Source organism: Melospiza melodia, chromosome 1, assembly GCF_035770615.1.
Source record: "Melospiza melodia melodia isolate bMelMel2 chromosome 1, bMelMel2.pri, whole genome shotgun sequence".
Classification (NCBI taxonomy): domain Eukaryota; kingdom Metazoa; phylum Chordata; class Aves; order Passeriformes; family Passerellidae; genus Melospiza; species Melospiza melodia.
Window position 1 is genome coordinate 57,319,223 of NC_086194.1, and position 72,089 is coordinate 57,391,311.

General features: G+C 38.8%; 1 protein-coding gene across 5 annotated transcripts; it reads left to right on the forward strand.

Annotated features, from left to right (window-relative positions):
• Positions 1-5,248: 5,248 nt before the first annotated feature.
• RAMP3 (receptor activity modifying protein 3) lies at positions 5,249-50,342 on the forward strand. Of its 5 annotated transcripts, none has more exons than XR_010028069.1 (6): positions 5,249-5,361; positions 16,906-16,982; positions 24,893-24,922; positions 27,952-28,084; positions 32,650-32,819; positions 48,675-48,810. XR_010028069.1 is itself a non-coding variant. In XM_063158760.1 (6 exons), the coding sequence occupies exons 3-6, from the start codon at positions 21,567-21,569 to the stop codon at positions 48,928-48,930; spliced, it is 555 nt and encodes a 184-aa protein (XP_063014830.1). In that variant the 5' UTR covers positions 16,906-16,982; positions 17,806-17,900; positions 21,556-21,566; the 3' UTR covers positions 48,931-50,342. The 5 variants fall into 5 exon arrangements, 4 of the variants coding, with proteins under 4 accessions (XP_063014821.1, XP_063014837.1, XP_063014830.1 ...); XM_063158760.1 differs by lacking the exons at positions 5,249-5,361; positions 32,650-32,819 and adding exons at positions 17,806-17,900; positions 21,556-21,702 and having other exon boundaries at positions 48,675-50,342; XM_063158751.1 differs by lacking the exon at positions 32,650-32,819 and having other exon boundaries at positions 48,675-50,342.
• Positions 50,343-72,089: the final 21,747 nt, after the last annotated feature.

The following is a 72,089-nucleotide window of genomic DNA, read 5'->3' on the forward strand; positions in this document are numbered from 1 at the left end:
CACTTGTCACACTGAGATACTCTCTGTCATTTGAGGCCAGCAGAACCTGAGCAGATGCTCTCATTTCTGCAAATGCAATAAACACAATTAAACCTTTAATTGATGCACTTGTAAATGCAAACAGTAGTTCCATTTCTATGTGAGGGAAATTGGTTTCCTTTACTGAAATCATTTGAAGGGAATCCCAAGACATGAAAGTATGTGGTGAAATAGTGAAAGAACCCTTGTGAATGGATACATTTGCAACCCTGGACAAATTATGAAAGAGATGGAAAACACAACCAATGGTGTCTCAGAAACACCACCTTTCTTTCCTCCCTTTCCCTTTTTAAATGGCAGTGACCATCAGTGATGTTCTTCAGGCACACTGCCAACAAACTTTCTCCAATTTTCTCATTAGTAAGTGAAAGTATTTATTAGGCATTTCTTCCAAGTCAGGCCTAAGGGAGTTAGTACTAATAAAGTGAATGCATGATGAAGGGGAGGCTCTCTGGGTCCTCTCCTCAAGTAATGGAAGTTAGGGCTCTGCACCATGGCACTCTGAGGGAAATTGGTCAAGTAGAACAGCATGAGGTCATATTTGTGTCTGCTTTCACATTTTAAGCAATTTGTAGCAAATGCTGTGAGATGTGTCAGTGAAAGAGGTGTGAGTGTTCTGTGCATGAACCTTGGGGCTGTAAAGATGACAAGATTAAAAAAGGATGATTTATTATGATAGAAATATGTGTGAATGCAATCGAGGTTGAACTCAGACTTAATGAAAACATGTTATGATTTATTTTTTTATTTTCTACTTTCATTTAGAAGAACAATTATACTAAGGATTAGGACTGGATAATTAGAAATGTTATGTATTGCACTTGTTTTGTGCCACCAAATAACATTCTATTTACTATAGTAATATCTTCCATTTTATATAGTGCTGCATTTTTCCATGGAATAGAGATTTATGGAATTTCTCATTTAAGAAGTATTCTAGGATCTGTCTTGCTCAGCCCTAAAGCCATTCATGCACCTAAGAAGTACAATTAGTATGTTTCCATATAAGGGGATGCTGATTCAGAACTGCACTGATCAGAGCCCACATGTGGAATCAGAATTCTTGTGCTCAGACTGAACTCGAATAGGGTTTGCTGCTTTCTATTGCAGTAGATTTTTGTTACTGTCTCACGAATCTCTGTGGAGTCAGCTGAGTTCTGATGGTTATAAAATGATCCTTGAATGCTCCTTTAGATGATCTCAGCTTTCATCTCTATAAGATTTTGTTTGAAAATAAACTCTAACAGTGTTAATGTTTCTAAAAGGAAAAGAAAACCCAACTCAACAGTGTTTCTTCAACTTAGCTTCTTGTATCTTTCTCCCTGATTTTCTGAGTTATTTCTCAGACACAACCATGTATGGGATACATACAAGGACCAGTGGTCTTGGGATACTCTTTTTGGTTAAAGAACAACAGATAGGAATGAGCAAGACATCCCAGTTCCTAGATACTTGCACTTGGGTTTTGCACTGCTGGCTGTAAAACAAGGGTTGGGTGCCTCGGTGGAGGATCCTTGACTGTGGAGATTCTCTCCAGAAGAGGGAAGAGGCATTTGCTATCATTCCATAAAACTTGTCTGCTTTCCCTTGACCTGCATTATGACACTTGTGTAATTTTTATTTGGTAGATGTTGGTGTTGATGGCACCTTGTTTTCCGTGTGGTGTTTTTGTTTGTTTGTTTGTTTGTTTTGTTTTGTTTTGTTTTTTTTTACTCAAACAATTTACTGTACTAGGAACTAGTACGGAAACAGAGTAATTGCATATTCCACTTCCTCCAAACAAAGCTCTCATGCTGTGCAGTGGGAAGGCTGTCATGTCAGAGGTAGGTATATAAAATAAGAGGTGCTTAGAGGTCCTAGAGGTGCTAAATACTCACAGCTCAGCACTTTTGAAATAGTCTGAAATATGTGAACACTCCCTAGATGCTCTGAACATAGAAACCCTGCTGAAATCACAGAGCACAACCATACATGGCTTAAAATTTAAGCTTTAGAAGGATTGCAAAATATTTGTGTACTTCTGTATTCCATGACTGCTCCTATGTTAAAAAGTCTCAGATCTTTACATTAAAAAATTGTTGTTTTTTCTCCTCCTTCACTTCAGGTAATATAGGTGTAAAGAGTTTCAGCTCATCGGATCTGACTGATGTAAACTAAATTTGGGTATTATGTGCAGTCAATATACCACAGTGAGGCCTTTGACTCACAGAAAGAAGCTGTTTAACTGGGGTGTGTGTTTTATCATGCTTATACATTTCTATATTGATGGTAAAAAGACAGGAATTATTTTAATAACATGCAGATCCTTTTTTTTTTTTTTTTAATTTCTGGAGCAGGAATGGCATGCTTCTTGGAGCACTAAATAGGAAGGATGACCTACTTTAGTTAAAAACCACAGGCGAACTGAACCTACTTTTTCAAAGCAATCCAGGAAGCAATCCCATTAAAACGTGGTCTTGAAATCTTAATGTGCTTTTTATACAAAATTGCTGCGCTAGGAAGAGCTGAAGAAAGCTTTCATCTGACACTGGGCAAAGTCCCTCCATACGGGCAAGCAGCCCTCTCTGGGCCATTTGCGAGGTGACAAGGAAAGGCAATGTTGTTTTCTGTAGCAAAATGTCTTCAGCTTTTTCCTAATTTTTTTTTTCCAGTTTCTGTTGAATCAGTTAAATTCTGGAGCAAGAAAGTTTATTACCTTATTCTGCACCATTCTGAACCCTGTAGTGCAGGCAATAATACCTGTCCTGAGCAGCTTGATTTCTTCCATGTCTTCTCACCATGGACTCCCCAGGAACTTGCCATACTGAAACAACTACCTACATGTCTACTGCTATATTTTCTTCTACTCAGTGTCTTGTCAGCAGATTTAAGTGTTTTAGAAAATACCTGAAGTAATGTGATTGCAGCACTGTCTTCAGGATACCTAAGAAGGTGTCAGTGTTATCTCTGAAGGCTGTATGTCTGGAAATTAAAACAGACTATGGTTCTGAGGTCACTCTTAGTGTCTGTGTCAGGGGTGAGATTCAGAGCTCTGTACAGCAAAGGGCATTTACAGAATTTCTTATTTGAAGGCGAATTGGATTTCTGCTACTGGTGTAGGTACATGATGCTACCGAGGCAGATTTGCAGAGCAAAAAAGGTTGTTTGCAGTCATTCAGGAGCGAATCTGTTCACATTACTGCAATACAATGGGGCTGGGGGGAGTAGGCAGTCTTACTGAAAAACTGCAAACTGCCAAAGACTTTTGAACCATCTTGCTGACGTTCTAAGGCTGTCACTGTTTTGTTCAAGTGTGAATCAGACTTACTCATTTTAAACCACATTGCTGCAGATATCACCTAGCACAGCTGGCTTGTGATCCAATGAAATATGCTGCATTAGTGCATTTACCTATAAATTCTATCTATTTATTCTACCTCAGAGGTACCATTTGCAGCTTTAAACTATGTGCTGCAAGCACAAAATGGGAATTACGTGCTGAATCTTGAGAGTTGGAAGAAGCAACACTCACTTTGCCAGTTTTTCATCTGAAACAGGTGAAGAAAACAAATGCAATTGATGTAAAAATACCTGTCAGTATTAGCTCCATGTGTGTTAAAAAAATATTGCCTTTATACTGTATAATATACTGTACTTTTAAAACATTTTAAACATATAATATTGCATATAAAGCATGATGCTTAACCTCCTGGAAATCAGTCTAAATTATTGAAAATACTAACTGTATTTTCAGATTTGCAAGAAATGGAATTTGTGATGGAAATCAAGATCTTACAGTTAGAAAGGATGCTATAGATGGTATAACAAGTCTGTGGTGTATGTGCCTTCACGCTTGTCACTTTGCTGCAGTTCCTTCTGGCAGGGGCAGCTTGCAAACACTCCTTACAAAACAGAAATGGCAGCCCCTCTGCTGAAGGATGATCTCCCTGAGCTATGGTTTATTTATGGTTTATGGTATTTTACAAGATTTGCTTCCAGCCAAGTGGAAGAAGTGGCACACAAGCGATAGGAGGTTCATTCTAAGTGACACACATAAATATCTGCAGAGTTGTTACAACATTGGATTCCCAGCCTTCTCTGTGGTTTCCAAAGTTTTCAATTTCCTTCAGCATAAATCAGACAAAGGTTGTGTACTTCAAACAGTGGTTACAAAGGCACATGTTGCATAATTCTGCTCCTGTGTTGGGGTCCCAGTCTCCAAAAGTGTTTGGAGCGCTGTGCTAGGCAAACACACAAAGTTAACAACCTGACTGATACATACAAGTACCCTTTGTTCTTGTGTGTGGCTTGAAAATATCTTTTGAAATTTGAAATTTTATGGTACATTTGACCTTTAATAATGGCAGTGATTTAATGTTCTACTAAAAGGCCATTATTGAGGTGGAGTGTCCATGTACCCAGAGGAACAGTCTGGGGTTTTGTTACTGAGCAATACTACTATTTTTAGGTAAGAAAAGTTGCCTTTAGCAGCTTCCCAATCGGCTGTTTCTTGATGGAGATGCTAATTTCCTAGAGAGAGAGCTCCAGGAACACAGCCTTTAAATATTGATGAAAATCAGGAGCTGTGCCATCTCTGAAAAGAGACAGGCAAAGATGAAATTCAACATAAAAATACGCTTAGCATCTCAGAGCTCCAGGCTGCTCTGGGTCTGTGTGGGGTCAGGCCAGCTCACTGCCACGTTCAGCTGTAAAAATGGAGCACACCAAGACGGCGGTGCCATGCAAGGGCTGCAGGTGGACTAACACAGGCGGCCCTCCAGCTCCTCATGCCTTCACCCTCACCGCCAGGATGTTGTGATAAGAGGAGAGAAGCTGCTCTGGCTCCCAGGCAAGAGGTGAAGAGCTCCTGAATCCCTCGGACACTTAGGACCAGAACCTTCCCCGTGCAGGGTAGGTGCCTTTCCCCAGGCAGCCACACAGACCGATGGGTCGGCAGCGGCACCGCTCCTGCCGTGGCTGTTGGGGGAGCGGGAGGCACGGCCGCGCTCCCGTGGCCACACACAGCCCACGCTCACCCGTGCCCGGCCCCGCTCGGCCCGGCCGCCGGGCCCGCCCCGCCGGCGCTGGGAGCTCCCGGGGGCGGGGGAGCCGCTCCCCTGCGCGCCCGCCCCCGCTGCCGCCGCCGCCCGGGGCTGGACGCCAAGGCATGAGGAGGAACCTCCCCGGCGGACGGGCTGAGGCGGGTTTGGGCCCTGTGCGGCTGCGGACCGGCCGCCCCATGCGGGCTCCGTCCCCCGCGGTCGCTCGCCGCCGCTGCCGCCCGCGCCGGGATGGAGGCGCAGGACAGCCGCCGGCGGCACCTCCCCGTCCTGCTGCTCTGGGGTAAGTGGCTGGCGGGGCCGGCCGGGGGCGTCCCGGCAGCGTGCGGTGCGGCTCGCCGCTACCGCCCCGGGACTGCTGCAGCGGGACCGGCTGGGCATCCTCGCGTGTGCGCGGGCCCCGAGGACAGTGCTTCAAGCCGGGGCGTGGGGCTGAAGTTCGGGGAAGGAGCGCCCCCGCTGTGGCTTGAGCATCGCTTTGGGAGTGGGTCTCCGGGCGTCCCTTGCCGGCGTGTCGGGACGCAGCGGGGATCGCTTTCCCTCCGGGGCTCTCCGTTCCGAGCACAGCGGCGGCTTCGCAGTGGGAGCATTCCGGGCGCGCAGCGGGGCCGGGCGAAGCCTCGGGGCCGCCGGTCCCCTTCAGCATCGCGCCGACGTCGCCGAGGGGAGTCCTCGAACAGGGCGTCCCGGCCCCAGGGAAAACGATGTCAAACTTCTCGCCTTCGTCAGGCTTTCCGTCTTGGATCCCACTCGGGTTTTGGGGAGGTGTGTTTGGCTGTTGGGGAAGGTTTTTTCCTGCAGACTGAAGGACTCGTTCTGTTAGAGTAGTTGAGTTCCAAGCACGTAGTTATCAAGTGCAGGTATCCTTCAGATCTTTCTCTTACAGTGCCTCGGCTGCTAGAAAAACTATTTTATTGCTCCTTGTCAGGTAGATTGTTTTGGGGCTCTCAGATTTAATGTCTTGCAGTCATCTAAAGTTGCCAGAAGTCGGCTCTGATCATCTTCACTCAACACTAAACTAAGAGATACAGTTGATTCCCTGTGAGTCACACTCAAGGGACAAAAATTCAGGCCTGGTAGCTTTAGAAGATGTATATGAGGACTTCAGGACTTTGTTTGCTCTTTTAGACCCCTTCCAAAGTACAAAACTGGTAAACACTGCATGTATTTCTATGAAAAAAAACACAAACAAATAGACAGTATTGACAGTGTTCAGTAGCATCATCCTTAGCTGGTCTGTCGAAAGAATGACATGTCACATGCACAAGTTTCTGATTCTCTGTGGCTTCTGATTCTCTGTGGCTTCTAAAATCTTACCTTAGTTGCTCAGATTTCTGTTACTCCTCAGCTGAAAAGGAATAAAGAGATGGCCAACACTTGTCTTGATATGTAAAAGATGTAATCTTGAACTTAGGGAACTAGGCAATAATCTTTTTGTATGGGGAGACTTTTTGATGTTATGGTGTTTTTTGCAAAGAAGAATTCCCCACTGGAGATATATTTTCAGAGATTTACTGGAGTGAAGGACAGTGTCCCTGTGGCTCAGGAAGCTACAGACGGACATTTTTCACCAGAGAGACACCGATAAATCAATTGTGCTAGATATTTTTAACTGTGCTAGTTCCATTCCTAATAGAATAACACACACAAAAAGGATTTTAAGAATATCTGTAAACTGATAATACATTACTTTTGCTTGGAATTGGAAGGGTAGATATAATCAAGGACTAATGAAATGAGATTGATTTCCTAGTGGAAAAACACTAAGAGTTCTAGGATGTGAAATTAAGGGTTTTTAATAAGAAAAGCCTGAAGTGGTAGAAAACTAAATTTCTTTTTTGGGAATACAAATACCGTTTTAAAACTAGTTATTTTGGAAGAATTTTTACTTTAATTGAATGATCATTCATAATTCACACTTCTTTTGATGAAGGGGAGAGCTGTGACCTCTGCCATTTAGGTGAAACCACCATTTCTCAGTGTTGAGCTCACTGAAGGCAGTGGGAAGCCTGTCTGGGTGGGGTGTGGGACTGTTCTGTAACCTCAGGTGACTACTTTCTGGATCTTTCTGCCTAGGATTCTTGACACATTATCTCTATGCATAACTACTTGTGGTGTTGTCCATCCTTAGTGAGGATGGCAAAAATGCAGTGATTGTAGGAGAAGTTGGGTTTGCTGAGTGTGGAGGGGAAACAATGCATCAGCTGAGGTACTTGGTACACAGGCATGCCATCAGTTCTGTGAAGTGCAATGGCATCCAGAATGGGGCAGAGCTGGAAACACCAGCTGTCAGGTGAAATCTCTAATTTGCCTAGCAGAGCTGTAGATACTTAGAAGACACCTACTGACTTAAGAAATAATCTAAGAAATAGTGTTGTATTTACCATCATACCAAATTCTCTTACTATACTTCTATGAATGGAAACTAGGTAAGAAGAAATGTAAGGGCTTGACCAGGACTTTTAGCAAAGAGGTTTTTTTACACAGGTCATTGTTTTGGAATCCCTGCCCAAATGTTTCTCCTTCATTCTTTATGTAAAACCTGCATTTCAGTAGTACTATTTGTACTTTGTTGCTGCAGGCCTCCAGCCGGGTAATAATTAGCATTGACTCCATGATTCAAGAAGGCTGATCAATCACTTTATTCTACTATATCATACTATATCATCTTATACTATATTGTACTTATTAAGAAACTCATAACCCTTGCAGACAGTCTGATACAGCTCTGACCTACTTGGTCTATCCATCCAAACACCATCACACAGGTGCAGCACGTGGAGGTGTGAATTGTTTCTCATTCTTTTCTCTGGTCTTCTCACAGCCTTCCCCAGGAAAATGCCTGGGGAAGTCTGTTGCTCTTTGAGGCCTGAGAGCTGCTGTCACAGTATTTGAGTTAAAAGATGCTACCAGAGTAAAGCTGGGTATTTTTAAAATTCTAGAGTAATCTTTCTCAATATATTTGTATAAACGTACATCAAGAGAGATGGTGTGACCCTTATCTGGAGCAGTTCTTGTATGCAGATTTCAAAGATAATAGGTTTTTGCATTTCTTAATGCTGTTTGCACAGAGGTTAGCCAAGCTTAGTGCTTTGGTCACAGGTGAGCAACTGAACAGTTGGAAACAGCCTGGTCCTAATTACATTTTTACTTTCTGTTTTAAAGACTATATCTCATCTGCAAACAATAATGAAAAAACTGTATATAAAAGTCCAAATTCTCTAAGGTCCTGAGCTCCCCTTGTGTGAAACATGGCGTATGTAAGTCCTGAAGAGTTTGGATTCCAATGATGGAAAAAAAATATCCAACAGGAAACAATTTTAGCAGGTTAAAGTTTGAAAACCAAATCAAGGGGGTTTTTTTCCATTATTTTCTTAAGAATATCATGCTGTTCTGCAGCTGCAAAGGGTGGAACAAAGAAAGGGAATACCGTCGTAGGAGTTCTGAATTTAATAGACCGAGGCAAGTGTGTGTGGGTAAAACAAATAAACCTTTGCAAAACGGAACATCTTATTCTGAGACCAACCACAGAGTTCTAACTAAAACACTTCTCTACCAAAATGATGCTTCATATTCTAAAGATGTGATTGTCCACACAAGGCAAGCAGGAAGACAGGCAGCAGACCCCACCAACATCCATCCTGAAAGCAAAGCGTCTGGTGTAAACGCAGCCTGTGTTCCAATTTGCTATTGGATCCAGGCATTCTTCCCACCACCCTTCACCCTGTTTGTGTCTCCTAATTCTTTTATTTGAGAAGTTGTTGGTTCTTTCCTAAGATCTACGTGTGCAACAAGGGCCAGGTTCACACCAGTTCCCTTGAGAGGGTGAATCGCAGGACTGTCCCTGTAATGTCAAACGGACTGCAGGTGGTAGCACAGAGCACTGAATGCTCTCTCCAGCTCCAGCTTAGTCCCAGGCCTCAGGAGGAATGGCACTCCATTTTTTTAAGGTAACTCCAGGCTTTTAAACCCTGATTTACTGCAATGAGATCCAATCCTGGAGACCATTTAGCTAATGTAAACTCTTGCTCCTAAATTAGTAAGAACTTGCTATTTACATCCTCATTGAGGTTTTAAATACCTTTGGTGTCGCAGGACTCTGCCTGTAGGTTTGCTTTGCCTATGAGGCAAATCTCAAGAGACTATGAAGTGGAGATTGACTTCTACACTGAGATAGGCAGGTGCTGCTCTAGGTGCAGATACACACAAACTGCATGATTTGAAGGAAAGGGTCTCGAGCTGAGCTCAAGGGGAGCTATGGGAGGTTTTGCCAGTTGAGTTGTGTTTAAACATTGCACCACTGGTAGTTTTTTGTACCATTTGTGTTTCAGTTTCTCCCACCTGTCTACTGGTCACTGAGATGATTCATGGCTTGAGTTGCAGATGAATCAGTTTCCAGTTTGCCTTACCAAGGAAAAAAATTGAATGCGTGGTCTCTTACAAAACACTATTTGCTACCATCTGTGTCTTGGCTATTGAAATTACTACTTGAGCGACACTTGAAGAAAGCAAACTGCTTTCATTTGGGGCTCAGAGAGATTAATTTTCACAAGTATAATGAAGCTTGTTTTAATTCACACCCTTTTAGTTTAGTGAAAGCTGTTACACAAACCATTCTATTTCGGAACAGAAATTTAGAAGTGTATTATTTTGTGTTTTATGGAAACAGCCTGTATTTTTTCTTAAATAAGAATCTCTTCACAGCTAGGATTTCATTGAAATAAACTGGAAAATATATATGGAAAAAAATCACATTATTTTAATGTGAATATATATGTAGAGCAACCTGAAAGCTGCTTGAAGGACTCTTTTGTGAAAATGTGCAAATAGTAGGAAAGAAAGGAGTAGCAAAGTGGAATAGGAGGAAGGTGCCCTTTCAGAAGTTTTTAGTCTTAATCTCCCTTCATATGTTGGCTTCCTTGAAACCAGTCTTAAAAGAGGAGACAGCTTTTTTCCTTGCTAAAAACCTCAAAAGAAAATGCAGTGGCACTGTTAGAAATGGTTCAAAAGGTGGAGAGGATTCCTTGTTCTCTTCAAAGCAGCTTAACATGATCTACCATATTGTCTTGGATGAGTGGCATGACTTGATAACAGCCCTTGGCCTCAGTTTGTCTCCAGGAAAACAGAATTTTGCCCGTATGGAGACAGATTGATGGCCTTCTGCAGATGGGGTGTCACTTGCTCCCCTATGATCTGAGCCAGAGGGACTCTCACCTGAAGAGGAAGATGTGGTAGGTGCTGCTGAGACCATAGCAGAGCACCAGGCTGATAAAAGCACATCTTGTTTGCATCTAACCAGGTTAAGCTGGGTGAGCAAAGGACTGTGCTGAAGCACTGGGCCCTACAATAAAGCATCTGTCATTAAGATTTTCACACTCTAATAAATGTAACTAATTTGCCTTTATTTTGCAGAGCATTATCTGTGGTCAGTGTCAGAATAAGTAGTGAAATTAACATTGCCCTGTAATGACTGTCACTCACTGTGTGAAATAATTTTGTTTCCAAATGTCACAAGTGACAGATCCCTTTTGCATCCTTTTGTGTCCAGAGAGATTCATCCTAGAGAGTCTAATAGTTATAAAATATTATTTCATTGTTGTTATTGTGTCAAAAGACATAGTTTGAGGTGTGACAGGGTGTGCAGCCTTTTTTTCGGTCGCCCTCCTGCCTTCAGCAGAAAGGGGAAGAAATTTCACAGCTGTAAAATGTTGTGAAGAAATGGGGCAATACTGGAACAGGAAATGGAGCCTTATAGAACTCATACAAGTGGTCATCAATAGGACACAAAGCTCAGGTTTCTTCTGAGACTTCAGGACTTGGACTTAAGCTTTGATCTGTAATTTTCCCTCTTGCTCACGCTCTGTGACTGGCTGTTCACCTGATGCGGCCGCTTGCAGTCGGTGTTGTCTGAGGAGCTGTGGCTGTCTCTGGCCTACCCAGACACACATTCTGCAGCTGTGGGGTGGAGGTGGCCTTTGCTTGAAGGGGATCTCAGCCTTCACGTCACGGTGTTGCTGTCTGGTAGCCACAGGGGGCTTGGAACAGATTTTCTCTTTATGCTTGTTTTTGCAAGCGACTGCAAGTGTAATGCTGTCTCTCCACATCTCTTGAGTTCATGAGCTGTTCCAGCTTTACTCCTCAACGATCTCCATGTACCAAGAACATAACTAGTCCAATTTAATATTAGAAGAGGTTTCTTTGAATGTGTTTAGCCATGTGTATTGTAAACTAACACTGATACACTGTGTAGTGTAAACTAACACTGATAAAGCATTAAGCTTATGTTTTCAAGAGAAACAGGAAAAATGAATTTTTCTTTTTCAGTGAAGAGATGCTCAAAGCTTTTATTTCCATGGGGTTGTCAATTGTCATTCAGTATGTGTGAAATTGCCTCTATTCCTCTTTTATTTTTAGCTAGCACATCAATATTTAGTTTTATTATAAGCTATGTCTGTATTTCACGCAAAGTCAGAACGTACTGTATCATGTTAAAAAATAATGTAAATCTCTTAGTTTTGACAGTGGACCTAGGTAAATTTGCATTCAGGAATGGTAACCTTTGCCATTAGTAAATGTGGCTTCTGAACATAATTGCAGGGCTATGTTTGGGATGGGAATTTTTACCATAAAACAATTAGTGATGCACGATGAAGTAGAGAAAATATTGCTGGAATAGCCATCAGTACAGTTTCTATTTAACCGGCTCCAGTGTAAACCAGAAACAGCAAAAAAGTCTGAGCATTGCAAAGTAAAAAACGAGAATTAAGCTTCTCAAAATACTTGTTTTCTTTCTGTACTTCAAGATTTTTTGGAAAGAAATGTTAGTGCTTTTTTCTTGGATTTAAATATTTTTTAAAAATTGGGAGAGGAATCTCTCTCTGTGAAGTAATGTGACATTTTAGACTTCTTATTTTCAGTGAGTTTTAGTTAAGGTGGATTCTAACTCCTCTTTGTCTTACCTTCCTGATGGAGCAGTACAAAACAGGTGGAATGTGTACTGCAAGACCATAAGGATGCTTGTTGCTGTATGGCTCATGCTGTTCCATGCCAAATATGCCTGTGTAATATTTAGGTTTTATTTCCCTCCCAGCTACTTCATACTTTATCATGCAGTGATTCAGAAAACAAAAACTTATCAAAGCACTAAAAAGTGTTGGTAGGAACAATGTAAAATAAACACCTCTTGTAGGAAATGGGGGATTCTTGCAGTCATGAAATGTACACTGGAAATCTTTATGAAGAGTATCTGCCTTGAAGTAGATGTTCTAGGCTTAGTCTATAAATTATTGTAAGACCTTCTTCACCTTGTTCTACAGAAGATCTGGAAGATGCGAGGGATTCCTCCTGGTGTCAGAGTGTACCACTCCACAGCTGTATAAATAAATTAAGCTATTTGTAACTTCATGAGTGAAAGTATTGTTGACACATTTGCAAAGCTAGAGGGAAGGGAGTACTCATGTAATCTCCTTTTTAGTTATTTTTTGCATGATTTCAAAGTCCTTAGGAGGATTTCCTTCAGGCTTTAGGTGAAAAAGTTTGTCTGTCATATGGGAGCAAAGCCACAGAAAATCTCAACCTTAGAACATCTCTAAAACTGTGAAGGTAGGCAGATTTAGGTGAACTGTTTCACGGGCTGATCATGGTAGAGCTAAGCAAACCCTGATCTATAGGTGAATATAGAGAATAACCAGTATTGTTTAGTTGAATCTGCTGTTGGCCAAGGCCGAGCCCATCAGTGGCAGTGGGAACACTTCTGACATTACATAGTTATGATGGGGAAAAAAACTGCTGCAGAACAGCAGATAGAAGCGTGGAGTGAGAACATGTGAGAGAAGCAACTCTGGAGAGTGCAAAAGGAGTGGGAGGAGGTATTGCAGGAGCCAGGGCTGAAGTTCCCCTGCAGCCTGTGCTGAATACCAGGGTCAGGCAGCTGTGCCCCTGCAGCCCCTGGAGGATCACACGGTAGCAGAGATCCACCTACAACCCCTGGAGGGGCCCATTCCCAAAGGAGGCTGTGACCTTGTGGGAAGTTTGCAGGCTCCTTGGCAGGACCTGAGACCCAGAAGAAGGACCCACGCTGGAGCAGTTCGTTAAGAACTAGAGCCTGTTGGGACGACTCATATTGGAGAAGTTTGTGGAGGATCATCTCCTGTGGAAGGGATACAGCACTGGAGAAGGGAAAGAGTATGAGGAGTCGTTCTGAGGAGGGAGGAGTGACAGAGACAATGCGTGATGAACTGGCTGCTGCCTGCATTCCCCATCCCCCTGCACTGCTCCAGGAGGAGGAGGAGGTAGAGAAATTAGAAGTGAAATTAAGCTTGGGAAAAAGAGAGAGGTAGGGGGAAGGTATTTCAAGAATTGATTTTTATTTCTCGTTAACATACTCTGATTTTAATTGGCAATAAATTAAATTTATTTTACCCTGTTGGGTCTCTTGCCCATGATGGTAGCTGTTAAATGATTTCTTCCTGTCCTTGACCCATGAGCATTTAATTATATTTTGTCTCCTCCTGTCCAGCTGAGGAGGGCTGTAATAGAGTGGCTTGATAGGCGCCTAGTGGAATGATTTACTCCAGTAGATTGGCCTAAGTAGTCTCCTATGCCAGAATCCGCTGCTTTGCAGCTTCCTATATACCTGTATACACCTATGAAAAATTACGATGTAGAGGGATCATGCTGCCATGCAAGGATCTGTTTTCAGTGTTTATTCCTTGGAGCAAGGGTTTTGTTGTGAAAAGCCACTCACACCTACTGTGAGCAGGTACATGTACAGCAGTATAAGTAGACGCGAAGCTCAGAAGTTTTGTAAGTGTTTCATTGTTCTTATGAGTTCTTCATGGCAGCATGTAATTTAAAAGGTTCTGTGATCATGTAGGTGAGTATCCAGGGCTCTGGAACCCTGGTAGTCAAGCTAGACTGCTGAAGAGAAATATCCCACATTTGGATGGTTAGGCCAAGTTAATTTTTCATAGCTGGCATAGAATTGAAACAAAACATGACTTCACTGGAATCATGTTGGGTGTAATGCCTCAACATGGTAACATGTAAACAGCATTAGGAATCTGTGAGAGGAGTACATGCAGCATGAAGAGAAGGGGGATGTGCAGGGTGGGAATTTTTGTCATCTGGTCAGAAAAGGAAAAAATAATTTTCCCAGGCCTTCTATTGTAGGGGGTTGAGTTAACATATGTATTGTAAATATATGAATGGCAGTGAAAGATCTTTGTATTGTATTAGTGACCCTGCCCTGATTCTAGTTATTGTAAATGGGCTGCAGCTGTGATGTCCTTGATTGGGCAGCAGCTGTAGCCCATGGAGGTAACTGAGATAAAAGGGGGCGGGGTGGTCAGGGAGAGCCTGGGAGAGGAGCCCTGACCGAGAAGCAACAACACCACTGCTGTGAAGATCTGCTGTGAGAAAACCACCAGGAAGGTATGAGACTCAGGAAATATAATTACGCAACAATATGAATACAACACAGGAGCACAAACCTTTGTGGAGCACACTACAGTGTGGTCAGAGCACAGCTCCTCCTCCTCCAGGCTGGCAGGGCTTGGGGCCTTCTGGCGTTTCTCTGGCGCTTCCTCCTTCTCTCCATCATTTCGCCTTCTCTTCTTTTCCTGAGTGCAGAAAAAGAAGAAGCCAGGAAGTGAGCTGGTCAAACTGCTTTTTATGCCACAACAGTGATTTTTCCCTGTCTCCCAGGCTTCCTGCTCTACACTAAACAAACACAAAAGCACAGAAACTTTGAGTTAGCATTATCTAATTTGGAAGCATTCAGGAAGAAGCTCATATGTCATTTGGAAGAGAGGGTAGAAATCAGGAATTTTGAAGGTCTGAGATTCCTAAATGGTATGAAAAGGGGTCCTGGCATCGGTTATAAAGATCTCTTACTGCAAGTGAGATAGGAAAACATTAATTCCTCATTTAGAGGCCAAAAGGAGGGAGAGAAGCTGCCTTTAGAATAAAGGGTTTTAAAGGGTAACACATCAAATTCAAATGCAAACATCTTACTAACTTTGGCAGTCAAAGTCCATTTATGACAAATGATATTTGAAGTTCAGGCCCCTGACTTGCACACCACTTGAATTCCAGCCTTGTCTCTCCCTCTCCCTCCCCTTAACCAGGAATTATCAGAACAAAAACACCTCAGCTGGGAGCAATGCAAGGCTAAGAAGTCTATCAAGACAAAGAATTCCAGAGGTGTGATAAAGGCTGGGGAGAGAAAAACAAGCAGTATAATTTAGATTTGAGTTCTCCTGTGAAGCTACTCACTGCCCACAAAGCCACAGGAGAAATAACACTTTCCTCCTCAGTATGACAGGGACATGGCAAAGCCACCACAAACTCTGAGAGCAAGCACACTCCCCTCACAAAAGGGCAGAGGCTGCCTGCAGTGACCACAAGAAGGCACAGCCCCAGGTTATGCCATGAAAGCACATCTAATGTCTGCTTGTGTAGGGGCCTGAGTTAACTTATGTATTGTAAATATATGTGTGGCAGTGAAAGATCTTTGTATTGTATTAGTGACCCTGCCCTGATTCTAGTTATTGTAAATGTGCTGCAGCTGTGATGTCCTTGATTGGGCAGCAGCTGTAGCCCATGGAGGTAGCTGAGATAAAAGGGGGTGGGGTGGTCAGGGAGAGCCTTGGAGAGGAGCCCGGACCGAGAAGCAACAACACCACTGCTGTGAAGATCTGCTGTGAGAAAACCACCAAGAAGGTATGAGACTCAGGAAATATAATTATACAACAACATGAATACAACATCTGGTGACCCCGACGTGATAAAGAACATGCAGCCAAACATCAAATGAAGGTATGGAATCCCCTGGACAGCCGAGAGCTGGGACTATAGAAGAAAAGACAGCCGAGAGCTGTGGCAGCCTGAGAGCTGGGACTCTAGAAGAAAAGACAGCCGAGAGCTGTGGCAGCCTGAGAGCTGGGACTCTAGAATATAGTAAGGCCTTTAAATCAAGGAGCTGTAACAGCAGAAAGCTATAAGATTATGGCTTTTCAGAGAGCTGTAAGACTATGGCCTTTGACGAGAAGAGCCTGGGAACATCTAGGGATTTGTGTGTGTGTTTAAAGACAGCTGAGAGCTGTGGCAGCCTGAGAGCTGGGACTCTAGAAGAAAAGACAGCCGAGAGCTGTGGCAGCCTGAGAGCTGGGACTATAGAAGAAAAGACAGCCGAGAGCTGTGGCAGCCTGGGAGCTGGGACAAAAATGTCTATGGTAATTGTGAAATTGTTAAAAGAAAAGGGGGAAATGTAGGGGGTTGAGTTAACATATGTATTGTAAATATATGAATGGCAGTGAAAGATCTTTGTATTGTATTAGTGACCCTGCCCTGATTCTAGTTATTGTAAATGGGCTGCAGCTGTGATGTCCTTGATTGGGCAGCAGCTGTAGCCCATGGAGGTAACTGAGATAAAAGGGAGTGGGGTGGTCAGGGAGAGCCTTGGAGAGGAGCCCTGACCGAGAAGCAACAACACCACTGCTGTGAAGATCTGCCGTGAGAAAACCACCAAGAAGGTATGAGACTCAGGAAATATAATTATGTAACAATAGGAATACAACATTCTATGATTGTAGTATCTTGATTTAAATATTTGCCTGTCAAGGGAAGAAGGAACTTTAAGTGTCTTCAAGTACCCCATGGTTTTAAACACTTCCTCAGGAGGGAGTGTGCAGTGACCCTTGTCCGTGAAATCTTCATGGGTCATTTCCCCTTCCCAAAGTTATTAAAAAAAAAAGGGTTGCTTCTTTCTTTAAATAACTTTCTTCCCAAAGTTATTAAAAAAAAAAAAAGTGGACTTCTCTTTCAGGCCACCTCACTGGAGCAAACTGAAGTCTCTATTGGCCTTGAGGGACTGGTGTTTCACACTCTTTCACAGGTGGTTAGGTATGGAATAAAGTCTATATTGTGCTTTTTTTCCTTATTATAGGGAAACCTTACATCACATCACGTTTTCTTCTGTGTTTTCCTGCCTTTTTGACTAATGATAGGCATCTGGATTGCAATAACAAGCAGCCATTAGATATATCAAATGTGTGCATCCAGGTGATCATGTGATACAGTGTCAAGCTGTGTTCCTGGATGCAGATGGCCAGCTTCAGGGGCTGTCACAGAGATATGATGTTCTTCAGTTGATTTGGTCACATTTTCTGAGAGGAGATAGTGGTGAAATGGGTACTGGCACCAGACTGCTGCTGGCTCACACTGTAGTTATGACTGATGCTGGTTTCTGCTTGTGACCTTAGACAGACTTCTTACTAGTTCTGTCATTATTTCCACAGTTCATGTAAAATGGAGACCTCAGTACCTCACAAGGCTGTAGTTAACCTGAAGAAGTAGAGATGTTTAGGGGGTGAAAAAAAGATTTTCCACTTTCATTTGTGTATTTACCTGTAGTCATAAATCGTGAAGAGCTATGGTCTCATTGTTCTAGATGTTACACACTTACGTGGCAACTACTGTATGCTGAGACTTAGAAGACCAGGTCTTGCCAGGAGAAGTTAGATGAAACCAGGAGCACAAAGCCTTTGGCAGGCCCATAGATACATGGTGAATAACAGTCTTTGCCTTATGTCCTAGGTGACCCACACAGAAGTTAATTCAGTGGATTTGGGTTTGTTAGGAATGTTGTGCTTGCTTCTGCTGGCTGTAGGCACCTCCTGATGTGTGTAATCATGTGGAGCTCTCTCCCTTCCACCTTATATCACAGAATAACCTGAGTTGGAAGGGACTCACAAGAATCATTGAAGCCCAACTCCTGGCCTTGCACAAGACAGCCCCAAGAATCACACCATGTACCTGAAGGTATTGTCCAAATGCTTTTTGAACTCCTTTAGGCTTGGTGCTGTGACCACTTCCTGGAGGAGCCTGTTTCAGTGTACATCCTCTAGGTAAAGAACCTTTTCCTAATAATCAATCTAAACCTTCCCTAACACAGCTTCAGGCCATTCCCTCAGGTCCTGTCACTGGGCACCTCAGAAAAGAGATCAGTGCCAGGCCTTCCGCGTCCACTCATGAGGAAGTTGTAGACCACAAGGAGGTCTCTCCTCAGTCTCCTCCATGCTGAACAAGCTAAGTGACCTAAGCAGCTCCTTGTATGGCTTCCCCCTTTCACCATCTGGACTTCAGCGAAGCCTTTGACAGTGACTCCTATAGCATGCTCCTGGAGAAGCTGGCAGCCCACAGCCTGGACAGGTGCAGTCTTTGCTGGGTTAAGAACTGGCTGGATGGCTGGGCCAAGAGAGATGTGGTGAACGGTGTTGCAGCCAGTTGGTGTCTGGCTCTAGTGGGACTCCCCAGGAATCAGTGTTGCACCCAGTTTAATATCTTTACTGATGATCTGGATAAGGAGATTAACTCTACACTTAGTGAATTTATGGATGACACTGAGTTGGATGCAAATATCAACCTGCTAATAGAAAGGCTCTGCAGAGGGATCTGGACAAGCTGGATGAATAGATCTGAGGTTCAACAAGGCCAAGTGCTACACTTAGGCCACAACAATCTCATGCAGCGCTGCAGGGTGGGGCAGAGTGGTTGGAAGCCTGTCTGGTGGAAAAGGACCTAGGGTTACTGGTCAGCAGCTGGACATGAGCCAGGATGGCCAAGAAGGCCAATGGAATCCTGGTCTATATTGGACGTAGTGTGGCCAGCAGGAGTAGGGAATTGATTCTCCCTTGTATTCAGCCGCACTTTGAGTGCTGTGTGAGTTTTGGACCTCTCACTTCAAGAAGGACACTGAAGTGCTGGAATGAGTCCAGGAAACGGCAGTGGAGCTGATGAATGGTATAGAGGACTCCTGTGAGGAATGGCTGAGGGAGCTGGAGTGTTTAGCCTGGAGAAAGAGAGGCTGAGGGGAGACCTTATCATCGCTCTCTACAACTGCCTGAAAGGAGGCTGTAGCGAGAGGGGGTTGGTCTCTTCTCCCAGGCAACCAGTGACAGGATGAGAGGACATAGTCTTCAGCTGTGCCAGGAAGGTTTAGGTTAGAATTTCTGGATGTTAGGAAGAATTTTTTCACAGAAAGCGTGATTTGATATTGGAATGGGCTGCTCAGGCTATTCTGGTGTAGTTGATGCGATCATAGGTTGGACTCAATAATCTCTGAGATCTTTTCCAGTCTAGCTGATTCTGTGATCTTTTCAGTCCTCCTTTGGATGCTTTCTAATAGCTTAATGTATTTTTTATGTTGTGGTGCCCAAAGCTTCACACAGGACTTGAGGTGAGGCCACAGTGGGACAATCACCCCCAGTGCTGGGTGATGAAGCTTTGCTTTTTGCTAGATGTCATCTTTAAACTGTTTGTAATGCCGCAGATTTCTTTTTAGTCTAAAAACAAATGTACTCCTCTTAGCCTTCCTCAGTTTTGCTTCCTGGAAGGATGGATCTTGAGTCAAGGATCACATTTGTGTATTCTGCTTTTGTAAAAGTGTGAAAGAAGTTTACTTCAAGCAATTGCTTCTGCTCTTGGAGTCTTTAATGTATTCACTGTCTGAAAGTCAGTGGCTATAAAAAAAGTATTTTATATTTCAGTTACATATTGTTTCATTAAAAACGTAATGGGACAGAAAAGGCTTGAAGAAAACGTTGTTACGTTTCAGGTCGAGTCATGCAATTTGGAGCACAATACAGATCTTAGTGTACAGCTGAGAAATCCCTTCACAAGTTAGTTGTTGAACTGGTATGTTTAATTTAATTATTTATTTGATAAATTATTAGTTATTAATAAAGAAAAATATTTTATTAAAATACTGGTTATATATTTATTTAAATAGACCATACCAGTTTCGAAGTGGTAGAAAACCCATCCAACACTTCTGGAAGTAGACAGACTGTTCAGAAATTGTGCCTCATTCTTAATATACTGCCAGCAGTGATTTAAGGACTTCAAAAAACAATGTAAAGGACATTAATTGGTATTGCTACTCTGAAAGATTTTCAGTTGAAGCATGAGTTCAGAATAATGGTCACATTGCCTTGCAGTCACAGGAAGCCTGGGGAACTCTGTACCAGCATGAGTCGGAACAGTTGATACCCTCTGATGCATTCCCTGTTGATTTCTAGTGATGAAAAGGCTTCATTTGCTTCCTCTCATGCTTTTCTTGCTCTGCAGGATGAAGACTGTAATGTTCAAAATAGCTAACAGTCTGAAATTACCTTCGCAATTTAAAAACAATAATGTAGTACCTCAAACTGTGATAAAGTAAGGATTGAGCTGCCCTTTTAGTTTTGTATTTATATTTCTATGGGTATATATGCATCTTCCGTACCATTGACACAAGGGGATAAAATGAGCATTAAAAAGAGCTTCAGCATCAAAGCTGGGCATAATGCAAAGCTGAGTTCCATGTTATGCTAGCTCTCAAGAAAACTACTTGAACACAGGGACAGATCAGTGCGCCCTGCCAACTGATCTACCTTGCTTCTGCCACCCCATACGCTGAGACACATTTTTTTCTGGGCCAGTTTTGAATGCAAGTGTGACACTTCTTTCAAGTACTATATTTATTGCAAGCTTCGGATTATTCCCGGCATCCTTCCTTTGTGTTGAGTTCCTGTCATTGCCTGTCTCTGTGAACTTCAGTTGCCTCACTTCCTTGGTTGCTTTCACACTATGTGATGTTGTTCTTGTGTCCTGTTCCCCTCTCCCCATCCCATTCCTCTTATGAAGTGTCAGAAGGACGGTTGGTAGCTGAGAACAAAAGATGACCTTCTGAGCCTTGTATATTGTGCAGGGAGTTATTTAAAGAGTGACAGGTGTTTAGTTTTTGTACCAATACCATTATTTTTCCTTTCCTTCCACTTTTATAGTGGCCTCTGGCCTTTCCCATCAAGTTGTAGGATTTCTTAGCCTTTGCAGAGTGTGTTGTGTTTTGGCCACGTACATTTGACTTGACCCCAGTAGATGAGTTTAAGAAAAGGCTTTGGAAAGCAACCATGTGATGCTTGTGTTAGCTCATCTTATCCTTCTTCATTTGGACATACCCTAGTGAAATGAATCTCTTAAAATTATGAATATCCAGGAGACAGATAATAAAGAAAACCTATACCAATTGTAACCAATTTTTTTAATGTAGTAGAATGCCTCTTGACATTGTGTGAGAACGCCGGAGAAGTAATTTCCGTGGGTAATTTCTTTTGCATTAGATACCCTGAAGTGTCTGCATTCTTGCTAGAGAACCTGTAATGGTATGGCTTGGGATTTGCATAAAAGATTGTTGAATTTAACATGATCTTTGGTCATACCTGTGCAACAGGTAGCTTTATTCAACATTAAAACACCTGGAGAAACATTAGGCTGCTGTGAGATTGGCTTATTGAGTATTTCAATTGAGGATTATAAGAAAATGTGAGTATTGAGATTTTATCAGTATGACAAATTGAGATTTTATCAGTATGACAAATATATATATATATATAAAATATTAATAATAATCATCTCTCTCTTATGTTTCCAACAGATCATATATGCATGATTGCAGAGCAGCAATTCCCATCTGAAACTCTGGTTTTACTTGCTTTTGTGAACTGTATGTCAGGACAGTTCTTGCACAGTTATGTGCCTGGTATCAGTGAAACTTCAAGTTCTGCAGGGAGGCAGCTGTTTGGTTCGTACATAACTTCCAATGGAGATCTGTCCTAATTTAGATAAACATTAGATGATGGTAATTGGCAGGATTTTCTTTAGAGATACAGAGGTCTTGACATGAGAGGTATAATGTATAATAATAATGTATAATAATAATAATGACTTGAAGTCCTTATACATTTTTTTGCTTACGAAAATTATGATTGAGAAAATGAGTTTTTGAATAAACATCACAAATTTTTAAAAATATGCACAATATTACACTTTTGTAATTGCTGGTTAAAAGGCGCATAGAGTGGTTTTATCTGTTAAAATAAGAATTATTCTGAGAAAGTATGGGAGCCACTCAAAATATCTTACTATATGCTGTCAGTAACAGCATCTTGAAGAAACATTCAGACAAGGGAAAATTGTAACATTTCACTCATATATTTACACAAGATTTTCAGAATTGTTCTTAAAACATGTTTGGAGAAAGGTGGAGTAGGGAGAACACATAGCAATTCATATGCTGCTTCACATTTATTGAAGTAGTTGCAAGACAGACATTCAGTGCTTCTTTTAAGCCTCTGGGAAAACACCAATGAATAGTAACAGTATGAAAGAAAAATAAACATTGAGCAATATTTTTCCATTTCACATAAAAAGCTTATATACTTGACAAAATTACAGGACAGTTACCCTCTCATATATCCCAGTTGTGAATTTATGTATGGCTATGAATCTCATTTGAACTCCTCTTTTAGTGTCAGAATGACAAAAAAGGAGAAAAATCTCATCCTAGGTCTTCACTAGAACCTCTTATTATTTGCTCTCTACTCTCCTTTTACATAAAGAAGAGCTGTAAAAAGCGAGTAGAGTAGATAATAAGAGGTTCTAGTGAGGGTCTAGGATGAGATGTTTCATATACAATATCTTGAAGAAGGTTGTTAAAAAAATGGGCTTTTTTTCCTCAGTTTTCTTATTTTCCATTACTCTCTCCTGCTTTGTTTATCTTCTCATGTTCTTTCCAAAAGCCTTTCAAACCTACTTTTCCTCATCCTTCATTTGATATACTTGCTTCACCTTTTGCTCTGGCTCTAACCTGGTTGTTCCCTTCCCATCTGATTCAGCTGATGCTAGGGATGACCGCACGTGCTGCTACCGCGTATGGAGAAAAAGAGTAAGCACTTCTTCAGGCACCTACTACAGTTAAACTGAACCTCCTTTTATCTTCCTAAGTGTTAGTTTTGGTGGGAGTGTATGCCAACTGTTTCATTTTGGGGTCTTGGTAACACCTTTCAACACTGACCCATTTTGCTCCTTCTATGAATCTTCTAATGAGAGACGTCATGACATCAGCCTTCCAAGAAAAAAGCTGAGCTTGCCCCATCTTAAAAGAGCTACTGGAAACTATCAAGGCCATAGTCTCCTGATTAAATCATTGTTGAGTATCTCAGAGCAAAGAAAATAGAGGAGTGGTGTGTAGTAATCTGAATGGCTGTTTTACCCTTCTCTGAAGGTATCTGGAATCTTTTGGTTGAGAATAGGTGAAAAACATCCTGTGTTAATTTGTTATGACCAGATCAAAAATTGCAAAAAAGCACATTTTCTTGGGGGCAGGAGGATTTGTGAGCACTGACCTGTAAGTCTTTATTCAGTATTTGGTTTTCACAGCTTTCCTCACAGATGCTGGGGCAGTCTGGTTTATTCTAGTTGTAAACCCTCTCTTGTATTGCTGTGGTCTTGTGAGGATTACTGCAGATCTAGAGCACAGTGATACGAATTGATAGAATAAGAATTGGAGGTGCAGTCTGTGATCTGCCAGGGGAGTAGCTGGGGTATCTTTATGCACCCTACACTGTTTACCTAGAATGGATGGGTTCAGATTCATTGTAAAGCACATATTTTTAATGTGATCTTCACTCTTCTGCGGTCAGTAAGGCACATGTTCAAATCAAGATTCAAGAAAAACAGGGAATCAATCTATTTATTAGTCCACCTGCTAATAGTCTGGAAAGAAAATGTTCTATTTGTGAAAGAGATACAGTCATCAGGGTGTATTATGGAGTTTCATCCCTGTGTGTTTGGATGCATGACAATTTTTCGATGTGTGGATTCCTGCTCTTCACAGTACATTCTGGCTCATTAGTAACTAAGAAGATTAATGCTTTTTTGGAAGAAAAATATGTTCCTTAGAAGGATCTAAATTCTTCTCTTATGCATGTACAAAATAATTTTCAGTTAACTCAGTTGACAGCTTGGCACATCCAAGTGACCATGGTCCAGATTAATGATTGGTACTGATACTTTGCTTACGTATATTCTTGATTTGTTTTACTGGGGTGCCATGTATTGTATAAACAGGGAGGCACCCATCTGTGTAAAATCATTAATTTAATTTCTGATGTGAGGTTAACACTATAAAGATTTGTCAGCAATTTTATTTTTCAGTGAGACATCAAAAATAATTGAAGCCATGTCCCTCTTAGCTATTCCAAAATCCTGGGTGTGGCCGGAGCTGTGCAAACACAGTGGGCTTCTGTTAATTTAATCCATCTGGATATACTGAAAATTACTAATTAGAATGCTTCTTCTGTTGGTGTAGTCTGTTTCCATTTGTTTTCTCTTCCAATATACCTGTTTTAGTCTAACTTCTGCATAAGAAGCTTATAGGTTTTGATTGTAACGTTTTTCAAAATGTGTGACTTCACTGTGCAAAAGCTCGAGACTTAAGCACATCAACATGGTTTTAAGGAGAAGAGTACACAATTAATTATGGTTGTGTTTGCTTAACAATGAAAGGATTTGTTTTTCTCTACATGTTAGAATGTGCAGTACACCTATGTTTTGTGTGTGTGTTATCTTCTTCAGCTTTTTCACCCAAGCTTCTTAAGAAGCTTGAAGTAAAAACTGCCCTGTCCCTAATCCTTAGTATTAGAAACTAGAGGAAGGAATGGTATATAGAGACCCATAACAAGTCTGACTGAGCCATTTAAAGAATAGATAAAAGGAATTGAAAAACATAATGTTTTCTAAATGTTCATTATTTCTTTCAGACATATTCTTTAAGAAAACAAACTAACATTTGAATAGGCATTTTGAATATTCTAATTCTACATTCTAATTCTACATTATTATAATGTAGTTATCCTCTGCTTTAATTGCACTAATCCTTTTATAGAAGAGTGTGAGGTATCTAACTAATCTTTTTTTTTTTCCCTTTTTAGTTAATGGTCTAATGACGCTTGGATTCGCAGGTGAGTCTTACCTCAAAAATTCAAGCTTTTGTTTCTGTTTTGCTAATGGTTGACCTTTGAGAAACACTTCCATCCTATCTCATCTCAATTAGTCAATTGTCATGCATTTTTTTACAACTGGTCTTATCCATTGGCTGTATGCAAGAGGGTGTTGTAGTGTTTTGTAAAGGTCATTCTCAATATATTTACACAAGATTTTCAGAATTGTTCTTAAAACATGTTTGTTTTAAGGTGCAGCCTTACAGTGATGATTAATTTGCAGAATTATCCATGATTTTGACCTCTTTTGGTTATGGATTTAGACAGAAACTCTTGTGTCATCAGATTCGGCTCAAATTACTCTGATGGAGGGTTTTTTTTTTTAATGACCCTGCAAAATATTGAAATTTTAAATACAGACAAGCAGAAATACCAATGGCATGGAAAATCCATTTAAACATCCTTCTGGGAAGGGGCTGGAGTAAATTGTCAGCACATGTGACATAGCGGAAGAAAAAATAGTGCTGTGTTGGATTTGGTTGTAAATCATATGAAAGCTGGTTGTTTAGAATACCCTGCCAGAAAAAGCAGCTTTGTGTAACGTTTGTCAAAGCATCAGTGCAGGATTTAAGTTGTGAGCTGTGCAATTTTTGTATGTGGTTTTGAATTATGCACAGCTTTAGCATTCATCTGCAAGTCTGTCTGTGGAAAGTATAACAGGTAACTGCTGCAGCTGCCCGATGAATTGACATGAACACTTAAGAAGGCAGGATCCATGTTAACATGGTAACTTCACATGGATAAAATTATGATGCCCTTGTGTGGTAATTTTTACCATTTTTATCACTGGTGAGTAATTGCAGTTCTGACTTTTTGCCAACACGGTTAAAGGCTTCATGGCAGCTTTAAGAGCACTGACAGATATGATGAAGGAGCAAGGATTAGTCCCAGTGAGTGAGCCGTACACCTGGAGAGGTGTGCGGTCTGTAGGAAGTTGTAGAGTTATGGTTTCAGGTGCATCACAGGCTGTCCTGTTGTGGGCCAGCTGCTCTTGGCAAGTATGTGAAAGCAAGGTGTTTATTTGGCCAGATGAGATTTGTCATACAGCATCACGGAGAGAGTGACCACCACCTAAGGAGTCAACTGTGATACCTGGAGTGAACTTGCAAGGTGCTCCTGCCCAGGCTCCAAAGGAACCAGCTCCTTCCTGTGTGAAATGATGTTCGCTCAAACTTGTTTCACAATCACATGCCTTGTTTCTAATGGAGATACTCAAGATACTGATGGCTGGGTTGTGATGTGAAGCTTGAGACCACTCATCTTGCCTTAGAGTTTGCAGTTTTCTTTACTAGATGGTAACAAATGGGGCCATGAGGACTTCTCTTCTTACCAAGCAAAGTCCTGCCTGATTTTGACCTCAGTTGGCTTCAGGCGATGTGTTTGGCTGTTACCACACAAAATTAGAACCACCGGCTCTTTTCAGCAGTGATAGGATCCTGCTTTCAAAGTAACTAATAGAAGCAAAAGAAATACCTCTTCTCCCTGGTGTAAACATGTTCTCAGTAAAATTTTTTTTTAGGAGTAAATGGTCTGTTCTCCTTAAAAAAAGCTGTTCCTGCAGAATTCTCGGGGGGGATTCCCTGATATACCAGTTTGTTTTAGGGTTGCAGTTTTGTTCAGGTAAACACATTTCTTGAATTTGAGCTGCTGTGAAGGGGAAAAAAAATCTGACTAATTTAATTTAGGCATTTGTATTAAAGATGTCAATATACATATATTTACAGATAATTTTCAATGTTAATGCATTTTTTTATATATGGTCAAAATGGTGGCATCTGTAGAGGTAAAGCAAGACGTTTAATGGCTTGATCAAAACAAAATGTTTCAGCCTTATCAAAATCAAACACATTAGTCTGAAGAGAATTTTTTCAAAATTTCAATTTTATAACAAATATTAAAATATTATCTTTGTATTCCAGTGCAGACATGTGCTGGGTGAGAAAAACATTTGACTGATTAAATATACTGGAATTGCCATTATAGGTTGAAAAAGTTACAGGCTTGCTCAAGTCAAGATTAACTCTTTCTTTGCAAGTAGCTATATGCTGCAATTTTAGCATTTGATAATTACAGATTATTCTTAAAATTATAGAAATGTTGGAAAAGACCTCTGTGGTAATTGACTCCAGCTGTTACTTCAACACTGCCAACTCCACCACTAAAATTTTCCCTAAGTTCTGCACGTACATATTCTTTAAATACCTCCACAGGTGGTGTCTCAACCACCTCCCTGGGTAGCGTGTTCCACCCCTTTTGGTGAAGAAATTTTTCCTAATATCTAATTTAAACCTCCATTGGCACTTTGAGCTGATCTAATGCTTGTTGCATGGGAGAAGAGACCAAACCCTGCCTGGCTACAGCCTCCTTTCAGGAAGTTGTAGAGAGCAATCAGGTCTCCCCTGAGCCTCCTTTTCTCCACACTTAACAATCCCAGGGTCCCCCAGCTGCTCCTCACAGGACTTGATCTCTAGACAATTCCTTTAGTGGCTATACTAAAGAAAAAGCTTTGATTGTGGAAATTCACACCCTTTAGCTGGTAAGACATACAAATATTTCCAATGTTAAAGTAATTTCACAGTAATATAGGTAGTTGAATGTGATGCATGTGTGTAAGCTTGAAAAGTGCTTTTTACACTGAAATGTGGGGTTGGGAAATCCAGTAAGCTTTTAACTAAAAATGCAAATGGCTGGTAATGAGTTAATATGAGTAGTAGCTAAGTAAGATTAAAAAAGTGATTAGGTAGGTTCCTCTATGCTAGATTTAAAAGGCAGTACTATGTATGATAACCTTTAGTTTTTTATACAAAGTTATGTTTTTAACATATTTATGTAAATATGTGTTTTGTTTATTTTCTAAAAGTGCTCAGAAAATTAAATGTGAAGCCTATGAGAATGTAAATGGCATATTGGACTGTGTGAACAAATTTGAGTGATGTGCTTGTGCTTCTATTTCAGTGTTTGTGATTAAAGGTGCATCTGATGTTTCCTAGGTGCACGTCAACAGAGTGAGCTCTGCAATGAATCTCTCATGTTAGAAAAGTTGCCTGCCTGTGGAAAATCCTTTGAAGAGATGATGAAGAGAGTGGACTCAAAAAAGTGGTGCAACCTTACAGAATTTATCATGTAAGAGTTAGTTTTGGTTTTAATATTTCTCCCCTAATGTATATAAAATATTTATGTTCCAGAATATAGAAAACCTTCTGTATTTTGTTGCCCCTTGCAGAGGGCTAAGCTGTCACTCTTTAGCCCTGCAGTGAGGCCATGTGCACACAGAGACACCTGGCTCTTAACTCAGTGTGCAAAATAGTCTACTTTAATGAAAACTAACCAATGGGCTATTTAATACTAGCTGCTATTGCATTACCTCAGACAATTGTGTTTACATTTAATCTATATTTCTGTGCCTTTTAAGCAAATGTTCTGTAACTAATCTCTTCTGTGAAACCACTAAAGCAATAATGCTTTTAGAATCATGCTGTTCTCTTGACAGGAATGCAGTTCCCTCTTCTGATTTCCTTTTCTTCAGTAAGATGACATTCTTTCAGTAATTCACCTCATGTGAAATTATCCAAATTTAAAGTGATTTGTCCTATTGAACCTGCTGTCATATACTTCTTTGCCTGCCAGCTAGCATGGAGAAAGCAAGCACCACCCATTCTGTTTGGATGTCTAAAATACTGCAAGACTGACAGTCGTGAGGGTGGCATTATTATTCTCTAATCTCTTTTTCCTGTTCCAAAGTTATGGGAAGTATTTAAACATTTCTCTATAAAGCTGCACACTTCAAATTTGGATCTCGAAAAAGCTCACAGGGTTTGTGAAATTGGTGGCATTTTTGGCTTTGTGGAACATCTGCTTCTTAATACCATGTCTGCTCATGCATAATGCCTGGTTATCGGAAGTGCTGAGTACCCTCCACACCAACTGAAATTAGAAGAAGCTGCAGGTGTTCAGCACTTCAGAAAACAAACCTCAAGTGAACTAGACCTGGTATGGTATGAGCCAGCCTGAAGCAGAACACTTCCTGCATTTAAAGCTGTGCTGGTGCTGTTTCTGGAGTCTGCTGTGGAGGCAGAGTAGCCTCAAGCCAGCTGTCACCACACCTGTTAGAGTGTCATTGAGCCCCAGATGTGTCCTGGTAGGATAATGGTCTTGTGTCCTGTTTAGTGTTGTGTCATGTGATGCAGACTTTAACTTGCTGATCACCAACAGACTGGACAGATAATGTAAATGTTGGACTGCAGTGCTGTGTTGCATCAGTTCCCCATGACTCCCTTAGCACCAACACCTGTGTTGAAATGCCCCAGCTGTTAATAATGTTTCATAATCTGACATTAATTTAGATGCTATTCCTTCTTAGAACATTTATTCACACACTTTGATGACTTTAAAATCTTGCAATCTGTGGAAAGGTAGATTCTTAAATCTTATGGTACTGGAGTGAAAGATGCACTTATGCAGCTCTCTCCAGCTGTGGGGAAGAGTAAGAGAAGGTTAGCTCTTCTAAACCAGCTTGCAGAAATTGCAGTCAAATCTGACAGAGAAGTGTGTGAATACTAGATGTTTTATTTATTTATATTTATTTTTTATTTATAATTTTGCTCCATTTTATCTTCATTATAATTGTTTTAGAAAAACAAGATTTCTTCTATGAAATGTTACTTGAATCAATAAGTGACCTCAGCTAATGGGATTACTTGCAGCAGTGAAAAGTCCCTATAGGATTCAAAATACTAGACTGTACCTCTGTTAATGCAGATGAAAAAACATGCAGCTTTTGGAGAGACTTCTGCTAAAATTAATTCAAGATTTTACATATTGTGTGCAAGAATTTTTCAAGGTTTGGAGGTGATTGAAGTCTCTTGAGTTTTCCTGACTTTTAATTAGAGTTAAGAATCCACCTTGATTTTATCCTTTCCAGTTGTGCTCACTGTTTGGTGTCGTTTTCATTGCCTGTACAATAAAATTTTTCTGAAGAAGTTGGTCAGTCTGAGGCTTTGCTCATTTTTCCTCAAAAGCAGTACCAGAAGAATTCAAGGCTCTTAGAGACTAAAAATCTTACATTTTTAACATAATATATATTGTCTAAAAAACCTTGTTTTAGATGTTTCACGTTCTTCTTTAGAAATGAGTAGCAGGAGGAATTTGTTGTCAAATTTATCTCTTGAATCAAGCGTTAATCAAGCATTAGAAGTCTGATTACTAATTTATCATAAGGGTTCATTGCACTGAAGAGGCAGGAAATGCGCATCTACCTTTAAGATATTTACTTTTTTGAGAATAGACATTGTTATTTGGTGTCATACATTCTATAAGAAGCATATATAATCACAGAATGGCCTGGGTTTGAAGTGTCTGTAAAGATCCTCTTGTTCCAACACCTCTGCTGTGAGCAGGGACACATAGAGATTAATTTGTTCCAGCTCAGTGAAAGAACCCTGAGAGATGGGACAGAAGGACTTTTTTCTTTGGAGTAATCTGACAAATTAATAAAAAACTTATCTGAATTTTAAGTGCTCATGGACAGATATATATTTAAATGTAGTAATATTAGTTTGTGCTGATTTTGCATCTAGCCTCCAGCAGTAACAATCAGTCTGGATCAGATAGCGGGTTAAAACTGTGAGTTTTATGTAAAAGAAACTGTTTCTTCATGCAGTAATTTCTACATGGCACTTTTCACTTTGAAATAAATCTTTGTAACTTATATTAAAATGTAACAGTTAATGGAAATCTGCTAATTTTCTAAATTCCTTGTTTTGTGGAGGAGTTTTACCTCTTCAGTGTCAATGGCTGTCCTTTGGTTATGGGATTGTAAATAGCAATTATCTGTAGTGCTTCAGCATTTGGCTAAACATTTGTGAGAGAATTTGCAGTGACTCCAATTTGCTGTAATCTAATTAACCTGTAAGTTTTTCTGACATCTCTGACATTCTTAACAAACGTGTGTTCTTTAAAAAGCAGCCTTTTCACTGATTTTGAACCGACGAGGCTGCTGTGGCAGCTGATACTGCAAACCAATATGAGAGTTTTAGCTTCCACAGCTGATATTGATCTTGCTGGAAATGTAAGATGATCACGTATAGACAGTAAATTCTCAGGTAAAGTTTTACAGAAGCACTGTTAGATGAAAGTTTCCCAATTAATTTTTGCATATTTCTGTGAGAATTCACAGTTAGTTAGGAATACAAGTACTCTGGGTCAAATTGCCCTAAAGTATTTGAAAGCTTAAATACGATGAGGGATCACAGTGAGATTTTAACATATTTTAAGTCATTTAGATGTGGTGGATTTTAGTGGTTCTAGCTTGGACATCAGAATATGAAGGCTAACCACAAACAGCTTACAAAAAAAGGTTAAACCTTCAATACACAGCCAGAGGTGTTCATTGACAGAAGAGAAGGAGTTTGCCTAGTTGCAGTTTTGCTGAGGCCTTTAGATTATTGAGAGAGAGCTCTGAAGATGAAAGTACAACAAGGTTGTTTAAAAGACTCAAAATTATGGTACATGGAAGGTGAATAAGCAGAGACTAAAGTGTAGGTGAAAGCTGTATGAGGAATTAACGAAAGCAAATACACTTTTCATTTGCCAGAAGACTGGAAATTGCAGGAAGGTTTTTATTTTTCATGTGTAGTATTTCTTTTATGCCTACTTATAGTAACACCTATGTTAATAGTGCTGCATTATATATAATAAGTATGTATTGTATTTCCTCATTGTCTTCTTAATATTTAGCAATTACAGCTGAATATGTAAAATCAACTACTGTCCACATGCCAAAATTCATTATTAACAGTCATACTTTTTTTTGTGTGCTGTGATAAATCCTGGTGTAGGACTACAGTTGAGAGGCCAGGTATGACTAATTCCTGAAGCAAGTGGCCAGATGAAGATGGAAATGCCCAGAGCTGTTTTACATGAACCTGAAAAAATGTTCCTTATTGTAATTGCTTAGATTACTTTCTATTCTTAACTCATGAAACAGTTTTTCAAATGCTTCTGACTGGATCCTGGAAACAATTTACCTAGAACAAACAGTCTCTAAACAAATCTGTATGTGTCTCCTAGGCCTAATCCCTAAGGAAATGTGAGACCAAAATGTACTAAAGAAGATTTTCAGTGGTTTGTTAAGCTTTTGGCCTGCTCCCACGTACCAGTTTTCTCTCTTCTGCATCACCATTTTCCAAATACTTCTGAGTGTAGTTACCAGCATCTCAGTAATTTTGAGGCCAGAGAGATGGCTGTGGCCATGTCTGCACTGTTGCATAATACAGGCCACACAATCTGCCCAATAATCAGCATTCTAAGCCCTGTGAGAGTGACTATAGTATGGAAAGGCATCAACTCTTCATTTAAAAGATTACTATTGATCCATTACATCTATAAACAGATTGCGTCATCTGTTACAAGTGAGGCATTCTCTTATTTCAAGCCAATACCATTATTGCAGCACTCATCCCACAGGTTGCTAGGGTTGCATGCCTGCTGCTTTGGGAGCTCCCAGTCAGTCATTCTGTGTTTACCAGCCATTGGGTTTAGAGTCCAAGGGTGAAATAGCAACTTGTGTTTTGGAGGAGAGTTCTATCAAAGTAGTGCATGTAACACAGATCTGATCTGGATGTTGTGTTTGAGAAAAAGAATGGATTGTAACAAACTTCTTCCTCCAATCTCTGCATTTCTTTTCACAGCTCTAGAAGTCCCTGATTTGCTGTGAAACAGTGGCTCTGTGACATTGCTTTACAGTACCTGGAAGATGTTAAAAATCTAATTTTTCTGATGTTTTAAATTTCAGTTCATAGCAGAATAGAAGAGGGCAATTTTTTTCTTTAACTGTGCATCTGAAGCAGATTTGTTGCAGGTATGTGTGTACGTGATGAAATTCTCTGTTTTACTCTGTGCATGGTCCAAGGTCTGTGCCTACTGTAAATAACTATTCTTTTTCCTGTACAGCCTTAGTGTAGTTTTCCCACAACACTTCACATGAAATGTTAATTCTATAAACAGTTTCAGTCCCATTGAAGATGATGAGGGAGTCCACCCATGTTCTATACAGATGCCAAGGATTTGTAAAAAGAATTAAGGAAAAAAAAATCTGTATTACTACATTTGATGTAATTTGGAAAACTAATTCTGTTGCACAATTTTTAAGTCAGTGAGAGTTTTGCCTGTTAAAACTTGGCCCAACTAAGCTAGCTGTAAAAGTGCCTAGTTTTCAAAGAAACTTAGTAAAAATTACATGAAAGAAAGCCAGATCACATGAAGATCAATGGGAAGGCAAACTCTGTGAGAAACATGTGCAGCCCAAAATGAAATGACAGGCCCACCCTTCCTAAAGCTCGGAGCTAAGAACCTCTGCTGTGTATGTAAGAACCCTCCAAACTCAGTAATTTTCTTGGTTGGTTATCTAAGTTTTTTCATCTTCCCCACTGACTGCTGCACAAAGCCTGATGTAGACACCAATCAGCGATTGCATCCAGCTGCTAATGACAAAACCTCTACAGAAGAGGAATGTACTGTGAAAACCATAGAATTGATGAATGGTTTGGGTTGGAAGGGACCTTAATGATCATTTGGTTCCAAGCTGTGGACAGGGACATCTTTCACTACACCAGATTGCTCAAAGCCTCATCCAACCTGTCCCTGAACACTTCCAGAGATGGAGTATTGTCCTGGTTCAGGGGAAATTTTGGAGAGAACCCCCATAGAGGCTCCTCTAGGAAAGCAAATTCAATTTGCCCCTCACCCCTAATCAGTCCAGGAGAAAACAACTCTTTAGAAAAAAGTGGAAAAAATCTGTTTATTAAACAATAAAACCTAAACAGTATTAAACAATAAAATCCCTTGCTACTTCAAAAGAGATGACAGACTCAGAAAGTCCTCTCCCTGGGTTGCAGCTCAGCTCACTCAGTCTCTCATCAGTGCTGGAAATGCTGCAGGCCAGGCCCGGCCTGGTGGGCCACTGGTGTGAGCTGCTGGTGCTCCTCTGGGTGTTCAGTCCATGTTGTAATCACAGAGCAGGTTTAAACAGGCCCAAAGAAAAGGGAATAAACAGATAAAAAAATCACAGTCCAGGGAACTTCTTTGCCTCAGCTAGCTAAACTAACTAAAAGCAAAGGAGAGCTCTGTCCCACTGTCTGTCCATCCACAGACAACACAGTCCAAGAGCAGGAATGTGGAGGAGTGAGAGCAGTGTCTGAAAACAAACTGCACGCTTCTTCTCTCCCCCCTTCACTCTCAGAACCAGTCTTAAAGGTGCAAAACTTATTATTCAGCATAAACAGAACAAGATGACTGGGGACAAAAGCATCAACCTAGGACAAACATCCACAGCTTTTCTGGGCAAGCTGTTTTAGACAATAACAAATTTCTTTCTAATATCTAATCCAAACTTACTCTCTTTCTGTTTAAAGCTTTTGCCCGTGTTCTGTCACTGCTGTCTCTCTTGCCTCTCTTTAGTCCCCTTCAGGTACTGCAAGGTGCTGTAAGGGCTTCACAAAGCCTCTTCTACAGGCTTAACAGCCCTAAATATCTTAGCCTGTCTTTAGGGGAGAGGTGCTCCTTTTAATTTTCCTTTTTAAAAATGAGGGTTGTTTCCTCTTTTCCCATTGGAACTTCACCAAACTGCTGTGACTTCTCTAATGTGATGGATGACTTAGCTGCTTCCTCTGCCAGTTCATTCAGGACCTTCAAATGCCTCTCATCAGGTCCTGTGGACCTTTTGGTTCCTTACATATTTTTGAACCTGATCTTCTCCTACTGTGGGTAGTTCTTCATTCTCCAAATTCCCGCCTTGCCTTCTGCAAGTGACTGCAAAAACTCCCTGGAGTTTTTGCCAGGGAAGACCAAGGCAAAAGTGTAATTAGAGTACCTCAGCCTTCTCATTTCCTGGGTATATACCTCTTCTGTTTCCTTCCAGGTAGGCTTGACATATTCCTTTATATCAAATCTCAGTACAGATCCCTAGTGAAAATCTCAGACAAACCACTGGGTTTGTTTTGCAGCTGAGGTGAGCCAGTGATTCATGTGAACTAATATGTTCCCATGGTATTGGTCTCACAATTAGAAAGCCAACACCTTTGGTTCATTCTTTTAAATATTATCAGAAAAGTCTTGAATCTGGAGTTTTGCGTGTGATTTTCTCGCATGAAAGGCAACCTGGGGCTGCTGGAAACTGGATGTTTGAGTGACCAACACATATCATTTTAGATCCAGAACAGTACTGATTGAAGGAAGTCCCACTTCCTCATTTGTGTCATGTTAGGAGGGAGTACTCTGTATTTGTGTTGGGATTCATATGCCTGTAGACAGACAAGTACATTGGTTATGGTTTACCTTGAGCAAAGTCATGATGAAAATGCTGCAAATAACAAATGTGCTTGCACAACAAAAGGCCATTGTATTGCCTGGTGTCTGGATAATTTTCTGCAATTTTGTTGCCTCAAGTTCTGTATGTATCTGAAGAGTACTGTCTTCTTTTCCCCTGAAGATCTAACTGTGAAGAGGGACCAAAATCCCTTATTTAGCCAGCTGCAAGTCCTCCCAGATTTGTTAGTCCAGATTTTGTAGAAGAAAATACTATTTGTCATCTCAGTGTCTCTGTGATGGAAGGTTGAGTAAACCTGCACTTTGCGTGGCCTCATGTCAGTGTAGCTGATTTAGCATTTAGTGTTCAGTTGGGTATAGGAAAAGGACTGGTGTGGTAGATGCCAGCATTTGGTCTTCTTTGGTAGGATTGTCTTCCTTTGAGCTTCTCATACAGATGCAGTTGCTGCTTTTTTTCAGCTCTCAGTGAAATGAAGATGATACTGATATTTAATATTTTTTACCTGTGTATTTCTTTCACCTCTTTACCTATCAAAAGTTACAGTAGTTTTGTACTAAAAAAGCCATCTAAAACTCATGGCAGCAATGGCAAAACCAGGCTGGTAATTGTTATCCCAAGAACATATTATTTTTCTTCTGTGACTCATGCCTTTCTTTTTAAAACAAAAGCAAAGCAGCTAATAAATCAGTTAGGTGTGAGGAAGTAAAACAATCGAGAAGAACATCGTGTTTGAGCACTTGTGTTGCCATCATGCTGGTAGCTGACAATAGCAATTTTTCATTGCAGAAATAATAATGCTTGCCATCTATTATTTAAAACATTGGGAATAAAAGAAACCTAAAGTTTATAAAATCTCAGGTCCAGGGCTGTGATGAGAATGTGTACAATCGTGTGCTGTTTTGGGATCAGCCCTCCTAGTTGCTGTGAGGTTAATGCAAAGGCACAGTGGGTCCCTTAATGGGGGTATAAAAGAGTAACTTCCATAGGACCTCAATTTCAGATCATACTTTCATGTGAAATGTATTTGCTTTATTTTGTATTGCGTAGATAAGAATATGTCCCGATGAATAGAAATAAAGTGGTTAGTTTGAATTCAGACATCAGGGCTCGACATGAGACAGGAATACATCATTCCCATATAACTGCTTTCATCCTGATAGACGCAGAGGCTGAAATATGGTTCTTTAGTGCATTATAGTTTTCACCTTTGCTATAAAGGAGAGGCACAGTCATTTTATATAATGCATGGCTGTGAAAATAAAGTCTGTATTTGATAATTCCAGGTAAGGTATTGGAAGGGCGTTGAATACTCATTTCTAATACTTTTTCTCTCTTTAGTGGAGATTTACAGCAATGCTTTTCTAACACTGTGTTTTCTGTGGCTGTCTTACATGATGCAGAAGGGTGGTGAAAAACATTAATGAATGTTGAATGTTTTAGTGAATTACTCTGACTTCTGAATTATAATGCTATAATAAGAACAGTGACGTTTCTAAATTCTGTGGTGACCTGCAGACCACTTTGCTTATAAATTCCAAGCCATGATTTTGTTCTGCAGCACGTTATAGACATAGCTATGCTACAAACTAGCAAAGCCTTACCAGTTTTTACCTGATTAGATTTATTGTGTTTTCATTTTAGACACTGAAAAATCTTGCTTTTTGCAAACAAAACCTTGCTTTGCAGAGCTCACTTGAAACCAGTAAAGGGGTTTATTGTAGAGGATAAAGAGAAATTTGCCAATATTTTGGGAGGCTGCTGAATTAAATACACTCACTACCAAGAACTCAGATTTGGTGAAGTAAAACTATATAATTGTTATTTATACCACAATACATGTTGTAATCATAGTCTACAAAAGCCACCATTCAAGGATACCAGTGGAGTGGAATGGGGAGGAGAGAAAACAACTGGAATTTCTTATTCATCAGGGATAACTGTTTCTGTCTTTGTTAAATCATGGGAGACATTGGGTCTTCCATTAAAAAACATATAATGACTGTATCATGCCAGAATAACGTGCTTTTTCAGCCCATTATCCATATTTTCAAGGTTTTTAAGGGCTCAAATATTTCTGTTCTTCAGTTTATCAATAATTTTGCAAATCTTTGTGAAAGTTCTCTTGGTATGAAAAAAGAGAAGGATCTTCTGAGCCTGCTGCTAAGTAGGAATCATTATCAAGAGCTGAAAACTTTTCAGTTTTTAATGTCAGATTTCAGTTTTTCAAGAGCTTTTTTTCAGCAAGTTTTAACGCCTGTTACATTTATTTGTCCTGAGTATTTTTTTTTTCAACAAGGGAGTGAAATCTAGCATTTTTCAAGAGGTCAGTGATATAAATATCAGTATTTTCTTGAAGTTCTAAAAGAATTTTCAACATTGAAGTCAATGTCACCTGAAGACCCCAGTAACAATATTTTAGCAAGGATGCTGTGGGTCAAATTGATGTGTACTTCAGTAGGTGCCTTGGACTAATGGTGGTAGCTTACACTCACAAGGTGGCATCAGTATGTCAGTGCTGATATTTCTGAGTCAACTGACAAATAGTTCAAGATATAAGAATATTTTAATTCCAAGTCACTTGGAAAAAATAATGTAAGTAACTTAGAGGTGATGATAGAAAGCAGTTCTGCTGTCAAATCTCAGGACTGACAGCTGATATGCCTTTCAATAGCTTTCATGACCTTTTGAATTTTATTGTGATCAGTAATTTTATTGTGAATTTTATTTTGATCAGTAATCAAAACCAGTCTTCATGGAGTTTATTATTAAGGGCTGTATTTAATAAAAACCATTGCGTAAGATTTCTGTGTAAAATTGCTTGGTGGTAAAATAGTATGGTATAACTTGATGGACTGAGTATTTTGTATTATGCAATGCATAATACAAAATACTGCACAGCATATTTTTAGAGAAAATATACTGGACAGTATATTTTTAGAGGCAGTTAAAATGAATATATAAATATATTATGAAAAGGAAAAGTTAATGCAAACTTTACTGCTACTTCTGGTTTGCAAAACAATTTCTGCATTCTTGTTTTCTAAATGCATCAACCATGAAAATACAATAATGGAGATTAACTCAGCAGAGACAAAGAGACCAAAAAAAATAGATTTTCTTGCTCCAGGCTACATGTGGTATTAGTCATGTGGTTAACTGCTGACAACACAATAGGTATGAATTAATACTACTGTGTTTTGTATTCAGAGTCTTGTTTCAATTACAGAAGTTTTTTATGTAACAATACTTAAAAAAATGTATTTTACATGGTTAATTGCCAGCGCTCTGGCATTTCTATTTATCTTTACAGAATAGTAGTAATTATATATTGGAAAGTAGTTTCAAGACATGAAGTGCAGTCTTCTACACTCTTAAGAAGATAAGTCACTTTCTTCAGCCTGTAGTGTAATCTACAAAAGGCAGACATATTTTTCTGGCTGCATTGACAAACTTGAAGGTAATGTATGAAATGCCTGTAGTGCTTATAAAAATAATAGAGAAATGGCAGCTTTGTGAAATTAAAAATTTTCTCTAAGATAAGTGCTGAGTATAGAAGGAGTGGAAATCAAAGGTTGTCAAGGCAATAGTGCATTGATGAACAACTATGAGCACAGCTTTTTGCAGCTCTCAAAAAATTGATGTTTTGCATTTCTCTCAGATATAAGATATCTTTCATACATTTCACTGCTACATTTCATATTAAGGTGTCATTATAAAATAAACATAGAAATATTCAAATGAGAGTTCTGGCATCTAAAAGTGGGTTCTATGTCTTCCTATGGAACTGGGAGTTATCAGTGAGGTCCTGAGTCCAGTTTTTATCTGCAGGAAGGGGGCTTAAGAAGCATAATGATCTTAAGTTGGTTCTGTATTATGTATAACTTACCATGTTGCACTGTAATCTATAATGGACTTTTGCTTCCTGTTACTGGGGAGTATATCTGATTCATGTCTAGGCTGATTCATAGTATGCAGGGATAAGGTATTAGTATTACTACTTACAAAAAGTAAGTGCAAAAATATAAAGTTCTTTCTGGTGTTGGCTGTTTCTGTGCAGGGAAACAGATTGATTTTTAACCGTCACTATGAAAATAAGTCATTGTTTTCATCAGCCAAAGAGGAATTGGATAAAGCTTCAGAAAATACCCTACTACTTGGTTACTCACAGTGCTTAAATATTTTCAGACCCCATAACAGCTTTCTTACCTCAAGGGTTTGTCACATTTCACTGTTGATGTGTGCCGTGTTACATTGTTCTTCCTCAAACTGAGATAGAGTTTAGCTGGGCCCAAGATGAAGTTAAATAGACTTAGCAGATCCAGGAGCTACGAAACTGCTACCTTTCCCAGGTGACAGAAAGATGCTGGGTCCCTCTGCTTCTAATCTACCAACAGTCTAGGTGGACCTTATCCAGAATCCTCTGACATACTGTTTTTTGCAGCTGCTTAGGAGGTTGCTGGCTTACCCTTAAGCAACTCCAGGGAATGTTGCAACACTCAAATCTTTCATACCCAGTTGTGGATAAGGAGTAAGGCCCTTTGGGTCCACCATTTGCTTCTGTTGTGTGTGTGAGATGTTGGAACAGTCTTGGAAAGCCACAAGGCACAAGAAGTAGTTACATAAGGAGAGGGAATGTCTTTTCCACCACAAGTAAGAGGGGAGGACATAAGAAAGGAAAAAACCCACATTCAATGGTGAACATGCTGTGCTGTCAAAGTCATGCTAAATCATAATGATGTATTTGAATAGTAAATAAGCAGAACTTTCTATATTAGGCTTCTTCCCTAACAGTCTTTATACTTAATTTTAAATAAATTTCTAATGTTCTTACCATTCCTCTGATTTTATGGTTACTTTTACATCAGTTTTGGTCTCGTTTGTGAGCTGTCCATGCCTAGATTGTGATTTCACATAATTCATTTATTATGCAAGACTGCAAAAAGGATTTATTCTTTAACTAGTCCAGTAGCTGACATAATCTGAAGCTTAAGATGTGTAATTAGTCGACCGATTTTTAACTCCCATTATTTGTGCTCTGCTTGGAGCGGAACATAACAGCCACTCTCTGCCCAAAGCAAGTGGCTTTTGTAATTACAGGAATTTTTAAAAGTTTATATAAAACCCATCTTCCATAAATAATCAGGAGAAGTGTACATTCTTTACATGCTCATAAAAATTATGTGAGGCGGGCTATGAAAATGATGATGAAAAGTTCAACTTAGTAACAGATTATGTGTTGATTTTTTTTTTAATTAAAAAGAAAATTTTCATCTGTGGAGCTCCTACAGTGGGTGTTCCTCAAAATCTAAGCCTGATTGACTGATGATTTCTGTTTCACAGCTGCATATTAGCAGATATTTCTCTCCCCTCTTTCCACTTGAAAAAATAGAGCTGTGGTATTATAAAAGGCTTGTGCTACTTTGGACTAAGTGGAATCTAATAACAGCTTCCACTCAGCAGGTGACACTTTAATACTTTTTAATATCCTCATAAAAATGGAATATGAAACAGTTGTTTGTAGATATAAGCTGGAATGAAAAAGAAAGGCCCTTCTGTTATTTCTTTCTTTGTGAGTTTTTGTCTGTTGGTCAGAAAAATTTTTATCTTCATGGTGGCTTGTTTTGAGTGGCTGTCCTGGATGCTCACCTGTGGAGCACAAGTCTGAATTCAAGCCACATTTTCTCTGCTCACCTGTCAGCTTGGTTCGTCTAGATGGAAAGAAAAGCCTTGAACTCCTGAAAATGTGGCATGAGCTCAGAGTGGTTCTGGGCTAGCAACTTCCCTCCTGACTCTGGCTCCTCCCCAGGTGTTGGATGATGTGATTGAAGCTGGCTGAGCGTTTAGTTTTGGAAGCAGTGCTGGAATGATGGTTTTATCATGCAGTTGGAACACTCTGAGAAGAGTGGAGACAAATAAGCTGTTAATTGCAGCAAACTTTCCAAGGTGAATGAACAAAGTGACTGATGTATTTGGGAGAAAGCAGAAGCACCTCAGGAGGTGGCTGTGTCAGTGGCTGACCCAAATACCTGCTTGCAGCGGGAGCACTCGCATTCACACTGACTGGAGTGAGGATTGTGCCAATCTGTGGTGACTCAGGTGGAAATGCTTTTGGGGAGGAGTTGAGCGAGAAAGATACAAGGATAGCATGCTGCTTACATGTCTCTCCATCACTACAGTGGCAGATTTGAGTGTAATTCTCTAGTAGCTTGCTTTTTTTTACTGAGGCTTTTTTTTTTGCTAGGCACAACAGGTATGGGACTCATCTCTCCAAAGTACTGGTTGTCCTGGGCTCCCTTCCTTGGCAGAGGAAGCATCAAAGAAGCTGTATTGTGCATCATGCCCTACAATTATACCAGTCTTTGACCGACTGTAAAGGCAACATAGTTTTGAAGTATGCAGAAGTTTGATTTGAAATTGTACATGACATTCCTACTATTGTACCTGTACAATATGGAATGTGCCTTCAAACTCTGTTACTGGCTTTTCAGGGCTCTCATCTCTGTCATGCTTGGCATTTGAAAGGGGATATGTGCCAAAAAATGCTAATGGTTTTCCTAATGACACTTGAGGGGAGATGCATAGCTGATAGGAAAGAAAATAATCCTGATCTTAGTTAGGTATTGCCTTTGCCCTGTCATTTTGAAGTACTTTGAATTAAATAGAGAAAAAACTGACTATAATAGAGAGAAAGCAGATGAGGTAGCAGAGATAGTGCATCTGCCATTTTCAGTGCTGAGAAGTGTTTACTGGAGATCAGAAGATGGTCTGATAATTTGGATCTGGATTTTGGAATGCTTCCTGCTTCCATTCACATGTTCTAGTACAAGGTTTAAAATTTTAACTGTAAAATTATTGATGTACACAAAGACAGTGCTTGCCCCTAGAAACATGCTGTCTCCTTTGGTGAGAAGCCAAAAAAAATGAAGGCTTGCACTAGTTGACCAACTCAAGTTTAAATTTGATCCATAAATAAGAGGTTTTAAAATTTGCATTTACCTGACAGAATCACAAGCCTGATGTGTTTGACTGTAAGGAGTAGATATGTAATGATTATATTCATGCTATTAAGGACATCTTCCACATATCATCAGTGATGGCTACTTATGAGATATTGTGCTTATAAGAAGTTGGATATGTATGCTTCAGTGTTTGTGGGACTAGGATTTGCCTTCACTTACTCTTTTGATTTCTGTCTAACTCAAGGGAGTTATGGGATTAGCTTCTGAGGACATGATAAAGTAATGGCTTCAGAGACTACTTCTCCTCTTACTGGGTGTTCTCCAAAAATGGGCTGAGTGTACAATTAAGTAGTCATTAAAATCTAGTCAGGAGTGGTGGAAAGTAAAGCCTGTTTGCCAGTTGAAGTTTTTGGCTTGGTAAAATTCTGGTGCTACTGAATATTTGATCTGAATAATGCAGTACCGTATGTCAGGCCGCATTTACCTCCTTGTTCTACATTTGCTTAATATAGTAGTTTCTGCTTGTTCTAGGTTGACTGTATGATGCTTTTATCGTCAATTGTCTTGTTCTGTTTGTAATGAATAATAAGTTTTGCACCTTTAAGACTTCTTCCAGAGAGTGAAGTGGGGGAGAGAAGAAGTGCACAGTTTGTTTTCAGACACTGCACTCACTCCTCCACATTCCTGCTCCTGGACTGTGTTGTCTGTGGGTGGACAGACAGCAGGACAGAGCTCTCCTTTGCTTTTAGTTAGTTTAGCTAGCTGAGGCAAAGAAGTTCCCTGGACTGTGTTTTTTTTCCTTTTCTTTGGACCTCTTGAAACCTGCTCTGGACTGAACACCCAGGGGAGCACCGGCAGCTGCAGCTGTGGCCCACCGGGCCGGGCCTGGCCTGCGACAATTCCAGCACCGGAGGGACTGATCAGAGACTGAGTGAGCTCAGCTGCAACCCGGGGACGGGGTTTTCTCAGTTTGTCATCTCTTTTGGAGCAGCAAGGGGTTTTATTGTTTACTACTGTTTGGGTATTATTGTTTAATAAACAGCTTTTTTCCACTTCTCTCCAAGGAGGTATTTTCTCCTGGACTGCTCGGGGGGAGGGGCTGATTGAATCTGCTTTCCTAGAGGAGCCTCTTTGGGGGTTCTCTCCCAAATTTCCCCTGAACCAGGATACTGCTGCTCATTAGAAATGGCTTTTAGGTGTATAAAGTAACTGCTTACATCTGTAGTTGCTCTTTATATTTACATTTTCTGGCTTTTTCTTTAGGGAGTTAGCAGCAATTCAGTAATAGTTGTGCATTTCTGGGGTTTTAGTTCAGTTTATTTTGAATTTTCCCGACAGCTGTTGATGTGAAACTAAGGGTGGAGATCTGTAATTACTTCAAAGAATACCAGAATCTGTTTATTATTTTCAACCCGAGTGAGTAAATCTGTCACAATGTCCATTATTTAGTGGTGTGAGAGTAAACAGTACTTTATAATTTTTTCATTAAATCCGTTTTTCCCCACCCCCATTAATTTCCTTCCTTGTGTTTTTGTAGCACATCATTTTCTTGAGGCTGAATTCTGTATTGGAACTGCACAACAGTGATCTGATCTGGTTAGGGAGGTAAAAATGAGGATACTCATCTTGGCAGAAGATATATGATTAAAGGAATGGTGAGACACAGACACAAATTGTTTGGAGGGATGTTGATTGAGAAAATCTTGGAAATATTCCACCATATTTACAGGCTCCTAACTCTGTATAAAATTAAATATGTCCTTCTAGTATGGTGGTGAAACCTCAGGAAATGATCATCTTAAGGTTTGGACCCTTATTTAAAGTTCATCCAGGCTGCTATGCCCTGAAGTTCTGTACAGTCTGTCTGCATCTCACATAAGAATAGACTTTTTATTTTTGTGAGGTTTTTTTGCTATTTCCTGCATCCCCTTCATCTGGAAATGCTGCAAGAAAAGCTTTTCTCATCATATGATGTTTCTTGTTAATGTTTTTACATTTCAGAGTTTTGTATACCAGTCTGGGCGGAGGTTACAAGGATGATAATTCAATTTAATATGTGATTGTGTATAAAGAAATTTTTGGCTGAATAATCTAGGAGAGCATAAATAGTTTTAAAGCATCTTTATTAAAATACACCACATGACTTGTAGTGTCCTGGAACAGTGCCTCTACATTGCTGTCTGGGATTGTAGAGTAGCAGGAGTGAGTGTCCCTGGTGTATCTGTTACCTGGTTTGCATCAAGACTCAGTTATGGCTGAAAGATTTTTCACTGTATTCTGTGTACTTAGTGGACTCAAAATAACAAAAAATTACTCACAATGTATATATATATATCTTGTAACACCCTTCTATAATCATATCAGGAAGCATGAAATGAAGTTATTTAAAATGGGGTAGTGGAAATGTGGTGTTTTGCTTTTTAATCCTTGGCCCTCCTCATTAAGCAACTGCAAAACATTCCTGACTGCTTATGTGCTGAGTGTCTCTGTGGTGATCTGTCCATAAATGCTGGAGAGGTGGAAAGATTCTTCTATTGGAACTGACAGTGGGTCTACTGGCTGCAGCCAGAAAATGCCCTCAAATGTTTGTCTTAAGTAATATATATATATTGTATTCAGCTTTTTGATAATTGTTTGTGATTCTTTGAAATAACAGTTTTGCATTGGAAAATGCTTATTTGTTAAAACTCTTAGTTAAACAATCTATTTGTTTTCTTAGTCTCACAAAAATGTGGGGGAGGGGACTGTGGGGCTTGTGTTTTTGTAAACCATTCATCTCTGCAGTTTTCCTGTGCAGGGATATTGAGGAAGAAAGAGCAAGAATTTACCACGTTCCTCCCTGGAAGTGAGGGAAACTACAGATGGGAGTCAAGCCCCATTTAGACTGAGAAGTGCCCTGAGAGGCAACTGTGTACCCTAAGATAGATTAGATGGAATAAACCTAGCTCTGTGTTTAAATAGTTTCAGTGGACACTCCATGAAACACTGTCCCATTAAGGCAAATGTGTACACTACCATTCCTCATAATAACTTCCTCCTGTCAAGGTTCTTAGTTATAGGTAACATGTAAAAATATATTTTCTCATGGATAAAGTACAAAATAAAGTACTGCACAGTTTAAACAAAAAAACCTCAGTGACACCGTTGTTATTATCTGGTTTAGTGAAAACCTGAGAACAGGAGAAAAAATTTGTGTGCTCTGAAAATGAGGTATTGTTCTAGAATATTGAAAATTATCTTTCATGACAAATGTGTTATAGTCCAGAGATTGCTTTGAAAGGAATTATTTTTTGTGTTCTCTGAAAGTATTTTCAATAATGTGCAATTTGACGAAGGAGTTGGTTCCTCAACAGAACCTACAGTTGTCCTGAGCATATCAGGGCAAAGCACGTCTTTATGTGAATTTTGCTGCTCAGACTGTGCTTAGATTTTGGGGTTTTTGTATTGGACTACTTAGCTGAGTTGAAACTCATAATTTTTGTGACCTGGCTCCCTGTGAATATCCCTTTCCTATGTACTACCTAGGTCCCTTTTAGCTAGCTAGAGATGAAAACGTGTCTCAGCACAAAGAATGTTCCCACACCCTCTTATAATCTGAAAAGTGATGGAGTTTGAGCTCCAGTGTGCTCTCCAGTTATTTCTTTGGGGAATAAGTAGAAACTATAAATTCTTGTTCCTTCCTTTCACAAGTTTTGGAACATTAATGCACTTCTGCTTGAAGTATCTCCAGAGGCCAGGACATCTTTTGTCGTAGCCATTTTATTGTACAGAATGGAAAGGTTTCCTATTCCAGCCTTTACAATTTGAATGCAGAGAATTATGTAAGACATGAAAGGATTAGGCATAGGAGAATTGAACTGAAATTAAATATCTATTAACCCCCAATCCCCCTCTTAAAAATCCCAACTTGCAAACCAATTGATCAACTACGAAAACACCCATGCTCTAGTAATGAGGATGCAGGTGCTCCCCTCTGAGGCAGCTGTTCCACAGTGCTATGCAGAGAGGATCTTTTTTTTTTTTTTGTATGAACTTTCTGTTGCAGTGCATAAACTCTAAATTACAAAACTACATAAATATTTAAGTGATTTCAGCTTTACTGGCAGACATGCAATTTCCCAGTAGCTGAGATTTTCCTTTATCTACATTCTCACAGTTGTGTGAACTAAGAGTTATAGTGCAGGTAGTTTTTTTCCACCCCTTTTTTATTCATGACAGAAGGTTTTAAGGAAAAATTGTAAGGTATTCCAACTATTACAATAACCTTTTATTCTACTTTGGCCCTTAGGATTCAGTGTTTCAAATACAATTTATCTCCCAAGTTATTTTTATCTGGCCTTTTGGCAACACTTAACCAACTTTTTCTAGCTATGTTGTATTTACAATCAAAAATCAGTGGAAGTATTTTTGTTTACACCATCTAACATTTAAGAAAAAAATCTAAAGAATTCTTTGTAGAAACACTGAATTTTCTATAGGATTTTTAACACAGAGGAAAAAAAAATTACATCAACACATCTTTGAGCTTAGGGCACTTCTGTGCTGAAATCACCTGGATTTATTGTTGATTTTCTTATTGAGGTGGCTGTAACAGCGCCATTGATGGAACAAAGGTGCCCATGAGAGCATGGCCCAGAGCAGGCGGGAGCAGAGTCCAGCATTCTGGAGTGTCTGTGCCAGGTGGAGCACTGACCTGTCTGGGCAGATGGATGCTCCTTCATCTCTGCATTGTGGCCTGCTGAACCTTGTAGCCTTGCCTTCAGACCTGTTGCTCTTCAGATCCTCTGGGACTGCATCTCCCACATTCAGCTAGACATCTCCAGCTCCTAATTTAGTCCAAGGATGTAAAGAATGGATGCCACCAGGTCATTAAAATGACACTATTAAAATAGCAAGCAGCTGATATTTGTATTTTATTTTTAGCTTATTTCCTGTTGTTTTCCTGTGGTCGCTGATGTCACAAAAGCTTCCTTTCCAGTCACTTTGCTTAAAATACATGTACATTGTGCGTATATGCATCTTCGTGCCGGTGCTTAGCGTTAGATTGTCCAGTGTGTTTGCTTATGATTGGAGCAATATTGGCTCAAACTCCATGAGAATGAGAACTACAAGGAACTTGCAGAACGCTCTTTCTGAGATGCTTTTTCTTCTTCTGTGAACACAGCCCTGAGAATTTAGATGTTCAGCAGGCTGTGTTCCCAACCTGTGTGGTTGCAGCACGGCAGGCAGACATTTCCTCTAACAGACATACAGTAGACAGTAGACTTCAGTCTTGGCCCAAACGCTGAATGTCTCTTCTCCTTTAGTTTACAGCAAAGCATTGAGTCAACATTAGTCTTCTATAGGACTTAATGTCAGAACAAATCAATCATCAGGAGTCCATATTTATATGGAATGTAAGGGAGAGTAGGGTCGTCAGATGCTGTAATAGGATGCTGTCCCTGGAGGTGTCATGTGGGTTTTTGCTCTCTCCTTTCTATTTTTACTTCCCCTTTGAAATGAGTTTATTGAGTCACGCAGGGCTAAAATAAATGCAACAGACAATAATTCAGCTTCCTTATTTCTTGCCCTATTAATGCACTGACCAGACACTGTTCATAATTTCCGATCTCCTCCCCCATATCCATTCACTTCCTGAATTTCTTTGGCCTATAATAACACCACAAAACTCATTTAGGCTTATTTTTGCCTTTTTTTTCCCCAAGGGGTAGCCAATTCTCATAAATATAAGTTATTTCTGGACAGGTAAATTTAAGTACATGCAGCATCAAAATCACATCTTGGTATTACAAGGAATTCCCAGCCTTTCATAAGCAAACATGTAATTAGAATTTATGTCTTTATTTATTCCCTGCTGGGCATTTGCTGGAGTTGGAAAGAAGGGGAATTTTGTCAAAAGCTAACTTTCTGTGTGTTTATTTTCCTATTATTTTCTTATATCAGAGTGCAACAGAACCAAAATTTTTACAACACTGCATGTTGTGGTTCAGTCCTCGTGCCACATCGTAATTTTCACGACAACATCGTGTCTAGTGGCAGTTGAGGCATGAAATATCCATACTTTGTTCAACATGTCCTATTCTTGGCACATTTGTGTGCATGTTTTTTAAAGAATCTGTAGATATCTCTAGTGAGGGAGTTCTATTTGTACTTAAGTGGCATTAGGAGGTCCTGGCTGCAGTCAAGGTTTGATTATTGTCCATCTGGGATCTCAGAACTTCACTTGAAATCTCTCAGTTGCATTAGTACATGTGAGTCAGTTCTTCTTCTGCCTCGCTGTGCCACAGCTTCCATTGGAGGTCCTTCAGCAGAAAATCTACATGATAGACACACTCTTAGAGATGTCTTATGGTGCCCTCTGTAGCTTTCTCAAAGTGTAATATCTATATACATTCTATTTCAACTTCTCTTATTTTTCTTCTACTCCCAGGTATTACGACAACTTTACCCAGTGCACAGAACGTGAAGCCAACAATGCAAGTTGCTTTTGGCCAAACCCCCTTGCAGAAGGCTTTATCACTGGAATTCATAAACAATTCTTTTCAAACTGTACTTCAGAAAAGGTTCACTGGGAAGATCCACCAGATGAAATTCTCATAACACTGATCTTGATCCCGGTCTTGTTGACATGTGCCATGATAACACTGGTAGTATGGTGCAGCAAAAGAAGTGATATCTTAGTGTAAGTTCTTCCTCTGGGCTTTCTTTTTCTTCATTTCTTTCTTCCCTAAACACTAAGAAAGGACCATGAAGAGAGGAACATGGCATAAAGATTTCAGATCTGCTGAAACAGAACCAGTGAGATACTGAGGTGCTCCTGTGAATGAAGAGCTGCCTGCTGCTGCTGCGACACTGCTTCTGGCTTGACCATGAGTATTTTCTGGTGGAAAGCTCTACTTCCATCAGGCCTCGTCAGCATGGAATTCACAGGCAGCCCCCAGAAACAGGAGGGTTTCCATGGACCCCATGTCTGCAATAAGAGTGAAATTACTTTCCTGTGGGCAAAGGTGGCTGGTAGAATTTTCCAGAGCTGTATGTGCGTAATACTTACTGCGGGGGAAGTGATATCTCTTGAAGTTTCGTGCAGGACACTCAAGGTTTTCATCTGTGAACTCTGTGACTTGGAGAGATCCCTGGCACTGGAATCGATTATGGATATAACCAGGTGGCAGCTTTTCTTAGAAGCTAGTCAAAATCATCATTATCAAAACTGGGAAGTATTGTTCTGGCAAAGAAATAACTTCTGTGTCCAGTGACTATCTGCACAGGGAAATTATCCTGCCACATTATAAAATAGTTCAGAAAATTCCTTTAAGCATGGCTGCTTGGAATCGTATGTCTTGCAAACAAACTTTGGGAGGATACGTAAGTCCTACTTTACAGAGCCGGAAAATGTGAAAGGAAATTGGTTGATTATAAATACACTAAGGAGTAATGAAGAAACACCAGACTTTTCATACACCAGACTCTTTATTTTTCCTCTTTTATAATTATTATTCTTGATGACTTGTGTTCACTGTATACTCCCCACTCTCACTCCAATTTGTGCAAGTGATATTCAACAAATAAATATAAAGGTGGCATGTTGATTGAGGTGCCTTTCAGAGTATTGTACATAAATAATTCTTTGTCCTGTGAAGAGTATGGGAATTAAAGTATGAACATCAAAACTTGGAATAGTAGTAGGAGGAAAGAGAAAAATTCAACTCAGAAATCTTATTCTATAAAGTTATGTAATAGTTGAAATAAAGATCATATGCTCAAAACAAAAGAACTACTCTGTTGCAAACCTTCTTTTCACAACATGCCTTTCAGTTCAGTGCTCTTCTATGACTGTGCAATGTCTGTTACAAGTGACTTTTCATTTTCCCATACCTTATGCACACAAATAAAATACAGTTGAATGGCCGAGTAATTGTGCTTTATATATTTTATAGTTAGATTTTCTCCTGTGAGGTTCTGGCTCCATTTTTGAGACTTAGGTCTATGATTATGAAAAGCATTTCCATGCTTAAATCAAATTAGAAGTGCTCAATTTACTAGATTATTTATCTACATACATTGTGTAAAGATAAATAAATAACCCTTATAAGCTGTACTGGTTTGTTTTCACATCTTTTCACAAGGGTTGAAGGCACCAACTTGTTTATTCATTACTCTGATATTGGAATGATTCAGTTTTGAAAGTGTTTCCTGTGTGTTTTTCCAAAGACTCTTCATCATTCTCTAGATGCTAGCAGGAGTTGCTCTTTGTAAAATAGAAGAATGAAATAATGTATTAAGCAATTCTGTTTCATTTTCTATTGAACTTTTATTTTCTATATTAAAATGCATTGGACCACCAAAACTAGTGGTCAGTTAAGACACCCAACCCATTCATTTTATCCAAAATATTGTTTGGTTAAGCATTTTGTGTGGCCAAACCAAGCAATTTTATATTCTGCACGGAGTTTCATTTTAATTCTCATTTACTTAAACTTCAGCAAGTTTCAAGGCAAGTTTCAAAACTTTGGTTTGGAAACCACATAGCAAAAATTTTTACTTTTAAAAAACCACATTCATTTCAACCTAATTGTCATGTTTGGGGCAAATTATGGACAGTTTCTGACTCATTTGAAATCATGTTCACCTAATGAACAGGTCGACTGAGAGATATCAGTCAGCTTAATTCATAAGCCTAATTTATAAAATGGATTGGCCTGGGTACTAAGTGAGGAAGAAAGCATGATGAATTCATACCACCAGATGTGTACTGTGGTCTTTAAAAGAATGCCATGTTTAAAATCTCTGGTTCAAAGAGTCTTTTAAAATATAAGATTCAAAGGAACAGGAATAGTAGGTTTTAATTCATGTGCTGTAGAGTAGGGGTAGAGGATGCTGACACTAGTCTGTGCTTTGGAGGTGAAAATTTAATCATTGTTGTGTGTCTTCCTCATCCAAGTGTGATCTTCTGTTACTTTTTATATGGCTGCAGAAGGCCAGGGAAGTTGAAAGAGTGCCTGGGAAACAACACAGATTATTCAGTGTAGTCTCAGTGTTTTAAATCTGAGAAATGTTTTTAGTGTTTTTAAGAAAAATACAGCTGCAGTAGTTAGTTCTTAACAGTTGTGTACATTAACAGAGACCCAGAACGATAATTGTTGAATCTTTTGACATAGGTTGTACTATGTGTTGATGAGAGTGCATTTTAGGACCTTTTTATGTCTCCCCCAAGCCTATTTCCATTGGCAAGAAAATCACATCTGGTACCAAGAACCTGGCTCATTTATTAATTGCAGATTAATTTGATATCACAACAGAGTCTCAGGAATAATGATATTTAAAAAGAAATAACTTGTTCAGAATCCTTCCTAGAACTGCAACTATGGTTGATCCACAGCAATATTAGGCCAAAAGAGAAGTGCCAGCTGGCTGACATTGCTAATTGCTGTGAGTTATGGGATTTTTTGCATTTAGTAGCAACTGTGGAAGTGGTATTTCTGTGGGATATAAGAGCTTCAGCAAAGAGTTAACAGAAGATGATGACTAGCAGGACCAAGGTAAAGGCCAAGAGGGCTGTCATCTCTTTCAAGAAACATAGCAGGAGGCCAAAGGAAGAGTTCCTTCAGGGCAAGCACAAAAATGGTCAAGTACACAAAAAAATGTGGTACTTTCTTCCAGGATATGACCTCAACATAAGCAGGTTATTAGCAAATGTCTCGTGGGGCATTGGTAGGGAATGGTGAGGAAATCCTGCATGCTGTCTGCTTCTGTCCAGCATTCATGCGAAGGGAATCAACAGCCTCTCATTTCTGGCATCCCCACAATTAAATGAATGTATATGGTGTAAATTCCCTTCTACAGGGACTCGGCTTCCAGATGAATTTACAGGAATGCTCAGCAGGTGTGCCCCTTTTTTGACTGGTGTAGGTGGTGTCTCTTCCTGCCTAAATGTCCTTTGTGCATCCTGGCAGCAGATGTCCACCTGTTCCAATACATTGGCTCTTTTGGAAGCTGAAGCAAAGTATGAATTTTGCAAGGCAGCAAGATGTAATGCAGCAGTGCTGGATATTATTTTTCTTAAGCCTTGATCATCAAAAGTATGAGGGTATTTCAGAAAATGAAAGGTCCTGAGCTGTATTTCCAAAGCCTGAGTTCCATAGGAGGAAAAGAAAACTTTCTGTTTTTTAACTCAGGGGTGGTTTGGAAGGATAAGGACAATTAGTGACTGTTGTTGCTTCTGAATACAAGAATTATGGAGCTCTCTATGTGCTTTGATGGAAATGCAATGGTGTCTTAATACTCAGAAGAGGACATAGAAAAAGCTATTGAATTTTAGTTAAAGAGTCTGTGTTTCTGCTATTCTAACAGAATTTTGAAATAAGAAACTGAGATCCTCAAATAGCTCTGTGGATTTGATAAGAAAAGGAAATTTTCTGGACAGTAGGAAATCTGGGGAGTGTTGAGGCTAGTACCTTGTCTTTGAACTCTCAGCAGAACACTTTGAAAGAATACAAATAGTAATGGTGAATAATAGGCATAATCTGTCAACATCAACTGTGCCAAAGCCCTTGGGCAGTGGAGGCAGAGCCAGGTGATCACAGGCAGTATGGAGATGCTGCCCTGCTTAGAGCTGGCTGGGAGAGCTAACTCTGCTCGGAATTGTCGGGAAACACATCAACGCAGTGCTGTACTCAGCTTTGAGGGATGTGCCCTCTGCCTTATGCAGAAAACATCCCTAACGTGATGGCCTGGCTGCTGGAGTGGGGACAGCTTCAAATGAGTTTGTAGATGTGCCTTTGTAGAGTTTCCTGGGAGTGTGCATATACAGACAAGACTTCCAGGGTACTAGGGGTTTATTTGGAACGTGCAGGGATGGCAGCAGCATAGTTGGAATTACTCCTTAAGGTTTGACATTCTGATATAAGTTGAGTTCTGTCTAAATCCTTCATGGTGGGGTATTTTTTTCTTTACTAGTTTTTATGTCTAGGGTGTAGATGTCTGCATGAGAACAGGGTCTCACACTTTGTTTTCATCACGCTCTAAGGGACACTCTTGGTTTTCATGAGATAAATGGTCAGAAATGCTCTCAAAGAACCATTAAATGTCAGTTTCACTGTAGCTTCAGCTACAATGTGGTAGATATCCAAATTATAGAGGATGTTAATCATGCTCCCGGGTACCTTAGACGTCTGTTCTTCAGTGCCCCATCTGAGTAGGGAATAATTTCAGAAGGATGTTATGAGCATAAGAAGGTGAAAGATCACAAGTTGCTCAAAGATTATTGAGTTGTGGAAGCTACTTACAACAATCTAATGATTCAAAATGACAGCAATTAGAAAACCAATAGGAAATACCGGCAGGGAGAATTTTCGTGATTCAGTCAATTTGGCTAATTGTTTTTCTTGGTTATAATTTTTTATTTTCAGTTTTTATTTTTTAAAATTAATGGGCTAGAAGGGGGAAATAAGGAGCCTGTGCCTGTTAAAGCAGAGCTCTAAGTTTCTGAAAAATGCCATTATATTTCTCATCTATGGTTAACATTAACATGGCTCTTCTGTCATCTTCATTCTCCTGCTGCTCAGAAAAGGAGGAGAATGCAATTTTTGCCTGACAGTTTCAATACCATTAAAGATTCAGAATGACAACAGTGGAAGCTTTTTAGCACATAGCTGCTTAAAAGTGAAATATGTTGAGTGACTTGGAAACTAACTGAACTATTCTTGGAGAGCACACCAGGGAGCTGCATAGGTGCAGAGGGAGTGAGTGGGAACACAGATAATTCCACTAACAAAAATCTCTTTAAATCCTAGGAAATTATGGTACATATAATTGCTCACCTCATAAAAACAACCTTAGTTTGTAATTCAAAAACAACTGGGGAAAACCTAATTATGTATGTAAATATGTACCTTATTTCTCCATACTCTTCAACAGGACTGTAACATAACTGCAGGGGAAATGTGCTCCTATTTTCCAGCTATATTTATACACAGCATGCAGATGGAGAGGATCCAGTGATCAATCACCATATTGTTGACATTATGGAGAGTGTGAGTGATGTATCTGCTCAACATTTGATGCATAAAGAAGTTCTCTATAAACCAGAAAATGTTATGTGGGTGCCTGTCACTGTAAAGAGGAGATCCCACTGGTTTATGTTCATGAGAAACCATTGGAGGCACCTATAAGCACAGTGCCAAACTTCATTAGAACCAAGGCACTTGGGGAGACCAACTGATATCAGCCTTGGAGCACACCTGTGTCTGATCAGACTCCTGTAACACCAAAATATTCAGATTTTGATAGACAATAGTGGCTAATTGTTGTAAAAGCAGAGATGCATATTTTATGAGAATTGAACGAACAGGTTGTTTTGTTAGGAACTTGGATAGGAACTAAATTTGAAAGCAATTGCACATTCAGTCATTCTTATTTCAAATTACTGTAATGAGGCTTGGATTTGAGTGAGCCTTAATGTTTGGCTAATTAAACTAAATATTCACTTATAGATAAAATAATGCATGCAAAGTTGCACTTTGATTTTTAAGTTGGTCTCTGTCCTATGAATGAATTTTAACCTGAATGAAGAGAGAAGAGTAAGGAAATTAAACAAATTTTTTTCTGAAGTATAAGAATTTTGATAATTTATTTAAATAAATTATTTGTTTTTATTGCTCTGGTTTAGTTTGCAATTTTGACTTTGTATAAAAGTACATTAATTTCTTTAAGGTCAGCGTGGATACTTTTTCAAAGACATGAAGGTATTAATACTGACAACTGTTGCCTTGCTTTCTGTTTTATTTTTGATGAAAATACTGCCAGGGTCACAGCAGACCTGAAGGAATAGCCAAGTCAGATTATAAAGGAAACCTTCTCAACCCTAGTGGGGCACTGTAGTAGAGTGCTCCTTGGGGCTATCTGGAGACACTCTTCAGACCGAAAAGCCTCACTTGGAAAGACTTGAGTTTGCTGTCTTTTGATAAAGGAAATAATTTTTAAGGACAACTATTAGTAATTGAGGTTACAGTTTATAGAAACTTTATAGGATCAGCATCTTAGAGACCTGTGCGCTGGGATCCCCATGCTGGGATTTTGAATAAGTGCATTCCCATGAGTTTCAATCTCTAAGGAGAGATATTTGCTTAGAGTATAACATTTATGAGGTGGTTGCAATGAATTTTCCTGTCAGCAGAGAGTGAATCCCAGTTCTCTTGGATGCCTAATTTGTCCCAGTTTATTTTAAAGTGAAGAGCTCTGCCAGTGAATTTTACCCTTTTTAGGAATTAATCTAGGCATTAAAACTACTTTTTAAAACATTTGGAGAAACACCAGTATTTGACAATCACATTGGCAGAATATCTGCAGGCTATCTGATTTTTTTCTGTCTTTCAACGATTTGGTTTTGCTAGCAAAAATAACATGATTTAGGAGTACTTTTCTTTAGCAGACTAGCAGAACTAGTAGTCCTTTTTAATTACTAAAGCCTTAATACTCAACACAAAATACTCTCATAAATCTACTACATACACTTTGATTTTCTTATGCTCTTTTCAAGAAAAGAAACCATTAAGCATAATTTCAGGACTTAAGATGTGGTAATTGAGCACTGGATCCTCTCCATCTGCATGCTGTATATAATCTGAAATAATTATGAAATGATTTTATTTAAACATGAAGGAAAATGCTTCTGGCTCTGTCTGCATACTTTGGTAGCTTATAAGACTGAAGGAAATGCTGTTTTGTGTAATATGCAGTATTGTCAATGCATACTCTAGGGTAACAGTTTAGAAATACAAATCAAGGGCAGCAATAGGTCACAAATACTTCTAATACTGCAGAAGTGTACTAATTAAGCAGGAGGTTTTTGCTGAGGAAAAATCAACATGATAGTATTTGCTTACATGAAGGGTCCAATACGATAGTTTATGATGTTAGTTGAAGCTTTCATTAAAAAATGAAACCCTAACCCTAGTAACGAGCAGGGATACAGTTAGATGAATGCTTGGAAGAGCAAAGACCTAGATCTGCATCAGCTACTGAAGTTTCCCAAATGTAAACAGTGTTTGATTTGAGTCTGTCAAATGTTTTTGCCCTGCTATGGATTGCTATGCTTACTTGTTCTGGGTTCCAGAAGTTTTAAGAACATTAAGTTTAAGAGAAGAAACAAAGTTAATCAAGTAAAATTTAAAAAACAGTGCAACTTAAGTAATGTGTGTATTCCAGAGACCACAATGCATTCAATTCTACATTGAAAAACCCACATTGCTCATCAGTTTTTCTTTTTTCATCACTTTAGGCTCGCAAATATGAAAGTTTTGATTTCACTTGCTTAGAGATGGGTTAATTTTATGGGTCCAAACTCTATTTTACATTCTCTAATTGTATGGTATTTATAGAGTGTTATGAACATGCTAATTTTCTGCCAATGTACTTTATGGTAAATCAGAGTTGGATTCCCTTGCTCTCAGAGGAGTAACCAAAAGGGTCAGCTCTCTGTTTGGAGACACTAGATGTCCTTTGCAATTAGTATCACTCCAATTGCCATGATGAGGAATTTCAGGGAGAAGTGTGGTAAGAAGTACAGCAGTGCATCCTTTCTGTTAGTCTCAAATTCCTTTGAAGAGAAGTGAATTCAAAGAACAAGAACTTTCCTTTCAGACCACAGCATGTGCCTGTCTTAACAGTCTCCTATAATAAGGTTAACCTTCATTTTAGCTCAATGGCTTTAAACAAATGTCAGTCAAGCATTATCTCCACCACTGCATGTCTTAATTCTCTTTCATTCATAGTGCAGTCTCAAGAGTCTTAAAATTTTTTACCCTTCAGAAATACACTAAGCAGCATTCAAGATTCTTTAAAATCTTGCTGATGTTTATAAATGTTATCAAATGGAAAATATTACCTATTCCCCTTTATCTTCTAGATAGGTTAGAAAGATGTATAGAAGGAGAAGTAAAAGGCAACAGACATATTGTCTTGAGTGAAAAATGACGAAGTTTCCTGGTGATGTAAAACTTGACATATATTTTACAGTTCCTGTAACAAGTGTGGTGTCAAAAATCATATAATCAATATAAGTATTCATTTAAATTTTTATTGTATTTGTAAAATTAAGTTTTGCAGAAGTTACAGACAGTTTTCCCTTGTTTCCAAATTTCCCTAGTATATTAAAGTACATTGTATATTGTACAGAGGTTTGTAACAAGTCAGGACACGTAGGATGAATTTTTCATACTCATATTCTGTTGTGCCCAAAGCTATTATTAAAATCAAAGTGTTCATAGAAGAAAGGCTAATGCACTATCCAATTGGACCACCCAGCTCATAGACAAAAATAGAGCATCATTCTCTGTTTTGAATATATGCTATTCTTGCTCATGGGAATACAGAGTTGAAAGGAAAAATGTGGCTGTTGTTCTTCCTAACGTTTGTTATAAATGGAATGCACCATTTATTACCCTTGTGTAAAGTACTATCCAAAGTAAAAGTCTTGGAATAAAGAAAAGAAAAATACAGTTCATGGTGTCTCTTTTGAAGCATTATTTCAGTGTTCAAGGATATAGGCAAGGGAATTGATGCCTGTCTGGTGGAATTTGAAAATAACCAGACAATACAGTGTGATGAGCAACCAACAAAAGTTGGCTCTGTTTTGCCCTTGTGCAGTGCACTTTATAGAGAATGAATCTGCTTCTTAGGGCAGGTGGTTGTCATGTGTAACTCATGCACTAGGTTTTCCAAGTCGTTTTATAAAGTATGACTTCTGGGAAGTGTCACATTTCACTGTGATAGCCAGGCTAGAGAATATATATCCTTGATGAAAACCAAGTATGACATTAAGAGCAAAGTTTTCTCTAGAAGATTTTTCCTGACACCATGGCTTGCCAGCCAGGTCACATTCCAGGCATATCCCTGCAGCCTGGTGAGTCCGTGCCATCACATCCCATTATGTGCCACAGGGATGAGGATGCACTGCCCTGCCCTTGCTCCCTGACATCTGGACACCAGGGAAACACTGATTAACTTATTGTATACACTTTGCTGCCCCAAAAGGGCATGACATCGTTCTCACAAGCTTGTGATTGCCAACAACGGTGAGATGCTTCTGTCCCCTTCCATTCCATGAAATAAACCCCTACAAATCTGAGTGAAAGAATGCATTAGCAGCATGTAACATAAGAGCGTCTCCAGGGCAAATGTCACAATGTTTATAAGTTAATGGTAATAAGAGCAGTAGACCTAAATTGCCTGGTTAACCTGGGAGTGTTTTAATTGAACAGAAGCCAGAAGGCAAACTTGCATGAAAGAACAATCTATTACATGCAATCCACCAGTCAGTACTCCTACTGACTATAATCCCTGATCTGGGAAGCTGTTTATTTTTGCTCAAAATTTTGTGTCTTTGATGGATTCAGTTGCTTGTAAGCTTGTACATTTCCATGGCATTTTCCTGACCTTTTATTAAATGACTTCAGAATCTACTCATGCACCAGTGAAGTCAGTTGAGTTGGTCTGCTGACCTGCCTTTGGCTGGATCATGCCAGAACTATGACATGTATAGAGAAAAATTTGGATCCAGCTCTGAAACCGATGGAAGAGAAAGAGGAATGCCAAAATAGGGTTTGACTTTGATTGATGATGAGTTTTTGATTCAAAGCAACCCAAACTTGGTCTTTTGAGTGCCATCACAAATTCAGCCCCAAATATTGTGAGGAAATTTTGCCCTTTTTGGTGACTGAAGGAATTAAAAGGCAAGGGAACATTTCCAGCTACAGAAGAACTTTCAAGCAGATATCTTCTTCTTGCATTAGTCATCAGTTGCTGTGGGAATTTTAGTCTGTGTTGGTAGTCATTATGTAGACATTAGTCTGTTAAGAAGTTTTGGTTTTTAAGGAAAAAAATACATGAGATTTAAAAGTAATAGTAAAAAAAGGGCTGAAGAAATTAACTGCAACTGTATTGTCCCTTACCATATCTTGTCTTACAGCTTAACAGAATGTTACAGAAAATACACCTGAAATCACAGAAATCTGTGTCAAACATTTCCCATTTTTTTGAAAACCGAATACAAGTTCTTGTTAAATTCTCCCACTAAACATGATGTTTCGGAGACAACCACAGGCCTCCCAAAACTGAAGATTGCTTTTCATGGTAAACCATATATTAGACCAGCAGCAGTAAATATGAGACATGCTGCAAGCCACAGATTTCCTGGGACCGATGATCAAGACAAAAAGTTAATGACTGCTGACAATGTCACCAGTGCATACTGTTCCTTAGGATCCTACCAAAGACTGTTCATATCAGAGCAATCATTTCAGTTCTCCCAGGGTCATATGATCAGCTTCCTCAATTTTATTTCCACTCTCTGGGGTGAAAAGAGTGCCTGAGAAAAAAAGAAAATAGAAGTATTTATAGCTTTGTGTTGTGTGTTTCTCTCTTAAGAAACTACTGGGTTCCTGGCTGCTGCAGTGGATGGAAGTGTGCAATAACTGCTCTCTATTTATAGTCCTTCCTTGAGACTGGGGTTAGATTGACAAGAAGTCAAGGATTTAACAAGGACAATGCAGTTCATAAGAAGCCTACATGATGGCAGAGGGTCACTTTTACTGCAGCTGGCTTATAATGTAATTCAGAAGAAAATTTAAAATTTTAATTCAATTGGCTTGTGTTTTGGGGGAGGTTCCAAAGAAGAGGAAGAATCCCAGGCAAGTTCACTCTGACCACATCATGCATAAGAGACTCGACTAATACTTAATGTGTCTTTCCTTGGTGTGGATTCTTTGCAATGATGTTTGAGTGCAAACCAGGCACTCTCCAGATTTCCCATGCATCAGTTTGTCCATGTGGACCCGGACAGAAGATTAGCTCAGTGGATATGCTTGACCCTTTATTCACTGTGGTGCCTGAAAACCATTTTCCTTTAAGGTGTGTAATATAACTATTGAGTTCAGGGGAGTGATTTGATCCCTTCTCTCTAAGGTACCATGCTTTGGATCTCTGTCAATGCAGTCAGTGTCAAGGACATGAGGGATGGCACAAAGGTTATAAACCCATTGCAAATGATTAGAGTAGAGGAGCCTGCCTCTTTCTATTGGCTTTATTGGTCTGGGCAGTGGGAGTCCTGCATCTGTACATATCTCATTAGAGCCACACAAGTTTCTCTTGGATGCTCTGGGAAGATAACTGGTTATATACTGTATATATAACCAGTTATATATATATATACTGTATATATCCCTGGTTATATACTCTTCCAAAATTATTACTTACATAAGGGAAAGAAAAGTGGCCACAGAACATTGATCATGCTTACCTGCTTTCACATCATATGTATAAACTGGCATGGCTACTGCAAAGCATATACTGCTATTTTTTAGCTGAATACCATGGCCAAAAATTAGAGTAGTAGAGTCCTGCTGTGCTATATGTGTGTGTGTATGTGTGTGTGTGCAACAATCTCATAGTTATGAATACTGGAGAATTTTGAGATGAACTAAGAAAATCCATTAATGAAACACAGCTCTAAGGGGATGAAAATTTGCATCAAAACTTTCTAAAATAATAAATTAATTATTTGTGTGCCAATGATAATTATTTTAAAATAAAAGTCTGCAGAAGTAACTTGCCACTTACCAAATACATAAGCAATATTACCAGACATGGTACAGTAAAATGACACAGAAATTTTTTTTCTTTTGTTTTTGGCTTTGTTTTTGGTTTTTTTTTTTTTGGGGGGGGGGGGGTTGGGTTGTTTGTTTGTTTGTTTGTTTGTTTGTTTGTTTTCCTGGGGAATGTTAATCGGTGATCAAAAAATGAGAATTACACAGTCATAGTCTTTGGGAATTAGCCTTTATGAGTTATGAGGATGTCACAGATCAGTAAGCTTAGCTGAATGGATCAAAAGCACACAGTAGATTTGGCAGTAATTAGTCATAATTTGCTTGATTTTGTTGAAAACAAAGTTATTTCCAGTTAGAAGGAAGTATATTCATATTATTGGTAGATAAAAAATCTCCATTCATGTTCCTGCCCAAGTTTTTTTAAAGCACTGATGACAGAGTGGTGCCAAAGAATCCAGATTTTGAATGAAATCCAGTAGATGCTGCAAAGAGTCTTCAGTTTTCCAATTAGCTTTTTCTATTAACTACGATTTCCCTGGTGCGTAACATAGGGTCTGGAAATATTAAATAGATTTAATAGGTACAAAATTCAAATCTAGTGGGCTTCTTCACACAAAATATGATTAAACTGTGGAACTTATTGGCCCAGGGATTTGTTGAGATAGATAAGATAGCAGCAGCAAAAACTAAATTGTCTGACTGTATGGAAATCAGGAATATTAATGTTGCCAAAGCATACAGGAGTCATTGGCAATTCTGGAGTCCAGGTAGGTTTCTGCCTCAAAATTGAAATAAAAAAATTATATACAATGCAGAGAGTGATTTTGAAATCAAAGCAAATGTGTGAATGCTTCTTGTAATTCATGTATAAATTTCAACTTTCATTTGGTCTCTTTAATACACAATATATTTGGGCTCTTTTACCTAGTCAAGTAAATACATTGACTGCTGGAGATTGAGAAGGTATTTAAGAAGGAGAAGTACTAGCTTTCCTGAGTGTGACCTCAGAGAAGAGAGTAATAAACTGTCATTAAATGTAGAGAAAAGTATCTGAAACTGATGTGAAATTTTCCCCAAAGGAGCTCTTTTAGCTCATTTGCCATAGCAGATTTCTGCGAGGGTGAAAGGAAGCATTAAAGAAGGGGAAAAGAGTTCTTAACAAATACATCCTCAAACATTCCCCTGCTTTTCCAAAAGAAAAGCTACTCACAGTAAAAGAAAAAATAAAATAAAAATCTGGACACTCCAAGCCTTGTCTTGCTTGTGACTGTGAAGTAGCTTGCTGAGGTATTTTAGTGTTAACTCTGCTTTGCCAGACATTTAATGCTTATTTTTACAGAACAAGCAGGCTACAAGTGAGCTAATTTCAAGAAACATTTTACATGTTTGCGGTTTATGTGATGTGCCAGCAATCTTAGAATGGGAATGGGATGGCTCTGGTGACCAGTAGTTACTGCTCACTTAGATCTGTAAATCTGAAGTACTTTCTGCATTAAGCAATATCCTTCATTCTCTGCAAACAAAAATGTGTTTTGGTCTTTGAAATTATATGTAAGGCAAGTTGGTTTAGATTGAATATAAGGAAGAGATTTTTGTGGTGAGGGTGGTGGAATCCTAGAACAGGTTGCCCAGAGGAATTGTGCATGCCCCATCATTGGAAGTTTTCAATGTCCAGTTAGATGGGGCTTATAGCAACTGGATTTAGTATGAGATAGTCCTTCACCTGGCAAGGGAATGAGACTCAATGATCTTTGATGGCCCCTTCCAACCCAAACCATCCTGTGATTCTGTGTTCTATGTCTTTTCGGACATAACTATTTTCAATATTTTTTTTTTAAATTTTTTTTTTTTTTTTTTTTTTGTGAATCAAGTAGTTTGATGATTTTGTATTTATGTTCTTGGACTGCAATGGTTTAACAGACTCCCAAATTCCCCAAGATATTTATGCTGATACTCTGTTATGTGAAACAATATTTACAAAAGTAATGTACTTAGGACTTTAGAAGAGTGCAAAGCCTGTAGAACTGTGGATCAGGTATTGACTTTCCTTTTAAGCTTTTTATTTTTTATTTACCATTTTCAAAACCTTTCAGTAAGACAACTGATTTTTTTTTTTTTTTGTCATGAATTGTGAGGATTGTTTCTTTGCTGCCTGGTCACAGTCTTGCTTACATAACCTAATTTACATGATTCTCATTTCCCATTATATTAATACCTGCCTAAATTTCCTTGTGATTTTTCTTCTAAATCATTATGCAAATTATAGGGAAAACCAAGGTCAAAAATTGATTGCTGCAGTGATTTTATAAGCAGTTGCCATTTCACTGGCCACAAATAACCTGAAATTATCAAAGGCTAAGAGTTTGATTCATCATCACAATATGCCAGTTTTATTCTGCAGTAAATCCACTGATTTGACTGAGCAACTCCAAAATAAAGATTAGTGGTAATGAATTATGTTTGGGTTTTTAAAAAAATTTCTGAATATAAAAATTTTATAGTAAACAAAGTCTGCTCTTCACAGAGTTGTTGTGTGGAGAAACATGCTTTCTGTGAATGTAAAAGGTGCAAACCTGGCAGCATTAAAAGAAAAGCATTAGAATGTAGAGGGTTGGATTGAATGGCTCAGTTCATGATTTGCTTTGCAGTACTGCTGTTGATGTTCCTGCATCTTTCAGGATTCCTTGGGAAAGAGGTGCATGGAGCAGAGCTAGGGAAGGCATTATACTTTAATAAATTCAGAACTATATCTTGGGTATACTTTGTTCTCATAAGCAAAGAGGGAACTTCAGAATCAACTGATGTGGTTTGTGATTTCCTATTACCTTAAACTGGCCAACCTCTCAGAGTCTGGACACTCAGTACTTCCTAAAACCAGCCTCCTTTAAGGCTAATGGTAGAATAAAGCCCTCTGAACTTAGTTCTGGTGCCCTGTCCCCTGGAACATCTGTCTGTGCCTGTTCATTGTGTATGCTAATTAATTTTTCAACTCTGCAAATTTTTACCCTGTTGTACTACTTCCAATGCTTTCATTCCCTCTTGGATGCAGACGTTCTTTATGTTCTAATTCAGCTTCCTCTTGTGAATATGTTTTCAATTGGAAAACTAATTTTATTTTGCAAATAAACTTAGGACAATTGACTCTTGCTGACTTTATGTGTCTAATAACTGAAATGCTCTTTTGGCTGCTGCTTTGCTTACCCAAAGAGCACACTGTCATTTTGTAGGCCTCTCTACTGAGGTGGTCCCCCAAATGAGAACAGCTGTACTTTACTAGTCGGCTGTATGGATTCAGTTATGCAAGGAACATAAAAATTCCCTTGGACTGTTAACAAACAGTGCTACATTATTAAAAGAAAAAAAGTAATATGTTCATGGTTTTAACAAAACATTGTCTTCTTCGCCATAGGCATATATGAGGAAGAACCCTGTGATATGTCCTACCTCACCAATGTAGTCTTCTGACTTAAGCTAATGGTGCCAGATAATTAATGACAAGTGATGTGTACAGGTAACAACAGTTATGATGACTTGGATGGACAATTCAATAGATATTTTCCATTGCTATACATAGAGCTGCTAACATCCACATTCATGTTGCAAACTGTACAAGGAAAAATATTAGTGTCTTGTGTCAAAAATTAAAAATGTAAGTCTTACAGGGCATACATCCTGTTCTTGTATTAATTTTTAGGCTACAATATGCCCCCTTCTGTTGCATGCTGAATGTTTTTGTAGGTTTGTTCATGTTCCAGTTCTTTCCAGTATTTTAGTTACCTGTTGAGAAACCCATACTTTGGCATTTTATACTTGTGTGTGGTGCATAATCCTGATATTCACAGTTTGCAGTCTGCAGCAGAACTGAATTTTGTCTTCCCTGGGAGGAGAGTTTAGGGTTGCAAGCCTTTTCCTGACAAGGACACAGACATCATCTTCTTCTACATCACTAAAGACATATAATCCAAAACTCTATGCCCCTCAAAGTAAATAAACCAGTAACTCTCCTGTGCATAGTTAGTCTGCAAGAAATTCTTCAATAATCAAGAAAAGCTAAGTGATGAACAAAGACAGGGCAGTGATATATACATTTCTTGAAATGTTGATTTACCAGAGAAGAGCCCTTGTTTGGAAAATTTGGAGATATATTACAACAATTTCTTATTGAAGGTGAGCCTATGGTTTGAGAAATTATGAAGTTGAAGAGAATAGTGAAGAAAAGTGAAGCTGTTATTGCCACTCTTATCACTGGTGGTACCAAACTGAAGTAAATTTGGATATTCATGAGCAAAAGTATTTAAAGGACTTTGAATAAAGCAGATCTTGCAGGGATCTGAGGTCTTCCACTTACAATAATCTTGATACATTTTTGATCTAAGTGCCTGACAACGTAATTGGGATTTTAGCACATGACTTGGCTAACTACTGTAACTGGTGCAATGAATTCTCCAACAACAAAATACGATTTTTCTGAATCTGTGAAGTCAACAGTAGAGCAATCTTTGAAAAAGATTCATCCCATATCTGGATTTTGGTTTATTAAATGAAACATATTATTTGGTATGTCTGAAGGATATCACATTAATAAAAAAATACCGTATTTCTTTTGTAAAATAGTAATTAAAACATCCCTGGAAAGTAATGATCACTTTGTGAATTAGAGTAAGATTTTGAATGAGTGTGAGAGAGAGAAATAAGGATGAAGAAAAAATCAATAATAACTTTCTTTTTTTTTTAGTTTTCTTTTCATAAAAAAAACAAAAACCCTCTCTGGACCACTTAGATCACATCTCATTGAAACATTTAGTTTCCATCTGCAAACTATAGTTTCCTATGGGATTTGTAATGGAAAAGCTGGATCCAAATGTAATTTGACTATGTCACACTGTTCTCAGGGAGTTTACAGTATCTTTGCTTTGGAAACCATTCTCTTTTAGAAAATGCTACAGAACAGCTGTTTTATTTTTTCAGTTCATAGCTGGGCACAAGTAGCTGTAAAATAAGCTTTAAATCCTGTACTTGAACTGCTGCATGGGGATAGCAAAACTGCTGTATAGATCAACTTTAATTTTGTCATAGAGTCTGCAAGGAACAACATTACATTCTGGAAAGGTTTTCGGTGGCTTGCTGAGTGTATGGATCCAAGCATGATGTTTGGCTTTGGGTTCTGTTCATTTTATGTGAAACTGCAGAGCCCAAGTGCAGTTCTTAGCCATCACATGGGGAGTGGAAATGTTGCACTTTTGTTGTTTATGAATAACATCCTGGTTTTCCAGAAACAGGAAAATATTTCATTTTTTAAAATTCACAGTCAAAGGCTGAATGTAGAAATCATAAATTTAGGGTAAGATCTGGCTTAAAGATTAGTTCTGTGAACTAATGAGTTATCTCAACTTCATCTGACTTTAGAAAAACATTCTACTACCTGGCATCTACTAAAGCACAGCATTTTACAAGGTAAAGTTGGGAAAAAAGATCTAAAGCATTAGTATCAAGCAATTGCAGGATTAAAATGTATCTGACTGGATCAGTCAATAAAAATGATTGAGTTTTTTTTACTTGAGTGATACTTAGGTGTTCTAGAATAATGTCTTTTTGCTTTCTCATTGTATTACTACATGAATATTAATCTTTCAGCAGGTCAGTCTAGAACTGATTACCTCTGTGGTTCCCTGAGGAGTAGATATTAAGTCAGAACAGATGAAGAGGGCACAGACATATGTACATATCATGAATTCCTGTCTCTCTGCTTTAGAATAAATTTTTCTAATCAAAATCAAACGATTCAGCAACATAAAAGGAATGGGTAATGTTTGGTTGCATTGCAAATGTATAGGTATGAGTGATGAAACTATCATAGTTAATACACATTCAAAGAATACTGCCATATTTGAAGAGCAGTGGAAACAGCCCAAGTTAAAAACAGCTACAGAAACCAAAATAAAACCCATTGGATTATAGAGGTAGTAAAAAACACATTACATGCCATCACATTATGAAGTATAAGACCATCTGGCAACAATGTAAAAGCAATGAAACAATATAGTAAAGAAGAAAGGTGAAGTATTGCAATTTACCGAAGCGTACAATGTCAATAAAATTAGAATTGTCTCAGTAGGTTGCAGGAAGTCTCACAATGATCCCAAATACAAAAGTCTCACAATGATCCCAAATAGGACAGTTTCTACTTTAGATTTCCCTTATCTAAGGGACAAAGTGTTTTTAAATAACTGAAGAACTTGATTGTATGAAAATACTTTATATTTACTGCATGAGAAGATGTTGATCCGGTTATGTAAATACAGAGTGGTGATCTCTGATCCCTCTGAACCTGAGTCTACTTGAGTTGTTTAGTTTTGTTCCCAAAAGGAGATATGCTCATACATTTGCCCATGTCAACCTTCCAGACTTTCTGAATGCACTGCACTCTAGCACATGAACAGACTGTGTCCTATAGTTATTTAGCCCCTTTAGGGACTGTGGGGGTTGAACAACAAATGTTTATTACTGACCTATTAATCCCAGGGGTGCAGAACACTAGCACAGGAAAATTCTTATGTTTAGTGGTACAACAGCATTGCCGCAATACATTTCCAATGGGTTTTATTAAAATGGAAAGGACAGCTTTATGGTTGCAAGGAAACTTTTCAAAAAAAGAAGAAAATCAGTATTTCTTTGGTGAGTAGCAAACTTAGGTGTTTTCTTTTAGCACTAAGTTAGAAAAGAAACAAGATCCCTATCTCAGTATGAAACTAATTCCAAAGGGATTAAACCTTCAGCAAAATTGAATCATTTTAGTATCTTTAGTTGTACAGATAAGGATAGCAACACCCTGTTTGATTGAATCCCTGTTTGAAATACTCAGTTCCTCTGTATGTCTGATAACCTGGTATCTTCAAAAAGCCAGACTTGCTGTTGGCGCTGGAGCCTATGCTAGTTTATTACTAGGGAAGGTTTACATTCTAATTGAATTAGCAGGGAAGTAAGGAAACAAAAGAAACACTATATCTCCTTCATCAGCCTCAAACAACTACTTTCTATTTTAGTGCTCCCTCCAGTATAACCAAGTTAGATAGAGCATGAAGTACCTCCAAGACCATTGTTCTTTTGAACAAACGTCGCAAAGATAAACAATTGTCATGCTGTTGTTCTGTTTAAACAAGCATGCAAACAAGAACAAATTCTTCTGAACTAAATAAATATTTAAATCATAGACTGTATAAAATCATTCTTTATCAAACAGCACTGGATATGGAATAATGTAGTGATGTAATGACTACATTCCTGTTGTAACGTGTTACAGAGAATTATGGTTATTGCTTTTACTGCTGGAAGCAAAGCAATGCCACGCACATATGTATTCTGTGTCTCTCTTTTTCTTTAAATACACAATCTCCTTGCAAAACAGGAGGTGAAATGTGAATGGGAGAACTAGTGAAAGAAAATACTTGTAGGCAAGAGGGTGTTTCCTTTTTACTGAAGGAAAAGTGCTGATCACTTTATTTACAGGAGGTGATCAGCAAAGAACAGTATACAAAAGACCAAATTTCATTTTGATAATTTGGCCCAGACCCTCAGAACAAGCTGACTTATTCTGAGTTAGGTGAAGAGCAGGCTGTATAAGAAGATTCAATTCACTTTCTTACAGTACAAACCCCTATACATCTAGCTACATCTCTAGAGGTTTCCATCCTGTTTCCTCCTAAGTAGCATGATTTAATATGGCTGCACTTGCCATCCTTTTTGGGTTTTTTCCTTTTTCCGATAGAACTGTGACAGCGTAAATTTATTTTGCTGTAGGTGAAAACAGATTTTACAGGAAATGTGGAGGTTCCAGAATATCATTAGAGTCTGTAGTGGTTCCAACCTGATAGAACTTTTAGAACTTTTCAGATTAGCCTTCTTTTAGCAGTATATGGTGTCAGCTCCTTGTACCAAAACATATAGCACATTCAAAACAAGGCTATTTTGAGGCCTTCTTTTTTAGAATCTACATACATTGTTCGCTGGAGAGAATGGAAGATTGTATATCCTGATCTTAGATGGCTGCTATTACTTAAGATTAGTACAAAAATAAATTGGAATAGGATGACTCCTCTTTTCCTGAGTAGGAAGTGATCCAAGTGTATGTTCTGTCTAAATTACATAGTCTCTCCTAATCAAGGAGTTGGCTAGATTTGTTGCATTTATTGTTTATAGCTCCAAATTTCGTCTTTAAAATTAGAACCAGGCTTCCAGCTCCTCCATGGCTTTATTGAACCACTGCTGTAAGCAATGCTTACTCTTTCAGAAGTGCATGAAGAGTGCTTTTGGCAGTTCTGTGCACAAGTACAGCACTCCTGCTATTGCCATAGCCTGGGTATACATGCTACAAAACACAATAAAGTGTGTTGTTTTTCTTTTTGACATACAAAATATGTATAAATGACACTTTTTTTTGACATTTCTTTTGACATAGAAAATGTGTATAAATGCGATCCAATTAAAGAAGAGGAATATGTTGTGGATTAATAGATTGATTTAGCCTATGGATGCCTTAATTTAGCCTTAATTCTCTGTGGTGAGAATAACCTGTTTTTATGATTGTCAGCAAATATACGGGCATGAGTATAATCTGGCAATGAAAATAAATACAGATTCTCTCCTGTTTGCACCTTGAAGCTTGGCTCATGTGTTTGGTAAAACAAAATCATAGCCACATTAAAAGCTGGTTTTAATATGGAAACGTAATTTTTAAATGCAAGGAATCTCGACTATTTACTTTGTGCTTTCCAGTTAGTACTTCTTGAACATTCATATATTCCATTTAAGAACTGTGGTGACTATTAAAAGTAAAACAAATTCCTATTTTCAGTATCCATGTTTTAATTTCAGGATTTTACTTTTTAAAAAAGCTCAGCTTTATAGCTGTAAATTCTGTTCTGTTGTTAATCAAGACTTTCAAATAACTACAACTAAACAGTTATCAAACAATCAGATTATGTACTTGGTCCTCAGTAACATGCTGATCAAGTTTTGAACCAAAAGTTTGGACCAGAGAGTATCCAGAGGTACCTTCCAACCATGGTGATGCACTGGTTCTTTGATTCTACTCATTTTAATTGTAAGCTTTCACTTAAATTCTGATACATGAAAATAGTGTAGCTATCTCCCAATTAGATTTTTTTAGGAAAAATCTGGAATTAAATTAATTGGTTAATTTTATCTTTCTTCAGGTTTTGTTTATAGAGCTATAAAAAAGAAAAATCATCAGCAATGTAGGAAAAAATGATTATTTAGGAAAAGAAAACCTAAACTTCTTAAATATAATTGAAGAAATTTGTGTTGGTATAGAATACCTATGAAACTAGTTCATATGTAGTGCAGTCACATTATACCTTTACCTGCCTCTAAAATAGGTATGTTGAACATTTGAGAATTTTTTCAAATACTTGACTCTTCTGTTACTTTGTAGAAATTACCTGCTTTCCTCCAGTAAGAAGACCTTTCACTTATATCTTCCTCCTCAGTCACATCTATGTAAGTTATTCAAGGAACAATTTAATAAAGACCAGAATTTCTCTAATTTTCTGTGATCTAGGAAGTGTTAGAATTGAGTGAAATATGCCTTGCAATTGCTCACAAACCCAGAATCAGTCTTGTTAGAAGAATGCAGTTGAATCATTAACATAATTACAAAGTCTGTCTAAGAATTAGAGCACCATTTGCATCTGTACTGCACATTTCATGTTTGAAGTTCAGCTTTAACTCCCTCTTTATGGTCTTGCTCCAGTAAAATGTTTTCTCTCAGAAAATCCAGATCCAAAGGTAATGTGGTTATTTCCCTTTGAGAATATTTAACATCTGGCTTGGGTCAAATACTAACACTGCCAAAAACTAAAACTTCAAAACATAAAAGGGAAAGATTATTTCAATTCTAATGCTTTCAGGAGGTATTCACAGTTAGAGTCCTCATAAAATCATGCTCACTCATGGTCAACAAGTCCTCAAGGATGGGGAGACCTATTTCAAAGGCACCTGACAGTCCCTGCAGGTGTGCTGGTGTAAGTCATTGCATCTATGGGTGTTGAGATATGACAGCAAATGTGGAAGAAAACTAAGGAGTTGCAAGGCTGGCTAAAATTTGTCTGCAGTGCTAGCAAAGACAAATATTTCAGAGCGAAAACTGTTGGACTACTATGAGACTGGGGCATGGGTGCTGTGATACACGTAAGGGAAAGGCCAGAGCCAAAATGGAAACCTGTCCAAACATCCTGAAGAGCTAAATGCAGTGTTCTCACTACTATGGGGAGAAAAATTTGGTGTGGAGAAGTAACCGCTGGTCTTGGAGTAGGAAGCGCTTAAGTCCAAAGTACCTGTTCTCTTAAATATGTACATTCTTTTGGAGCTTTGTAAATGGCAAAATGGGCAGAAGAGCCACACTGCGATTTTTCCCACCATATATAGAAGCTACCTGTCTCTCTAGCTGTATTTAATAGCAATTTACCTGAATATGAGCCCTGAGACAAATGTAAATTATACTCATCAGATAAAATTTGCTTTACAATTACAGATTAATGCAAATTATTTTGTTTCTGTATCTGTGATTGAGACCAGCAAGTATTTTAGATTAGCTGAAAAATAATCCTAGCATCTATTTTAAACAGAAACTACTTGGAGAATTAATCTTGACAGCATAGAATATCTGTAACCTTTTTGAATCTAGGTAGCTGTTAGGACCACAGAGTATTAAGCTATGATGCTGCAGAATGTTAAGTACTGGTTCCTGTCTTGAAGATGTCACTTAAGTAGGCAAATCTTAAGTAGGCAAAACCAGTGAGAGACAGACTCTTAAAGGACACAAAGAGCCTCAGAAGGAAAGTTCATAGTAATGATGAAAATAGAAAGAACTTTTAATTTTTTGCAAAATATTGCAGTCTTATCACCTCAAATTGTTCTACAGACATTAAGCAACTTATGAAGTGGATCTTTTTTTCACAAAGTGAGATTTATTTCTAAGTCTACAACTATGTCCAAATGAAACTTTCAGCATGCATCTTATTTGCAGATTCTCAGCTTTCTGCCCATAGACTGTGTACCTTTCATTCTTAGTAGTCCTGAGCATTTGAATTGTGACTGACAAATGAGAGGATATGTTTTATGTGAACATATCCTGAGCTTTTTTTCTGGATGAAAACCAATGGAAGCCATTGATATCAGTAGCTGATAATGTGAAGAACAGGTACTTTGCTGATCATAATTTTGCT

Excerpts from the sequence above, each read along its gene's own strand:
- RAMP3 (XM_063158751.1), top strand. The coding sequence starts at position 5,258 with ATGCGGGCTCCGTCCCCCGCGGTCGCTCGCCGCCGCTGCCGCCCGCGC. Across the intron at positions 16,983-24,892 it reads ACTCTTTCACAGGTGGTTAG|TTAATGGTCTAATGACGCTT; the intron begins GTATGGAATAAA and ends TTCCCTTTTTAG. Across the intron at positions 24,923-27,951 it reads AATGACGCTTGGATTCGCAG|GTGCACGTCAACAGAGTGAG; the intron begins GTGAGTCTTACC and ends GATGTTTCCTAG.